Source organism: Podarcis raffonei, chromosome W, assembly GCF_027172205.1.
Source record: "Podarcis raffonei isolate rPodRaf1 chromosome W, rPodRaf1.pri, whole genome shotgun sequence".
Taxonomy (NCBI): Eukaryota; Metazoa; Chordata; class Lepidosauria; order Squamata; family Lacertidae; genus Podarcis; species Podarcis raffonei.
The window spans coordinates 3,800,999-3,873,087 of record NC_070620.1 but is presented as its reverse complement, the minus strand read 5'-3'; positions in this window follow the sequence as shown (position 1 = coordinate 3,873,087).

Below are 72,089 nucleotides of genomic sequence, written 5' to 3'. Positions count from 1 at the left end.
TAAAGAAATTCTGCAACACAGACCCGGTAAATTCTGACCCTCTGTCTGAAAAGCAAGTACTTTAGTACCGAATTCAAGTTCTACTGCATGAACCCAATTTTTAACTGTTTCTGCAGTATCTGCTTTTGTTTTGAGAGGAAAAAACCATGTGACTTTTGCTTTGTCATCCGAGAGACACAGTGCATACCTCGAACCTCCCATGCTAGCAACAGGCATTGGGCCACATAGGTCCATATGCACAAGTTGGAATACTTTGTCAGATTTCCTATCTGAACTGGGATAGCTGCATCTATGAACCTTCGCCCTTTTGCATGCAGTACAATCCAAATACTTAGTACATTTGTTCATTTTGCACCCTTCTGATAATTCAGGTTGCCTTTTAACATACTGAAAATTAATATGTCCCAAACGGCGGTGCCATAAATGAACACAAGAATTATGGGTAGGCGAGTTCACACAACCAGCATGAACCTGTTCAACTTCATCTGGACTTGTCTCAAAATAATATAACCCATTTCTGCATTCCACCTGCAAAAGAGATACGTTATTCTTTGAAATAGTGCAAACCCCATTTTCAAACACAGTTTTAAACCCATCTCTATCAAGTTCTGACACAGACAAAATACACCCCTTCATTCCCTTTAGCACATAGGCATCAATTTCTGTATGCAAACAATTCAAGAACACTGTGCCTACGGTCTTTAAGGAACGTTTAGTTGAATATGCCATTGTCACAACTTTAAGGGTTTGCAAATGACTGCAATTCTGCAAACGGACACTAGATGGCGCCACCAGGTGGTGAGATGCACCACTGTCGATCAACCAGCATAGATTGCTGCCTTGGCCACGCCCTTGCATCAACGCCATTGCTGAAGCCATGTGCTGTGTGCTGTGGGAGTAGCCACGACCTCCTCCTCTTCTTCGACGTCCCCTGGAACTCCTTGTCTGGTAACTAGGGGTAACGGCCTTGGTGCTGTCTTGACCAGGTTCACGTGTGCAGTTCCTGATTAAATGGGAAGAGGAACCACAGCGAACGGACTGCCTATGATAGGGAAAGCCTAATTGGGAAGAATTGCCAGCACGTTAAAGGTAAAGATTTTTGATACAACTCTGTGAAAGATACAGTGTTTCTGGAACTGCTTTTGACTAAAAAGTAACTTTTAAGGACACTGAATTTGTGGCTTTTAAGGGTACTGGGGACCTATAAGGACCATATTTGTTTTAAAAGTTGCAAAGTGAAGTTGGAAGTGTGTCCCCCTAGAGGAGACTATGTTGTAACAACAACTAAGCCACTAAGTAACCAAGCTTGGAAAATTCCTCTTCAAAACAAATCTACCAGGCGTGAGACTGACCTTGGGTTTTGCATGAGAGTGTTATGGCAAATGAGAAAGGGAAGATAGAGCTGGCACAGGAAAAAACTACCAGGTCCGGTAGACAATACAAGACTGATATTACACATCAGAGAAGGGCTTCAACATCCGGAGCAGCAGGCACAGTAGGAACTGCTGCTTCGCAAGCAAAACCAAAAGCTATGTCATCTGAAGATTTATTGGCTCAGGCACTCGGCAAAATTAATGCATCTTTGGAAAACTTAGCCAAACAGGTTGCAGAGACAAATAAACAAGTAGCTGAGGCCTCAGCAAAAATTGACTTGAACACTACAAGTATTAATGAACTGGGAAAGAAGGTGAATTCTAACACACAGTCTATTGAAAAACTATTGGAGGAATCGGCCTCGACTCGAAAGATAGCAGAGGAAGCTAAGGAAATTGCAACCGCTGCTCAAGAGAAGATACCACCGGTATATAAGAAACTAGAGGATCACGACCTAACACTGTCTATGATTGAATTACAAGGAAAGGAGAGAAATTTAAGAATCAGAGCAGTACCTGAAAGCGAGAAAGACAACCTGGCAGACTTCCTTACAAAGGAATTTACAGATTTTTGGCAACAGGACCTGGGGAAGGAAGAATTCAAGATAGTGAGTGCATTTAGGCTTGGTAAAAGACAAAGAAAGAACAAAGCAAAAGACTGTTTGATTACCTTAAGAACAAAAGAAGAAAGAGACAAAATCTTGAATTTGCACTATCAAAGAACTCTGGAAATTGAAGATTCATTCGTGGAGATCTTTAAGGATATACCCAAATATATTTTGGATGTAAGGGCCTACTACAGAGATCTTGTTGTTCTATTGAGATCTTGTTGTTCTATTGAGAAGAAACAGAATACTCTTCAGGTGGGAATTCCCCCAAGGTCTATCCTTCAAATACAAAGGAAGAAAAATAAGAATAAGGACAGTGAATGATAAAGACAAGTTCTTGAAAGACCACGAGGAGGATCTACAGAAGGAAGTGGAATCTGGTGAGGAGAAGTGGAATCTGGTGAGGAGCCAACCGCATCAGGAAAAGGAATTTTAGACATAGCAAACTTATCATTTGGACTCCTTGGCCCAGGGAAAGACACACCACCGACAGAAGAAGAACAACAACTTGGTGCAGTTGGAGGGAAAACTAAGTAACTCACCATGGCTCTGCAACTTCTAAGTTGGAATTATAATGGACTTAACTCCCCTCGAAAGAGAAAAGGTGTTTTTCATATATTAAGAAAAGAACAATTGGACTTGATTTGTTTACAGGAAACACATGTAATGAGGCTACACAGGAAAATACTTATTAATAAGAGATTGGGACAAGAATTTATTTCGTCTGATAAGGTCAAAAAGAGAGGAGTGGTGATATATGCAAAGGAGAAATTTTCACCGAAATTAATTTTTAAAGATGAACAAGGAAGATATTTGGCAATCGAAATTCAATTTCAAGGAGAGAAATTTCTGATTGTAGGGGTGTATGCACCGAACGAGGGGAAATCTGAATTTTTTAAGAAGTTGCATGAGACTCTTTGGGACTATATGGACTATAATATAATATTGATGGGGGATATGAATGGAGTTGTATCTACAAACATGGACAAGGCACAAAAACAGGTAGTCACCAAAGATGGTAGACTACCAAAAACTTTCTTTGAATTGACTGACAATATGGACTTGATTGACATTTGGAGAAGTAAGAACCCCCTGGGGAGAGAGGGAACTTTCTTCTCTGAAGCTAAGATGACATGGACTAGAATTGACCAAATTTGGATTACTAGAGGAATGGCACCAAAGACAAAGAAAGTGGAAATCTGCCCTAAAACTTGCTCAGACCATAACGGAGATGAAGCAAACAACACCCGGCTCCTTTAGATGGAGGATGAATGACACCCTATTTAGAGATGAAGAAGTATACAAAAAGGCCCAAAAAACTTTGAGAGACTATTTTGAAATAAATATGACTACTAATGTTGAAAAAAGAGTAATCTGGGATGCAAGTAAAGCTGTGATGAGAGGGTTCTTGATACAACAGAACGCAATAAAAAAGAGAAGTCGAAATGAGAAAAAAGATAAAATTTTGGAGAAAATAAAAGAAGGGGAGAAAAAACTGAGAGTAAAGCCAAAGTCGCAGGAGATTTTGAGAGAAATAAAATTATATCAAGTACAATATATGGAATTGATGAATCAGGAAATAGAATGGAAAATTAAACAAATGAGACAGAAGACATTGGAATCAGCGAATAAATGTGGGAAACTACTGGCTTGGCAATTGAAAAAAGACAAAAACTAAATACCATCACAAATTTGGAAGTAGAAGGAAAAGATATACACAATCCAACTGAGATTAGAAATTGCTTCCAGAAATACTTCAAACAATTATATGCACAAGGGCCACAGAATGAAAAGGACATTGAACGCTTTTTGAAAACAAATGGATTACAAAAAATTTCACAAGAAAGGAAACTAATGTTGAATTGCAAAATATCTGACCAGGAGATAGAAGGTGCCATTCAAAATATGTAATTAGGCAAGTCTCCAGGACCGGATGGGCTGACTTCCAGATATTACAGATCTTTCAAAGAGTGGTTATTAACCTTTGAAGGAAGTCTGTAATGAAATTTTGGAAGGGAAAAGAACACCAGAATCGTGGAAAGAGGCGTATATTACTGTCAGGGAACTGCCATCGGAGCCTAGGGTGGAGGTAAGGCTCCCTAACGATGCAGGAGAAGGAACCAGCAGGGAGAGAGAGAGAGCTTCCTTGGGGGAAGGAAATAGGAGGGACACCAGGAAGAAAGAGGAGGATGCGGAGGGAGGGCTCCGAGACTCTTCCACAGAGAGCAGCAGGGAGAGCCCAGGACCTCTGTTGGGCACGCCCACTCTGCGCAGGAGACTTCCGCACAGAGAGGCTAGGCGGAGACTTGGAGTGAAGGAATTTTTATGTTGGAAGAAGTTTAGAAAACGCCCACTGACGGATTCTGCCAGTGACTGAGACAGTCATGGAGAAAGGGCTGTCCAGCCAGGGAAAGGTTTATCCAGGCAACGCTGCCTAGAGCTGCAGCACCCTTTACGCACAAGCAACCCCAATTCCCTTTACAGCAATCTGTCAGCCTCTGACGTTGCTTGTGCACAAAGACAAGACAGGCAGCATCATGAGTCAAACCGGAGGAGCGGGTGGCGGAGAGGCGGGAGCGCCAGCGCCAAATCTGGAGGAGAGAAACCAGGATTTGGAACGGCAGGTGGCTCTGTTAGCGGCACGGCTAGATGAAAGGAGGACTCAGGATGCCCAGGGGAAGCACACCCCCATCGGAAGGAAGGTACCGGGGCTGGTGCACAAGTTTGGGGGAGACCCCAGGGATTATAATGCATTCAGGACTGAGGTACAGTACGCGCTGGAACTGCAGTTTGACTCCTTTGCGGATGATGGGGAGAGGGTCGCTTATGTCATCGGGCATCTTCAAGACGCTGCCAGGGAATGGATCCGGCCATTAATGGCAACCCAGAATGCTGCCCTAAAGGACGTTAGGAAGTTTTTTGGCGCCATGGACGCCATGTTCTCAAGTGGGGTGGAGGAGAGTGTGGTTCGCAGGCAACTGATGAGTTGCAAGCAAGGGAGCCGGTCAGTTAGAGAGTACTGGTCGCGTTTTGCTATGCTTATCCATAGACTGGGGTGGGAACTGGGCTCGGAACCAGTGCAAATGTTATTCGAGGAAGGCTTATCCCCCTCAGTGAAGGACGAACTCTCCCGGGCGCCCCGCCCTCAATCGATGGATCAGCTGACCAAGGCTGTACTTGCGATTGGAGCGCGCCAAGAAGCCCGCGCTTTAGAGAAGCGGGAGGGGAGAGGAGAACGTTGGCATGACAACCGCATTCCTGAAATACCGGACCAACCTTCCCAGCCAGTGGAACCAATGGAGATTGGGGGAGCACGCGCGCGCGGGGCTTCTAACTCCAGTGAAGTTCGAAAGAAGGAGGGAAAGGATGGGAAAACAGCCAAGAAGTGTTTCCTCTGCCTACAGCCAGGACATTTTGCCAGGGTCTGCCCTCAAAGGAAAGCATGGCAAGGAATGGTGGGGGCTGCGGGCTGTGAGGAGGGGGGCGAGGAGGAGCAGGGAAAAGCCAACGCTTGGCTGCCGATCCCCGGGCACAGCAGCCAGGCCAGCAACCAGTAAAAGTGCCCAAGCCAGACACCCCCAAGCAGCCTTAGCCTTAGAGGTGGTGCTAGAACTCCCAAATGGGCACCCAATCAAGGTTAAGGCACTGCTGGATTCAGGTAGCTCCTGTAATTTCTTCAGCAAGGATTTCGCCCTGGAGCACCAGCTGTACCTCCTGCCTCTAGACTGTCCCTTGCAAGTAACGACCATTGATGGCAGAGAACTCTTGGGAGGGGAGGTGACGCACCAGACTCCCCCCATGAGAATGAGGGTTTCCCGACACACAGAGACTCTTGCCTTTCACGTAGCCACACTGGCAGGACCACAAATCATGGTGGGAATGAGCTGGTTGGCACTACATGATCCAGTAGTGGCATGGCACCAGCGGACAGTTTCTTTTGGGTCAGCTCACTGCTTGGAACACTGTCACGGGGGGGAAACCCCGAGGATGGCTGTAGCCAGGGTGGCAGGGACGGCGGTAGGGGAGAAGGGGAAGGTACCGCCACAATACGCTGACCTGAAGGATGTCTTCAGCGAGAAGGAAGCGGACAAACTACCCCCCCATAAACCCTTCGACTGTCAAATCAACCTACTCCCAGGGGCTCAGCTGCCAGTGGGTAAACTGTATGCCATGTCGGACAGGGAGATGCAGGAGTTGCGGGAGTTTATTGACAAAAACCTGAAAAGAGGTTTCATAAGAGAATCAAGGGCGGTGGGAGGCAGTCCGGTGTTCTTTGTGGACAAAAAAGACACTAAACAGCCCAGATTGGTTGTAGACTTTAGGTCCTTGAACCTGGTGTCGGAACCAGTGACCTTCCCAATGCCCAGGATTGACGATATTTTAACCAGGGTGAGGAAGGGGAAAATTTTTACTAAGCTGGACCTTCGGGGTGCGTACAATTTGATTAGGATGAGGGAGGGGGACGAATGGAAAACCACTATGTTCACCCCCCTGGGGGCCTTTGAGTACTTAGTTATGCCATTTGGATTACAGTCGGGCTCCGCATGCTTCCAATCTTTCATGCACCACGTGTTGGGATCCCTGCTGTACAATAATTGTGTGGCCTTTTTAGATGACGTGTTAATCTATTCGGACAACGAGGAGCAGCATGTCAGAGACGTCCGGGAAGTGCTAAAGAGGCTACAGGAACATCAGTTGTGGGTCAAACTGGAGAAGTGCCAGTTCCACGCCCGAGAGGTCGAGTTCCTGGGATACAGGCTGTCGGACAAGGGCCTAGCTATGGACCCAGGAAAGGTGCAGGCGGTGCTGGAATGGAAGACCCCCAAGACCCGGAAGGACGTACAGAGGTTCCTGGGGTTTGGGAACTTCTACCGGAAGTTCATCAAGAATTTCGCCCACTTGACAGTGCCCATCACAGATTGTCTCAGTAGCAAAAGGAAATTCGTCTGGACGGAAGATGCACAGCAGGCCTTTGAAAGGCTGAAGAAGGCCTTCGCTTCGGAAGAGCAGTTCTTGCACGTGGATCTGCAGAAGCCAATGAGGCTGGAGACAGACGCGTCAGACCGAGCGGTAGGGGCGGTGCTACTCCAGCCGGGAGATCAGTCCAGCTGGAGACCGTGTGCGTTCTTCTCGGGGAAGCTGAGCAAGTCGGAGCAAAACTACACGGTCTATGACCGGGAACTGCTTGCAATTTATGAAGCCTTTCGACGATGGAGACATTTGTTAATAGGGGCGCAGCACAAGATCCAGGTGTGCACGGACCATAAGAACCTGGAATACTGGAGGACTGCACGAGTACTCAACCAGCGGCAGGTGCGATGGGCCCAGGAATTCTCCAAGTTTTTCTTCGAGATTTGGTACGTACCGGGAGAGGAAAACGTCAGAGCAGATGCCCTCTCCCGGAAGCCGGAGTATATGGAAGGGGAAGGACCACCAGAAGCCCGACATGTGATCCCCGAGAATCGATGGGTGTGTGGGGGGGTATTAGTAGAGAGACGAGAACTAGCCGGGCTGACGAAGGACGACGAGTTCGCACAAACCAAGATCAGGGAACTCAGGAGCAAGGGGGAAAACCATGGGGGTTTTGAGGAGAAAGAAGGGGTACTGTATTACAGGGGAGCACTGTACGTACCAGGGGATGACTTGAGGAGAAGGGTGCTCAAACAGCTCCATGATAACCCGACGGCGGGGCATTTTGGTCAACACAAAACCATGTTGCTGGTCACCAGGCAGTTCTGGTGGCCAAGGGTGAGGGAAGATGTACGGGAGTGCGTACGAGGGTGTGACTGCTGCCAGCGAGCAAAGGGGGAGAGGGCGGCGCCAGCGGGGTTACTAGAACCCTTACCCACACCGGGAAGACCATGGGAGGTGGTTTCCATAGATTTTATGACCGATTTGCCCAAGTCAAGGGGGAAAACAGCCGTCATGGTAGTTGTCGACCTGTTAACAAAAATGTGCCACTTTATTGCTTGCTCACATGCGGTGACAGCAGAGGAAACGGCTAGGCTGTTTGTGGAGCACATCTTCAGGCTGCACGGCGCCCCCTTAAGGGTTTTGTCAGACCGAGGGAAGCAATTTACTTCCAGGTTCTGGAGGAAGCTCATGAGCTTGCTGGAAGTCGAGGTAAGCTTCTCCACGGCCAGACACCCGGAGACCAACGGGCAAGCGGAAAGAGCGAACAGTATACTCCAACAATACCTACGCTGCTATGTGAGCGAGAGACAGAACGATTGGGTAGAGAAACTAGCGTTGGCCGAATTTGCGTACAATAATGCGGAACATGTGTCCACAGGAATGAGCCCGTTCATGGCCAATCATGGGTGTCACCCCAGGGCCTTCCCAGGGGGAGGGGAGGAGAGGTGGAGTGTGCCGGCAGCGGAGCAGTTTGTGCAAGAAATGGAGGCCTTACACCAACAACTTAAGATGAACTTGGAACGGGCCAAGGAAGTGTATAAGAGGCAGGCCGACAAACACCGTAGGGAAGGAGAAACCATACGGGTAGGGGACCGGGTGTGGTTGTCGACTCAGGGGTTACCGTTCAAGGGAGGTTGCAAGAAGTTGCGGCCAAGGCGGCTGGGACCTTTCGCGGTGACACAGCAGGTTAATTCTGTGGCCTTTAGACTCAAGTTGCCGACCAGCATGAAACTATACCCGGTGTTCCATAGATCCCTACTCTCTCCGTACAGGGAGGGACTGGAATTGCCGGGGCAAGAGAGAGGGGTTCCCATTCACCCACACGTGGAGGAGAGGGAATTCAGTAGTCAAGTCATGGAAATACTCGATTCAAGATGGCGAGGGGGGCAAGTGGAGTATTTGGTGGCTTGGGAGGGGGAACCAGAATCAGAAAACACGTGGGTTCCTGCGGAAAACATCAGGGATGAGTATCTTCGGGGAGAGTTTCACGGCAGGTTCCCTAGGAAGCCCAAACCCACATCGAGGTTCTGGGAGGAGCAATTTGGCACCACAGATGAGGAAGAAGATTTTATGGGGTTTCCGGCCTCCGAAGAGGAGGGAGGAGAGGTATCCGGGGGAGAGGAATCGGATGGGGAAGAGTACCCGCTGCGAAGAGATAGTAGCAGGTGGAGAGAAATGTTTGAATCTTCGGAAGAGGGAGAGAGCTCCTTTCGGGGATTTCCCGCATCACCGTCAGGGGAAAGGGAGGAATTTAGGCCAAAGGAATGGAACGGAGGTGAGGGGGGTCCTGGAGGGGAGGTGGATGTCAGGGAACTGCCATCGGAGCCTAGGGTGGAGGTAAGGCTCCCTGACGATGCAGGAGAAGGAACCAGCAGGGAGAGAGAGAGAGCTTCCTTGGGGGAAGGAAATAGGAGGGACACGAGGAAGAAAGAGGAGGATGCGGAGGGAGGGCTCCAAGACGCTTCCACAGAGAGCAGCAGGGAGAGCCCAGGACCTCCGTTGGGCACGCCCACTCTGCGCAGGAGACTTCCGCGCAGAGAGGCTAGGCGGAGACTTGGAGTGAAGGAATTTTTATGTTGGAAGAAGTTTAGAAAACGCCCACTGACGGATTCTGCCAGTGACTGAGACAGTCATGGAGAAAGGGCTGTCCAGCCAGGGAAAGGTTTATCCAGGCAACACTGCCTAGAGCTGCAGCACCCTTTACGCACAAGCAACCCCAATTCCCTTTACAATTACACTTATACCGAAAACGGAAACTGAAAAGACACAACTTAAGAACTACCGTCCCATATCCTTATTAAATGTGGATTACAAAATTTTTGCTGATATTTTAGCTAAGAGACTGAAAAAAGTATTGATTGAGGAGATTCATAAGGACCAAGCGGGCTTTCTACCGGGAAGATATCTATCTGATAATTTGAGGAACATAATTGACATTTTGGAAAAGCTAGAAGTGAATATAAACACTAAAGCAGTTCTGATATTTGTGGATATCACAAGAAAGCTTTTGACAATATCTCTTGGAGTTTTACGAAAAAGAACCTACAGGGTATGGGGGTAGGCCAAGGCTTTGAGAATGGTATAGGTGCAATATACTCTGAACAAAATGCTAAATTAATTGTAAATAACGTGGTTACGGAACAATTTAAGATAGAAAAAGGGACACGACAAGGGTGCCCAATTTCCCCATTGCTTTTTATATCGGTCCTGGAGGTCCTGCTGAACATGATTAGAAGGGAACGGTCGGTTAAAGGTATACAGGTCGGAGCTAAACAGTATAAACTGAGAGCATTTGCAGATGACCTAGTTTTGACGTTACAAGAGCCAGAATCTAGTACTAAAAGAGTTTTAGAACTAATTCAAGAATTTGGTCAGCTGGCAGGATTCAAATTGAACAAGTCAAAAACTAAGGTTTTAGAGAAAAACTTAACATTGACTGAAAGAGAGAAGTTTCAGAGTGAAACAGGTTTAACTGTGGTTAAGAAAGTGAAATACCTGGGGATTAACATGACAGCTAAAAATGGGAATTTGTTTAAAGACAACTATGAAAAATGTTGGGTGGAAGTGAAAAAAGATTTAGAAATTTGGTCAAATTTGAAGCTTTCCTTGTTGGGTCGAATTGCAGCTATAAAGATGAATGTATTGCCTAGAATGTTGTTTTTGTTTCAAACATTGCAAATTGTGGACAAGATGGACTGTTTCAAGAAGTGGCAGAAAGACATTTCTAAATTTGTCTGGCAGGGCAAGAAGCCCAGAATAAAATTTAAGATATTAACTGATGCAAAGGAAAGGGGTGGATTTGCCCTGCCAGACTTTAAACTTTACTATGAATCAGCAGCGTTCTGCTGGTTGAAAGACTGGCTGCTTCTTGAGAACACAGACATTTTGGATCTAGAAGGTTTCAACAATGTTTTTGGGTGGCATGCATATTTGTGGTATGACAAGGTTAAAGCACATAAAGCATTTAAAAACCATATTGTTAGGAAAGCATTGTTTAATGTTTGGATTAGATATAAAGATTTATTGGAAAATAAAACCCCAAGGTGGTTGTCACCAATGGAAGCGAAAGCTCAGAAAAAGCTCAATATGGAGGCCAGATGGCCGAAGTATTGGGAAATTTTGGAACAAGAAGGAGATAGACTGAAACTGCAGAGTTTTGAGAAACTAAAAAACAAAGTGCAAGACTGGCTTCATTATTATCAGATAATGGAGGCTTACAATTTGGATAAGAAAGTTGGCTTCCAGGTGGAAAAATCTAAATTGGAAACAGAACTGTTAGAATCCAAAACTAAGACTTTGTCAAAAATGTATAACTTGCTGCTGAAATGGAACACTCAGGATGAGACTGTCAAATCAGCTATGATTAAATGGGCACAAGATGTTGGACATAACATTATGTTTGCTGACTGGGAACAGTTGTGGACCACTGGGATGAAATTTACAGCATGTAATGCCTTAAGAGAAAATATTATGAAAATGATATACAGGTGGTACATGACCCCAGTCAAGCTTGCAAAAATTTACCATTTGCCCGATAATAAATGTTGGAAATGTAAAGAAAATGAAGGTACATTGTTTCACCGTTGGTGGACGTGCCCTAAGATTAAGGCTTTCTGGGAAATGATCTATAACGAATTGAAAAAGGTATTTAAATATACCTTCTTGAAGAAACCAGAGGCCTTTCTCTTGGGTATGGTCGGCCAGTTGGTGTCAAAAAAGGATAGAACTTACTTTATGTATGCTACAACAGCAGCAAGAATACTTATTGCAAAGTACTGGAAGATGCAAGATTTACCCACTCTGGAAGAATGGCAGATGAAGATGATTGACTGCATGGGATTGGCAGAAATGACTGGCAGAATCCGGGACCAGGGAGAAGAGTCAGCGGAAGAAGATTGGAAGAAATTCAAGGACTATTTACAGAAATATTGTAAAATTAATGAATGTTGAATGATGTCGGATAGAAATTAATGGTTTTTTTAGCTGTAATGCTTTGAGATAAGGATTTGCTGAATAAATAATTTGAATTGGACTACAAGAAGGGGAGGTATGAGGAGGTCAGGGAAATATGTCATTGAAAACTAAGTATTGTGAACTATATGTGTTTTTAAACTTTTTTGCTTTTTGTTTGTATAAAAATTGGAAATTTTAATAAATATCTTTAAAAAAAAAACAACCCTAAAGAAATGGAGAAACGATTTCTCGAATTCTTTAGAGAAATCTATAAGGAAGGAAATGAAACAACAGAAGAAGTTAAAGAACATTTAGAACAGAACTGTCTTCCGAAACTTACTAAAGAACAAAAAGAACTGTTGAATGCCCCTATTACATCGTACGAAATTCAAAGAGCAATTAAGGAAGCAAAGATAGGAAAGCCACCAGGGCCAGACGGCCTACCGGCAATATATTATAAAAAAATTGAGGACTTACTGTCTGACCCATTAAGAAGTATCATGAACAACATCTTCAAAGACGGAACCATGCCGGATTCTTGGAAAGACAGCCTTATTGCATTAATTCCAAAACAGGGAACGGACAATCTACTAATTAACAACTATAGGCCTATCGCGCTTCTAAATAACGATTATAAATTATATGCAAATATTTTAGCCGAAAGATCAAAAAAAGTCTTCCAGATGATGATACACAATGACCAAGCTGGCTTTTTGCCCGGGAGGCACATTTATAGCAACACTAGAAACATTATAAACTTATTAGCGTATTTAGACTTAAGAATAGAAAAGAAGGCAGTCTTAATGGCTATAGATGCAGAAAAAGCTTTCGACAGGGTATCCTGGAAATTTATGAAAGGTCTATTACACCATATGGATTTTGGTATACAGTATATAAAAGGGATTGAAGCAATATAATCAAAACAAAAAGCTAAAATCATAATCAATGGAAATTTATCACAGGAGTGTGAAATCAGTAAAGGGGTCAGACAAGGTTGCCCACTATCCACCTTAATTTTCATATTAACATTGGAAGTTTTATGTAAACAAATTAGGGAAGAAAAAGAAATAAAAGGGATTATGCTGGGAAATAGAAGTTACAAAACGAGGGCATTTGCTGACGATTTAATTATAACTACGGAGCAACCAAAACAGAGTTTAAGAAAGGCGTTGGAAATAATATATGGCTACGGTAAAGTTGCGGGGTTCAAAATGAATTTCAACAAGACAAAACTATTAGTTAAAAATATGTCGCCAGCTGAAAAAGCAGAATTAGAACAAATAATACACATTGAAATCTACCCCAAAATCAAGTATTTAGGATTATGGATAACACCAAAGAATCTTAACTTATATGAAGATAATTATGCCAATTGTTGGAAAGATATCAAAAGACAGTTGGAGACATGGACAAGGTTAAATTTATCATTCCTGGGCCGTATTTCGGTAATTAAAATGATAGTTTTACCGAAGCTACTCTTTCTATTCCAAACGATTCCAATTAGAGGAAAGACCAGCAGTATCAACAGGTGGCAAAAAGAAATTTCTAAATTTTTGTGGAAGGGTAAAAGACCAAGAGTAAAGCATAAGATATTAACAGATACTGTAGAAAGAGGTGGCTACGGGTTACCGGATTTGAAGCTATATTAGGAAGCCTCATGTCTTCTCTGGTTGAAAGATTGGTATTTATTAAAAAATTGGGATATTTTAGAGCTAGAAGGTCATGACACCCGTTTTGGGTGGCATTGCTATCTTTATTATGGGAAAATAAAGACGCATAGGAGTTTTTCAAATCATATAATAAGAAATGCTATATATAAGGTATGGGGAAAATACAAAAGATATTTGGAACAGAAAACCCCAAGATGGAACTCTCCACTAGAAGCAATCGCTGTTAAAAAAAGCAACAACATCAAAGAGAACTGGATAACGTATAACACAATATTAAGGGGGGAGGAGGAGGGTCAACTAATATTGATAAGTTATGAGAAAATAAAAGATCACTTTTCTAGTTGGCTAGATTACTTCCAGGTGAATGAAGTGTTCAGACAGGATAAGCAGATGGGTTTTGAAAAGGAGCCTTCAAGATTTGAAAAAAACTGCTGAATAGTAAAACCAAAATAATCGCAAAAATGTATAGACTTCTTTTAGACTACGAAGTAATGGATGAGGAGGTTAAGGCTTCAATGATAAAGTGGGCCCAAGATGTGGGCCGTCCAATTATGCTAAAAGATGGGGGAAACTGATGGAATGTAAATTTGAAATTTACAGCCAGCTATAATATAAGAGAGAACATGATGAAAATGGCTCATAGGTGGTACCTCACTCCTTCCAGATGATCAAGAATGTATCAAAATTTGGCGAATGCTTGTTGGAGATGTGGAGGAAATAACGGTGACATGAGCCACATGTGGTGGACGTGTGAAAAGATTAAGATTTTTTTTTGGGGGGGGGGAATATACGATGAATTAAAAAAGATGATGGGGATAACTTTTACGAAAAAAACGGAGGCATTTCTATGAAGTATTTTAGATAAAGAGATCCCAAAAAATCTAAGAGAGGTATTCTTGTATGCAACCGCAGCAGCTCGTATACTTGTGGCCAAGGGATGGAAAGATCACGAGGCTCCAAAAATAACAGATTGGCAAATCAAATTACAGGAATTGGTGGAGACGGCTCAATTGACTAGCAAACTCAGAAGAATCTCAAAGCAAAAATTTGCAGAAAAATGGAACGGTTATACAAGATATGTTCAAAAATACAATAATAGTTTTGACTCCGTGCTAGCATTCGAGTGATAAAGGAACTAAAAGGAGGTGGACAACAATTAAGGATTTATTATGTTTTCAGAATGTATTGGAAAATTTATATAGAAAGGATTATTGTTTTGTGTACATTCCATTGTAAGAATGGAAACAGAGCCAGAGCCAGAGCCACAGCCTAAGTCTGAAACAGTCCTTGATAGAGTGCCAGAGCCAGAGCCAGAGCCAGAGCGAGACCCTGAATCAGTGCCAGAACCAAGCCCTCATTCAGAACCAGAGCCTGAGAAAGAGCCAGAGCCAGAACCAGAGCAACAGCCACAGCCACAGCCTAGAGCCACAGCCTGAGTCTGCAACAGTACTTGATACAGTGCCGGAGCCTGAAACAGAGACATAGCCTCAAACAGAGCCTGAGCCTGAAACAGAGGCAGAACCACAGCCACAGCCTGAGTCTGAAACAGTCCTTGATAGAGTGCCAGAGCCAGAGCCAGAGCGAGACCCTGAATCAGAGTCAGAGTGAGACCATGAATCAGAGCCAGAGCCTCATTCAGAGCCACAGCTGAAAGAAAGCCAGAGCCAGAGCCAGAGCCAGAGCCAGAAATAGGGCTTGATACAGGGCCGGAGCGCAAAACATAGCTGCAGCCACAGCCTAGAGCCACAGCCTGAGCCTGCAACAGTACTTGATACAGTGCCGGAGCTGGAGCCAGAGCCAGAGACACAGCCAGAGCCAGAACAAAACCCTAATTCAGAACCAGAGCCTGAAAGAGAGCCAGACCCTGAAACATAGCTGGGTCAGAGGCAGAGGAAGAGCCATCATGAGACCCTGAATCAGAGTCAGAACCAGATCTTCATTCAGAACCAGACCCTGAAAGAGAGCCAGAGCCACAGACAGAGCCACAGACGGAGCCTAGAGCCACAGCCGAGATCCACAGCCACAGCCGAGATCCACAGCCTGAGTCTGAAATAGTGCTTGATAGAGTGCTGGATCCTGAAACAGAGACACTGTCTGAAACTGAGCCTGACGCTTAAACGTAGCCAGGGCCAGAGGGAGAGGCAGAGCCTGATACAGTGCTTGATACGGCATAGGAGCCTGAAGCAGAGACACAGCCAGATCCAGAGACACAGCCAGAGCCAGAACAAAACCCTACTTCAGAACCAGAGCCTGAAAGAGAGCCAGAGCCAGAAACAGTGCTTGATAGAGTGCCAGAGCCTGAAACAGAGGCAGAGGCAGATACAGGGCTTGAAACAGCGTCGGAGCCTGAAACAGAGAAACAGCGTGAAACAGAGACAAAGGCTGAGACACAGGCCGAGCCTGAAATAGAGCTAGAATAAGTGCTAGAGCCAAAGACTGAGACAAAGCCTAATAAAGAGCAGAAGTCGGAGCCTGAACCTCAGCCTGAAACAGTGCTTGATACAGTGCCAGAGCCTGAAACAGAACCAGAGCCACAGCTACAGCCATAGTGCCACGGCCTGAGCCTGCAACAGTGTTTGATACAGTGCCGGATCCTGAAACACAGCCTGAAACAGAACCTGAGCCTGGTTATTAGCATGGCAATTAAAGAAGAGAGAGGCAGAAAGGCTTATAAATAGAGGTAAGTGCGAAGGCAAAATAATAAACAACCGTAAAGAAATAGAGAAACGATTTCTCGAATTCTTTAGAGAAATCTATAAGGAAGGAAATGAAACAACAGAAGAAGTTAAAGAACATTTAGAACAGAACTGTCTTCCGAAACTTACTAAAGAACAAAAAGAACTGTTGAATGCCCCTATTACATCGTACGAAATTCAAAGAGCAATTAAGGAAGCAAAGATAGGAAAGCCACCACCTTACGAAAAAGGAGCAATGCAGAAGCGAGCTCCAGGTGGCTGGAAAGCCAAACAGGATGTTGACGTTATGGGACTGTACCGTGGGAACAAGGGACAGTCTATTCAGTGCACTGAGCACCGGATGTTAGCTCAGAGTGGCACATGATCTGTACTGGAAGTACATGGGAGGAGTTTTCTCTCTCTGCTGTTGGTGATGAGAGAGTGCAGTCACGATTTCTCTGTACTGCTGGAAGGACAGAAATAAAGGCATGTAAATACATTCCTGTCTGTCTCTTTCCCCTCCCTGGGAATGGAGGGGGGGAGGAGTGGTGTGTTCTTTTCACATTGAAAAGGATCGCCGATTTAGACCTCGCCTGATCTTGCCGGGAGTCGCTGACAGGGAGGTCAACAAGGATTCAAGCCGGGCACCTGGAGGGTGGCCAATTCCTCTGGCTTTTGGCTTGAATCAACATCTGGTAGCAGTAGCCGATGGTTATCTGATCCATGGGAATCAGCATGAGAGGTGAGAGGTAGATGGATCGTTGCCATCCTCTGCACCAAAGGAAAGAAGGAAACGTCTGCGTGCAGCCAGAAGCTGAACAGACAGCTGGACACCGAGAGGGGTGTTTTCCAGGCAACGGAGCCCCAAAAGGTACGCTGAATTTCGGGCCAAAAAGTGTGAACGCAGAATGATTTATTCTCTGGTTCACGAGAGCTGCGTTGGAAAAACAGCTCCGAAAAGCAAAGGCTTGCATACCAGGAATTCTTGTGGTTGATAAGATTTCCTGTCAGAAGAGAAATGCACAGTTGCTAGGCAACGACCGTCAGTAAGTGGAAAGATACTGAATGGCTCAGAGCGTGAGAAGTCAAAGTTTGTTTTGGCTATCTACGCAGCTGTGAAACAGCGTGAAGTTTGCCTGCCAGTGAAGGCTGTAAACAGCCCAGGAGAGACTTTTGGATTTTTACTGGCTCGACAGTGAGAGCAGAGACTTGGTTTCAGAATGGATGCCAAGAAGGGGGGAGGTTTACCCTATCCACCTCCCCTGACTAATGACAATTACTCATCTTGGTTTATAAAGATGAAGGCCCTGCTGCAGAATCAGAGGTTCTTTGAGGTGATTGAGAACCCCATCCCTGCAGCACCAACACGAGGTTGGGAATCACAGAATCTGAAAGCCAGGACGGCTATAATTCTGTGTGTGTCAGATGACCAATTGGTGCATATTCAGAATTTGGAGTATGCACGAGAGATTTGGGAGACGCTGCGTAGAACACATCAGAGGGATGCTGATGTATTGGAAAATTTATATAGAAAGGATTATTGTTTTGTGTACATTCCATTGTAAGAATGGAAACAGAGCCAGAGCCACAGCCACAGCCTAAGTCTGAAACAGTCCTTGATAGAGTGCCAGAGCCAGAGCCAGAGCCAGAGCGAGACCCTGAATCAGTGCCAGAACCAAGCCCTCATTCAGAACCAGAGCCTGAGAAAGAGCCAGAGCCAGAACCAGAGCAACAGCCACAGCCACAGCCTAGAGCCACAGCCTGAGTCTGCAACAGTACTTGATACAGTGCCGGAGCTGGAGCCAGAGCCAGAGCCAGAGACACAGCCAGAGCCAGAACAAAACCCTAATTCAGAACCAGAGCCTGAAAGAGAGCCAGACCCTGAAACATAGCTGGGTCAGAGGCAGAGGAAGAGCCATCATGAGACCCTGAATCAGAGTCAGAACCAGATCTTCATTCAGAACCAGACCCTGAAAGAGAGCCAGAGCCACAGACAGAGCCACAGACGGAGCCTAGAGCCACAGCCGAGATCCACAGCCACAGCCGAGATCCACAGCCTGAGTCTGAAATAGTGCTTGATAGAGTGCTGGATCCTGAAACAGAGACACTGTCTGAAACTGAGCCTGACGCTTAAACGTAGCCAGGGCCAGAGGGAGAGGCAGAGCCTGATACAGTGCTTGATACGGCATAGGAGCCTGAAGCAGAGACACAGCCAGAGCCAGAACAAAACCCTACTTCAGAACCAGAGCCTGAAAGAGAGGCAGAGCCAGAAACAGTGCTTGATAGAGTGCCAGAGCCTGAAACAGAGGCAGAGGCAGATACAGGGCTTGAAACAGCGTCGGAGCCTGAAACAGAGAAACAGCGTGAAACAGAGACAAAGGCTGAGACACAGGCCGAGCCTGAAATAGAGCTAGAATAAGTGCTAGAGCTAAAGACTGAGACAAAGCCTAATAAAGAGCAGAAGCCGGAGCCGGAGCCGGAGCCTGAGCCTGAGCCTGAAACAGTGCTTGATACAGTGTCAGAGCCTGAAACAGAACCAGAGCCACAGCTACAGCCATAGTGCCACAGCCTGAGTCTGCAACAGTGTTTGATACAGCGCCGGAGCCTGAAACCGAGACACAGCCTGAAACAGAACCTGAGCCTGGTTATTAGCATGGCAATTAAAGAAGAGAGAGGCAGAAAGGTTTATAAATAGAGTTAAGTGCGAAGGCAAAATAATAAACAACCCTAAAGAAATAGAGAAATGATTTCTTGAATTCTTTAGAGAAATCTATAAGGAAGGAAATGAAACAACAGAAGAAGTTAAAGAACATTTAGAACAGAACTGTCTTCCGAAACTTACTAAAGAACAAAAAGAACTGTTGAATGCCCCTATTACATCGTACGAAATTCAAAGAGCAATTAAGGAAGCAAAGATAGGAAAGCCACCAGGGCCAGACGGCCTACCGGCAATATATTATAAAAAAATTGAGGACTTACTGTCTGACCCATTAAGAAGTATCATGTTTGCGGAAATAAAACCTGCGTCCAGTCAGGCTTCCCTGCATTGCTCTGCTTGGGAGCTGACCTGGCAGGAGAGCAGAGTAGCAGCGGTCCTGCGTCCGTGTGAGATGAGGGATAAATCAAGTCCAGAGACAGTTCGGTTCTTATCTCTAGAAGCGTTTATTTACAAAGCAATAAATCCGTCAGAAACCTCCGACATTTCTCCGTGCTCCAAAAGCACACACGCAGCCTCTCTGAGCTGAACTGCGTCTCAGTCAGAATCGAAAGCAAGACTGAATGCAGACACACACTGTGATGCACTTCTATGCGTCAAGCTCCTCCAAGATACAGGACACCACGGAGTTTTAACCCTGTCAGTTCCAAACTCCACACCCCCTCTTGTCCTGCATCTGGGGACAATAGCCAACAATGCTTTCCCCATACACAGACCCTCACAGAACTCCTCGTGCTTCTGGAAGGTTAATGGTTTTGTGAAACCATCAGCGAGGTTCTTGGTTGAGGGACAGTATTTCAGAGCAACTAGCCCCTCATGAACGCTCTGACATACATTCCGGAAACGTATGTCCAAATGTTTGGTCCTCGCCTTGAATTGCCCCGTCTCGGCCAATTTGAGGCATGGTTGATTGTCTTCATGCACCACAACGGGCAGACAATTCTCTCCACAGATTTCCTCGACGAAACACACGTAGAACTCCAGCTCTCTGCAAACCTCTGATAGCGCACTGAACTCAGCTTCAGTAGATGAAAGCGCTATGAGACTTTGCTTCCGGGACCTCCACCCAATCACTGAGTCCCCAAACTTCACCACTAGGCCTGACACTGATTTGCGGTCCTCAAGGTTAGCCCAAGCCGAATCCACCCAGGCGGTCAGCTTGACATCGCCCTCAGCTGACATCTTGAGGCAAAAGTCTTTGGTATCTTGCAGGTAACGTAGCACCCGTTTAATACCATTCCAGGCCTGCACACTAGGACTTGAAGCCTCTCTACTGAGCAGATTGACAGCAAACGCTATGTCTGGTCTGCTCCACTGTGACAGATACAACAGACTACCCAGAGCTGACTGAAAGAGTTCAGTGTTTTCGAACACCACGCGTTCTACTTGCTGACACTCCTTCACGTATCCAGCCTCCATGGGTGATCTGGCACCTGCACAATCAGACATCCTGAACTTCTCAAACAACTGTTCAATCTTACCTTTCTGGTGAAGCAAAAAGCTTCCATCACTTGCTCTTGAGATCTCCACGCCCAAATAGGATTTGACATCTCCAAGTTGCTTCAGCTTGAACCGCTTTCCAAGCTCCTTAGCAAACTTCTCCACCTGTTCACCTGTCCGTGCCATGATCAAGATATCATCAACAAACACCTGAACCACTTGCTGTTGCAAGCCTGAATCTCTAATGTAAAGACAACTGTCTGCAAGAGATCTCTTAAAACCTAGCTCTTCTAAGGCTTCATGTAGGCACATATTCCAATTCCTGGCAGATTGGCGTAATCCATAGATGGATTTGTGCAATCGCCACACGACGCCTGGCTCACTGACTTCAAACCCTGGAGGAGGAAGCATGTACAACTCCTCCTGGAGATCTGAGTTCAGGTAGGCGACATCTACATCAAAATGGTTCACCTTCCAACCTCTCTGTGCTGCTATCGCCAAAAGCGTTCTCAAAGTCTCCGCTCTCGAGGTCGGCGCATAGACCTCTGTGAAGTGGACACCCTTCCTCTGTGTGAATCCTCGGGCCACTAACCTCGCTTTATACTGTGGTTCTCCTGCTTCTGTGGGTTTAAGTCGGTAAACCCATCTGCAGCTAACAGCTTGCTTATTGGCCGGCAGCTGTATGAGTGAGAACACACCAAGAGACTCCATTGAGTTCATCTCCTTCTGCATCGCCTCATGCCATTTGCTGGCTTCTTCCCGAGGCAACTTCTGAACATCCTCAAAGGATTCAGGTTCACATCTAGCCACACCAACCCAGACACTCGTGGCTTCATACCTTTCAGGTGGCTTCCCTTTGGTTGATCTTGCTGACCTCCTCAGCGTGAATTCTGGAACTGCGCCTGAATCACCTGGATCAACCCTACTATCCTCTGTGTCAGAAACACCCCCCTCTGACCTGCTGCGCCGTTTAGGGCGAACAGTTGGTTCTGCTGGCGAGGATGGTTCACTCCTTAGCTCAGACTTGACAGAGACCTGTGGAGGGGTCCTGGGACTCCCTTTTGGAGAGATACGGAGCCTCTCCCTTGGAGATCCCTGCTCTGGACTCTGTGGCTGTGGACTGTGCACCTCAGCAACAGGTTCAGCCTCGTCCTCCTCCTCTTCCTCATCTGAGTCTAAGAGAACATCCGGATTCCCGTGAAGACGCTTCCACCCACTCTGCTCGCAAAACTCAGCCCTGCCGCTAATAAGCAGCTTGGACTGGTTGCCAGTAGGGTATGCGAAACGCCACGCCTTTGAACCCGGCTCATAGCCTACAAAGATCATCTTCCTAGACCTTGGCTCACCCTTTCTGTGCATGGCCTTTGGAATGAGAACCCAAGCCTGAGACCCAAAAGTGCGCAGAAAACCCACTTTCGGTTGCTTCCCGTGAAGCAGAAAGTACGGTGTGTCTCCTACACTTGAATTGAACACCCTGTTCTGCAGAAAACATGCTGTCTTATAACTCTCAGCCCAAAAGCGCTGTGGCAAACCCGAGTCTGCCAACATAGCATTCGCTGATTCCTGTAGTGTGCGAAATTTTCTCTCTGCAACCCCATTCTGTTGCAGAGAGTGGGGGGCCGTCAGTCGATGACTGATACCCTTCTGCCTGAAAAACGATTGCAGCGCAGAACCTGTGAACTCCCCCCCGCGATCAGATTGAAAGGAAATCACCCTGGTAGAGAACCGTAGCTCTACCGCTGTGATCCAATCCCTGATCAGTGCAGCTGCCTCTGATTTCTGTCTAAGCGAAAAGATCCAAGCATGCTCAGAAAAATCGTCAACCAGAACCAGAACCCATTTAGACCCAGCTAAAGAAGGTGTTGGCATGGTCCCTGACAAATCTGCATGCACAAGTTCAAAGGGTTTGCTGGTTCTCCTCTCTGACCTGGGGTATGTGCATGTTGTGACCTTCGATTGCTTACAGGCTTGACAATCTAGGTATTTGTCACATGCCTTGAACCTACATCCAATTGTGTTGCCTGTGGCTTTCCTCACATATGACCACCCTACGTGCCCAAATCTCCTGTGCCATAAGTGTATACAATCATGGTGTGGTGGGACATTAGCACACTGCACTTGGGCGTCTTCAATGGACTCTCCACTAGCCCCATTTTCCCACCAGTCCCATTTTCAATGGGCATCTCCACCAGAAAGAGCCTGTCTTTTCTCTCGACACTGTAGATCTTCTTCCCATCCCTGTAGAAGGAACACAAATTGTTAGAGAACAGAACATCGAACCCAGCAGCCATAAGAGCTGGCACACTTAAAAGAGAGTGGGCAAGCTCTGGAACCACATAAGCTTGCACCCAATGATCTATAAAAGAACAATAAAGAAACCCAGATTCAGTCAGTGGTCTTTGAGACCCATCTGCTAAGGTGACATAACGTCCAGTTTTAACTGTCTTGCAGTTCCTCAGGAGCCCTCTAGAGGTCACTAGGCAATGCGACGCTCCGGAATCGATAATAAGAGATAAAGAGTGTCTCTGGCTGTTTTCCAAAGATGCCATGGCATTGCTCACACTCCTATCGGTTGCCATGGCCACAGCCTCCGCCCGACTGAGGCTTTTGCCTTTTCTCAGAGACACCATCGCAGCTGTGAGGTGATAAGACGCCTTGTCTTTGTTTTTCTCCTGGCCTGCTGCTTTCCCACGTCTTTCCTGGGAACTGGCCTCGGGAACCTGCTTTGTTGACATTCCACGCCAGCCGGTGTCCTTGGCAGCCTGGGCCTCTAGCGGATGCTTCCCAGCGCTGTTGGACGTCGTCTCAAAGCACAAACAACTTTCGAAGCCTTTGGCTTTCTCAGAGCTCTTGGAATGGCCTGCCTGGCCTGCACCCCCACTCCTTCTTGGGGTGCAGCCTGTGCCCTCTTTCACAGCTCTCAGCCGCTCTCCAGCACACAGTCCATCACACAGACGTGTCGAAGCATTGCAAAAGCTTCCCAACACAGTCCCAGCCCCCACTGGGCATTCTGGGCGTCCCTCAGCCCCTTCTGGGCTTCCAGCCCCCTCTGGTCTGGCTCTCACTTCGGCCTGAGGCTTGCTCCCTTGGCCCTCGGCTTCCTCCCGGCCCTTGGCTCCTGCTGAGCTTTCGCACAGACTCCTCAGCACCTGCCAGGCGGCCTGAGCCGATTCAACGCCCTCCAGGTGGGGCAGCAGCAAAGCGTCCACACTTGCTTGCAACAGGCAGAGCTCTCTCTGCTCTCTCTCACTCAGCTGAGCAGTAGCATGCATGGGTGGGGCCGGCTCCTTCTGGACTGGACTCCAGAGCCCTGTGGCCACAAACCACCCCCTTGCTCTTCTTGACCAGGCCTCCCAGTTGGCCCCATTCAGTCTCTCACCGGGGTAGCTGTCTTGGCTCTGCTGTGCCTGTGCAGCAGCCATTCTTCCTCCCCCCGGGGCTTTAGCGTACTTACAAGTTTGCCAGCAAGCTGGACTTCTGAAGCAGCCGCCCTTCTTGGCTCTTGGCTCCTCTCTCCAGCATCTCCCACTGCCCTTCCTGGCAGGAGATCACAGCAACTCAACGCTGGCAGCCTTCCTCCCTTCTCACACTTGTCAGGAAACACGTAACTTCCATAACCTTTGCGGAAATAAAACCTGCGTCCAGTCAGGCTTCCCTGCGTTGCTCTGCTTGGGAGCTGACCTGGCAGGAGAGCAGAGTAGCAGCGGTCCTGCGTCCGTGTGAGATGAGGGATAAATCAAGTCCAGAGACAGTTCGGTTCTTATCTCTAGAAGCGTTTATTTACAAAGCAATAAATCCATCAGAAACCTCCGACATTTCTCCGTGCTCCAAAAGGACACACGCAGCCTCTCTGAGCTGAACTGCGTCTCAGTCAGAATCGAAAGCAAGACTGAATGCAGACACACACTGTGACGCACTTCTCTGCGTCAAGCTCCTCCCAGATACAGGACACCACGGAGTTTTAACCCTGTCAGTTCCAAACTCCACATCATGAACAACATCTTAAAAGACGGAACCATGCCGGATTCTTGGAAAGACAGCCTTATTGCATTAATTCCAAAACAGGGAACGGACAATCTATTTATTAACAACTATATATATTTTTTAAAAGAATATTTATTAGATTTTCCAATTTTTTAAACAAACAAACAAAAACAGAACAAACAAAAACATTAAAAAGACATAAAATTCATAAATCATACTTTTAAATAACAAATTTCTCAGACCTCCTCATACTTCTCCTCCTTGTATCCCAATTAAGATTATTTGTTCAGCAAATCCTTCATTTAAAGCATTACAGCTTATAATATTACCTTGTCTTTCAAACTCTTTTCCCCCCCATCTATGTTCCTTTATATCATTACAGCTAGAAACCACTCAATTTCAATCCAACACCATTTAACTTTCCTTAATTTTACAATATTTCTGTAAATAGTCCTTAAATTTTTTCCAATCTTCTTCAGCCGACTCTTCTCCCTGGTCACGGATTCTGCTCGTCAATTCTGCCAGTCCCATACAGTCAATCAGTTTCATCTGCCATTCTTCCAGAGTGGGTAAATCTTGCGTCTTCCAATACTTTGCGATGAGTATTCTTGCTGCTGTTGTGGCATACATAAAAAACGTTCTATCCTTCTTTGACGCCAATTGGCTGACCATGCCGAGAAGAAAGGCCTCTGGTTTCTTCAAGAAGGTATATTTAAATACCTTTTTCAACTCATTATATATCATTTCCCAGAAAGCCTTAATCCTTGGGCACGTCCACCAAAGGTGAAAGAGTGTACCTTCATTTTCCTTACATTTCCAACATTTGTTGTCGGGCAAATGATAGATTTTTGCAAACTTGACTGGGGTCATGTACCACCTATATATCATTTTCATAATATTCTCTCTTAAGGCATTACATGCCGTGAATTTAATCCCGGTGGTCCACAACTGTTCCCAGTCAGCAAACATGATATTACGTCCAACGTCTTGTGCCCATTTAATCATTACAGATTTAACCGTCTCATCCTGAGTATTCCATTTCAGCAGCAAGTTATACATTTTTGACAAAGTCTTAGTTTTGGATTCTAGCAGTTCTGTTTCCAATTTAGATTTTTCCACCTGGAAACCAACCTTCTTGTCCAAATTGTAAACCTCCCTTATCTGATAGTAATGAAGCCAATCTCGCACTTTATCTTTCAGTTTCTCAAAACTCTGCAATTTCAGTCTGTCCCCTTCTTGTTCCAAAATTTCCCAGTATTTTGGCCATTTGGCCTCCATGTTAAGTTTTCTCTGAGCCTTAGCCTCCATTGGTGACAACCACCTTGGAGTTTTATTTTCCAATAGATCTTTATATCTAGTCCAAACATTAAACAGTGCTCTCCTGACAATATGATTTTTAAAAGCTTTGTGTGCGTTCACCTTGTCATACCACAAATATGCATGCCACCCAAAAACATTGTTAAAACCTTCAAGATCCAAAATGTCTGTGTTCTCAAGAAGCAGCCAATCTTTCAACCAGCAAAATGCTGCTGATTCATAGTAGAGTTTGAAGTCTGGCAGGGCAAATCCACCTCTTTCCTTTACATCAGTTAATATCTTAAATTTTATTCTAGGCTTCGTGCCCTGCCAGACAAATTTAGAAATGTCCTTTTGCCACTTCTTGAAACAATCCATTTTGTCCAAAATTTGCAAAGTTTGAAACAAAAACAACATTTTAGGCAATACATTCATCTTTATAGCTGCAATTTGACCCAACAAGGAAAGCTTCAAATTCGACCAAATTTCTAAATCTTTTTTCACTTCAGCCCAACATTTTTCATAATTGTCTTTAAACAAATTCCCATTTTTAGCTGTCATATTAATCCCCAAATATTTCACTTTCTTAACCACAGTCAGGCCTGTTTCATTCTGGAACTTTTCTCTCTCTATCGGTGTTAAGTTTTTCTCAAGAACTTTGGTTTTTAACTTATTCAATTTGAATCCTGCAATCTGACCAAATTCTTGAATTAATTCTAAAACTCTTTTGGTACTAGATTCTGGCTCCTGTAGTGTCAAAACTAGATCATCTGCAAACGCTCTTAATTTAAACTGTTTGGCTCCGACCTGTATACCTTTAACCATCCGGTCCCTTCTAATCATGTTCAGCAAAACCTCCAGGACCGAAATAAAAAGCAGAGGGGAAATTGGGCATCCCTGTCGTGTCCCTTTTTCTATCTTGAACTGTTCTGTAACCACATTATTTACAATTAGTTTAGCCGTTTGTTCTGAATATATTGCACCAATACCATTCTCAAAACCATGGCCTACCCCCATACCCTGTAGGTTCTTTTTCATAAAGCTCCAAGAAATATTGTCAAAGGCTTTCTCCGCGTCCACAAATATCAAGACTGCCTTAGTGTTTATGTTCACTTCTAGCTTCTCCAAAATGTCAATTATATTCCTTAGATTGTCCGAAAGGTGCCTACCCGGAAGAAAGCCCGCCTGGTCCTTATGAATCTCCTCAATCAGTACTTTTTTCAATCTCTTAGCTAAAATGTCAGCAAAGATTTTGTAATCCACATTTAATAGGGATATGGGACGGTAGTTCCTTAGTTGAGTCTTTTCAGTCTCTGTTTTTGGTATTAGTGTAATGTAGGCCTCTTTCCACGATTCTGGTGCCCTTTTTCCCTCCAAAATTTCATTACAAACTTCCTTCAATGGTTGCAATAGCCACTCTTTCAAAAGTCTGTAGTAACAGGAAGACAACCCATCCGGTCCTGGAGACTTGCCTACTTGCATATTCTGAATGGCACCTTCTATCTCCTGGTCAGATATTTTACAGTTCAACATAAGTTTACTTTCTTGAGAGATTTTTTGTAATCCATTTATCTTCAAGAATCGATCTATGTCCATTTCATTCTGTGGCCCTTGTGCATATAGTTGTTTAAAATACTTCTGGAAGCAGTTTCTAATCTCAATTGGATTATGTATATCTTTTCCTTCCACTTCCAGATTTGTAATTGTATTAAATTTTTGTCTTTTTTCCAGCTGCCATGCTAGTAATTTCCCACATTTGTTTGCTGATTCAAATGTCTTCTGTCTCATTTGTTTAATTTTCCATTCTATTTCCTGGTTCATCAATTCCATGTATTGTACCTGAAGTAACTTTATTTCTTTCAAGATCTCCTGTGACTTTGGCTTTACTCTCAGTTTTTTCTCTCCTTCTTTTATTTTCTCCAGAATTTTATCCTTTTTCTCATTTCGACTTCTCTTCTTTATTGCATTCTGTTGAATCAGAAACCCTCTCATCACGGCTTTACTGGCATCCCAGATTACTCTTTTTTCAACATTAGTAGTCAAATTTATTTCAAAATAGTCTCTCAAAGTTTTTTGGGCCTTTTTGTATACTTCTTCATCTCTAAATAGGGTGTCATTCATCCTCCATCTAAAGGAACCGGGTGTTATTTGCTTCATCTCCATCTTTACAGCGTTATGGTCGGAGCAAGTTTTAGGGCAGATTTCTACCTTCTTTATCTTTGGTGCCATTCCTCTAGTAATCCAAATTTGATCGATTCTATTCTAGGTCATTTTAGCTTCAGAGAAAAAAGTCCCCTCTCTCCCTAGGGGGTTCTTAGTTCTCCAAATGTCAATCAGGTCCATATTGTCAGTCAGTTCAAAAAAAGTATTTGGTAATCTCCCATCTTTGGTGATTGCCTGTCTTTGTGCCTTGTCCATATTTGTAGAAACAACTCCATTCATATCTCCCATTAAGATTATGTTATAGTCCATATAGTCCAAAAGAACCTCATGCAACTTCTTAAAAAATTCAGATTTCCCCTCATTCGGTGCATACACCCCTACAATCAAAAATTTTTCTCCTTGCAGTTGAATTTCAATAGCCAAATATCTTCCTTGTTCATCTTTAAAAAATTGTTTCGGTGAAAGTTTCTCCTTTGCATATATCACAACTCCTCTTTTTTTAACCTTTTCAGATGAAATAAATTCTTGTCCCAATCTCTTATTAATAAGCAACTTCCTGTGTGACCTCATTACATGTGTTTCCTGTAAACAAATCAGGTCCAATTGTTCTTTTCTTAATATATGAAAAACACTTTTCCTCTTTCGAGGGGAATTGATCCCATTACAATTCCAACTTAGAAGTTGCAGAGCCATGGTAAATTACTTGTTCTTCCCTCCTACTGCCCCGAGTTGTTCTTCTCCTTTTGTCGGTGGTGTGTCTTTCCCTGGTTCGGCAAGTCCATATGATAAATTAGCTATGTCCACAATTCCTTCTGAGACGATTGGCTCCTCTCCAGTCACTCCTTTCTGTAGATTCTCCTCTTGTTCGTTCAGAAATTTGTCTTTGTCCTCCACAGTCCTTATTCTTATTTTCCTTCCTTTGAATTTAAAGGATAAACCTTGAGGGAATTCCCATCTGAAAGGAACTTTATTTTTTTTCAATAGGTCCACCAGATCTCTGTAGTGGGCCCTGACATCCAAGATAAGTTTAGGGATATCCCTGAAAATTTCCACGAAAGAGTCTTCAATTTCCAAAGTTCTTTGGTACTGTAAATTCAAAATTTTATCTCTTTCTTCTTTTGATCTTAAAGAGATCAGGCAGTCCCTTGCTTTGTTCTTTCTTTGTTTCCTACCAATCCTGAAAGCACTCACTATTTTAATTTCTTCCTTCCCCAAGTCCTTTTGCCAAAATTCTGTAAATTCCTTCGTAAGATAGTCCACCAAATTGTCCTGTTCTCTTTCTGGTACTGCCCGAAGTCTTAAGTTCCTCTCTTTCCCTTGGAGTTCCAACATAGACAAGGTCAGGTCATGGTCCTCTCCTGAGCAGCAGTTGCAATTTCCTTTCCTTCCTCAGCTAATTTCCTGGTAGAAGCCGATTCCTCTAATAACTTCTCAATAGATTGTGTGTTGGAATTCACCTTCTTCCCCAATTCATTTATACTTGTAGTATTCAAATTTATGCTTGTGGTGTTCAAATCAATTTTTGCTGAGGCCTCCGCTACTTGCTTATTTGTCTCTGCAACTTTTTTAGCTAAATATTCCAATGATGTATTGATTTTACTTAGTGCCTGAGCGAGTGGGTCTTGAGATGACATAACTTTTGGTCTTTGCTGTGAAACTGTAACTCCTGACGAGCCAGCTACTCCAGATGTTGAGGCCCTTCTCTGCTGAGCAATGTCAATTTTATATTGTTTCCCAGACCTAAGCTTCTTTTCTTCCGTCTGTTCTATCTTGCCCTTCTCATCTGCCATATCACTCCCATACACAGTCCAAGGTCAGTCTCACGCTGGTCACTTTGTTTTGAAAAGGAATTTTCCAGGCTCAGTTGTTTTGTAGCTCAAAACTTGCTACAACAAGTCTCCTCTAGGGGGACACAGTACCAATTTCAGTAGCAACAAATATAGTCCTAGTAGCTCCCCTTTGTTCTTTAACTGTACACACTTTCAATCAAAAGTTACTTTTCTATCCAAAATCCCTTTATAAGCAATTGTTTCTTTCACAGAGTATCAATGTTCTTAACACTTAGCACTTTGACAGCTGTCAAAAGCAGTCCGTTCCAGGTTTTAGAGGCAGCCGGTAAAAATGCCTCTCGCTGTCTTTGCAGGGAAAATAATGCTCAAATTTCACCCCTCCACCCCTGCTAAGCGGACGGGGATCCTTCTTTTTTGGTGGTGGATTCCGGATTTTTAAGTAACGTCTTTCAAAGCTTTTGCTTTATATTCTCTTTGCTTTGTTCTGTCTACAAGTCGGGAGAAGCAGACTTCCTGTTTATACTTCTCCCGTTTCGGTGCCAAATTGCTTTAATTTTTTTCTCTTCTTACCCCTACTCACGGGTAGTTATTTTCGGTCCAAATTTCCAGAAAGGAATCAACGCTCTCCGACAACGGCTTGCGGCTTCACCCCGCAAAGATGGTAAAAGATGGTAAACGACTCTCAGCTCCGCGCCGCTCACCCCCGCTCCGTTCAGAAGCCTTTAAAAAGGCTCCCTTGCAGTCGGGGGGGCGCAAATGGAGCCCACCGAGTCTCCGCGTTCACAGGCTTCACCACCTGCGATTTCTTCGGGTCTCCGCTTCGCCGCAGAGGCCAGACCCACACTTCACGGGGCCGGTTCCCTCCGGAGCTCAGAGGGAACCCGCCATTAATCGCTGGTGCCGACCGGAAGTCCTACTTATTAACAACTATAGGCCTATCGCGCTTCTAAATAACGATTATAAATTATATGCAAATATTTTAGCCGAAAGATCAAAAAAAGTCTTCCAGATGATGATACACAATGACCAAGCTGGCTTTTTGCCCGGGAGGCACATTTATAGCAACACTAGAAACATTAGCGTATTTAGACTTGAGAATAGAAAAGAAGGCAGTCTTAATGGCTATAGATGCAGAAAAAGCTTTCGACAGGGTATCCTGGAAATTTATGAAAGGTCTATTACACCATATGGATTTTGGTATACAGTATATAAAAGGGATTGAAGCAATATAATCAAAACAAAAAGCTAAAATCATAATCAATGGAAATTTATCACAGGGGTGTGAAATCAGTAAAGGGGTCAGACAAGGTTGCCCACTATCCCCCTTAATTTTCATATTAACATTGGAAGTTTTATGTAAACAAATTAGGGAAGAAAAAGAAATAAAAGGGATTATGCTGGGAAATAGAAGTTACAAAACGAGGGCATTTGCTGACGATTTAATTATAACTACGGAGCAACCAAAACAGAGTTTAAGAAAGGCGTTGGAAATAATATATGGCTACGGTAAAGCTGCGGGGTTCAAAATGAATTTCAACAAGACAAAACTATTAGTTAAAAATATGTCGCCAGCTGAAAAAGCAGAATTAGAACAAATAATACACATTGAAATCTACCCCAAAATCAAGTATTTAGGATTATGGATAACACCAAAGAATCTTAACTTATATGAAGATAATTATACCAATTGTTGGAAAGATATCAAAAGGCAGTTGGAGACATGGACAAAGTTAAATTTATCATTCCTGGGCCGTATTTCGGTAATTAAAATGATAGTTTTACCGAAGCTACTCTTTCTATTCCAAACGATTCCAATTAGAGGAAAGACCAGCAGTATCAACAGGTGGCAAAAAGAAATTTCTAAATTTTTGTGGAAGGGTAAAAGACCAAGAGTAAAGCATAAGATATTAACAGATACTGTAGAAAGAGGTGGCTACGGGTTACCGGATTTGAAGCTATATTAGGAAGCCTCATGTCTTCTCTGGTTGAAAGATTGGTATTTATTAATAAATTGGGATATTTTAGAGCTAGAAGGTCATGACACCCGTTTTGGGTGGCATGGCTATCTTTATTATGGGAAAATAAAGACGCATAGGAGTTTTTCAAATCATATAATAAGAAATGCAACATATAAGGTATGGGGAAAATACAAAAGATATTTGGAACAGAAAACCCCAAGATGGAACTCTCCACTAGAAGCAATCGCTGTTACAAAAAGCAACAACATCAAAGAGAACTGGATAACGTATAACACAATATTAAGGGGGGAGGAGGAGGGTCAACTAATATTGATAAGTTATGAGAAAATAAAAGATCACTTTTCTAGTTGGCTAGATTACTTCCAGGTGAATGAAGTGTTCAGACAGGATAAGCAGATGGGTTTTGAAAAGGAGCCTTCAAGATTTGAAAAAAACTGCTGAATAGTAAAACCAAAATAATCGCAAAAATGTATAGACTTCTTTTAGACTACGAAGTAATGGATGAGGAGGTTAAGGCTTCAATGATAAAGTGGGCCCAAGATGTGGGCCGTCCAATTATGCTAAAAGATGGGGAAAACTGATGGAATGTAAATTTGAAATTTACAGCCAGCTATAATATAAGAGAGAACATGATGAAAATGGCTCATAGGTGGTACCTCACTCCTTCCAGATGATCAAGAATGTATCAAAATTTGGCGAATGCTTGTTGGAGATGTGGAGGAAATAACGGTGACATGAGCCACATGTGGTGGACGTGTGAAAAGATTAAGATTTTTTTGGGGGGGGGGGGAATATACGATGAATTAAAAAAGATGATGGGGATAACTTTTACGAAAAAAACGGAGGCATTTCTATGAAGTATTTTAGATAAAGAGATCCCAAAAAATCTAAGAGAGGTATTCTTGTATGCAACCGCAGCAGCTCGTATACTTGTGGCCAAGGGATGGAAAGATCACGAGGCTCCAAAAATAACAGATTGGCAAATCAAATTACAGGAATTGGTGGAGACGGCTCAATTGACTAGCAAACTCAGAGGAATCTCAAAGCAAAAATTTGCAGAAAAATGGGATGGTTATACAAGATATGTTCAAAAATACAATAATAGTTTTGACTCCGTGCTAGCATTCGAGTGATAAAGGAACTAAAAGGAGGTGGACAACAATTAAGGATTTATTATGTTTTCAGAATGTATTGGAAAATTTATATAGAAAGGATTATTGTTTTGTGTACATTCCATTGTAAGAATGGAAACAGAGCCAGAGCCAGAGCCACAGCCTAAGTCTGAAACAGTCCTTGATAGAGTGCCAGAGCCAGAGCCAGAGCCAGAGCGAGACCCTGAATCAGTGCCAGAACCAAGCCCTCATTCAGAACCAGAGCCTGAGAAAGAGCCAGAGCCAGAACCAGAGCAACAGCCACAGCCACAGCCTAGAGCCACAGCCTGAGTCTTCAACAGTGCTTGATACAGTGCCGGAGCCTGAAACAGAGACATAGCCTCAAACAGAGCCTGAGCCTGAAACAGAGGCAGAACCACAGCCACAGCCTGAGTCTGAAACAGTCCTTGATAGAGTGCCAGAGCCAGAGCCAGAGCGAGACCCTGAATCAGAGTCAGAGTGAGACCATGAATCAGAGCCAGAGCCAGAGCCTCATTCAGAGCCACAGCTGAAAGAAAGCCAGAGCCAGAGCCAGAGCCAGAGCCAGAGCCAGAGCCAGAGCCAGAGCCAGAAATCGGGCTTGATACAGGGCCGGAGCGCAAAACATAGCTGCAGCCACAGCCTAGAGCCACAGCCTGAGTCTGCAACAGTACTTGATACAGGGCCGGAGCCTGAAACAGAGACATAGCCTCAAACAGAGCCTGAGCCTGAAACAGAGGCAGAACCACAGCCACAGCCTGAGTCTGAAACAGTCCTTCATAGAGTGCCAGAGCCAGAGCCAGAGCGAGACCCTGAATCAGAGTCAGAGTGAGACCATGAATCAGAGCCAGAGCCTCATTCAGAGCCACAGCTGAAAGAAAGCCAGAGCCAGAGCCAGAGCCAGAGCCAGAGCCAGAGCCAGAGCCAGAGCCAGAGCCAGAGCCAGAGCCAGAGCCAGAGCCAGAGCCAGAGCCAGAGCCATAAATAGGGCTTGATACAGGGCCGGAGCGTAAAACATAGCTGCAGCTGTTACGAAAAAGGAGCAATGCAGCTGAGTGCTCCAGATGGCTGGAAAGCCAAACAGGATGTTGATGTTTTGGGACTGTACAGTGGGAACAAAGGACAGTCTATTCAGTGTACTGAGCACCGGATGTTAGCTCAGAGTGTCACATGATCTGTACTGGAAGTACATGGGAGGAGTTTTCTCTCTCTGCTGTTGGTGACGAGAGAGTGCAGTCACGTTTTCTCTGTACTGCTGGAAGGACAGAAATAAAGGCATGTAAATACATTTCTGTCTGTCTCTCTCCCCGCCCTGGGGGTGGTAGGGGAGGAGTGGTGTGTTCTTCTCACGTTGAGAAGGATCGCCGATTGAGATCTCGCCTGATCTTGCCAGGAGTCGCAGACAGGGAGGTCAACAAGGATTCAAGCCGGGCACCTGGAGGGTGGCCAATTCCTCTGACTTTTGGCTTGAAACCGACAACCACAGTCTAGAGCCACAGCCTGAGTCTGCAACAGTACTTGATACAGTGCCGGAGCTGGAGCCAGAGCCAGAGCCAGAGACACAGCCAGAGCCAGAACAAAACCCTAATTCAGAACCAGAGCCTGAAAGAGAGCCAGACCCTGAAACATAGCTGGGTCAGAGGCAGAGGAAGAGCCATCATGAGACCCTGAATCAGAGTCAGAACCAGATCTTCATTCAGAACCAGACCCTGAAAGAGAGCCAGAGCCACAGACGGAGCCACAGACGGAGCCTAGAGCCACAGCCGAGATCCACAGCCACAGCCGAGATCCACAGCCTGAGTCTGAAATAGTGCTTGATAGAGTGCTGGATCCTGAAACAGAGACACTGTCTGAAACTGAGCCTGACGCTTAAACGTAGCCAGGGGCAGAGGGAGAGGCAGAGCCTGATACAGTGCTTGATACGGCATAGGAGCCTGAAGCAGAGACACAGCCAGATCCAGAGACACAGCCAAAGCCAGAGCCAGAACAAAACCCTACTTCAGAACCAGAGCCTGAAAGAGAGCCAGAGCCAGAAACAGTGCTTGATAGAGTGCCAGAGCCTGAAACAGAGGCAGAGGCAGATACAGGGCTTGAAACAGCGTCGGAGCCTGAAACAGAGAAACAGCGTGAAACAGAGACAAAGGCTGAGACACAGGCCGAGCCTGAAATAGAGCTAGAATAAGTGCTAGAGCCAAAGACTGAGACAAAGCCTAATAAAGAGCAGAAGCCGGAGCCGGAGCCGGAGCCTGAGCCTGAAACAGTGCTTGATACAGTGTCAGAGCCTGAAACAGAACCAGAGCCACAGCTACAGCCATAGTGCCACAGCCTGAGTCTGCAACAGTGTTTGATACAGCGCCGGAGCCTGAAACCGAGACACAGCCTGAAACAGAACCTGAGCCTGGTTATTAGCATGGCAATTAAAGAAGAGAGAGGCAGAAAGGCTTATAAATAGAGTTAAGTGCGAAGGCAAAATAATAAACAACCCTAAAGAAATAGAGAAATGATTTCTCGAATTCTTTAGAGAAATCTATAAGGAAGGAAATGAAACAACAGAAGAAGTTAAAGAACATTTAGAACAGAACTGTCTTCCGAAACTTACTAAAGAACAAAAAGAACTGTTGAATGCCCCTATTACATCGTACGAAATTCAAAGAGCAATTAAGGAAGCAAAGATAGGAAAGCCACCAGGGCCAGACGGCCTACCGGCAATATATTATAAAAAAATTGAGGACTTACTGTCTGACCCATTAAGAAGTATCATGAACAACATCTTCAAAGACGGAACCATGCCGGATTCTTGGAAAGACAGCCTTATTGCATTAATTCCAAAACATGGAACAGACAATCTACTTATTAACAACTATAGGCCTATCGAGCTTCTAAATAACGATTATAAATTATATGCAAATATTTTAGCCGAAAGATCAAAAAAAGTTTTCCAGATGATGATACACAATGACCAAGCTGGCTTTTTGCCCGGGAGGCACATTTATAGCAACACTAGAAACATTATAAACTTATTAGCGTATTTAGACTTAAGAATAGAAAAGAAGGCAGTCTTTAATCGCTATAGATGCAGAAAAAGCTTTCGACAGGGTATCCTGGAAATTTATGAAAGGTCTATTACACCATATGGATTTTGGTATACAGTATATAGAATCATAGAATCATAGAATCATAGAGTTGGAAGAGACCATAAGGGCCATCGAGTCCAACCCCCTGCCAAGCAGGAAACACCATCAGAGCACTCCTGACATATGGTTGTCAAGCCTTTGCTTAAAGACCTCCAAAGAAGGAGACTCCACCACACTCCTTGGCAGCAAATTCCACTGTCGAAGAGCTCTTACTGTCAGGAAGTTCTTCCTAATGTTTAGGTGGAAACTTCTTTCTTGTAGGTTGGATCCATTGCTCCGTGTCCGCTTCTCTGGAGCAGCAGAAAACAACCTTTCTCCCTCCTCTATGTGACATCCTTTTATATATTTGAACATGGCTATCATATCACCCCTTAACCTCCTCTTCTCCAGGCTAAACATGCCCAGCTCCCTTAGCCGTTCCTCATAAGGCATCGTTTCCAGGCCTTTGACCATTTTGGCTGCCCTCCTCTGGACACGTTCCAGTTTGTCAGTGTCCTTCTTGAACTGTGGTGCCCAGAACTGGACACAGTACTCCAGGTGAGGTCTGACCAGAGCAGAATACAGTGGCACTATTACTTCCCTTGATCTAGATGCTATACTCCTATTGATGCAGCCCAGAATTGCATTGGCTTTTTTAGCTGCCGCGTCACACTGTTGGCTCATGCCCAGTTTGTGGTCAACCAAGACTCCTAGATCCTTTTCACATGTAGTGCTCTCAAGCCAGGTGTCACCCATCTTGTATTTGTGCCTCTCATTTTTTTTGCCCAAGTGCAATACTTTACATTTCTCCCTGTTAAAATTCATCTTGTTTGTTTTGGCCCAGTTCTCTAATCTGTCAAGGTCGTTTTGAAGTGTGATCCTGTCCTCTGGGGTGTTAGCCACCCTCCCAGTTTGGTGTCATCTGCAAATTTGATCAGGATGCCCTTGAGTCCATCATCCAAGTCGTTGATAAAGATGTTGAATAAGACCGGGCCCAAGACAGAACCCTGTGGCACCCCACTAGTCACTCTTCTCCAGGATGAAGAGGAACCATTGATGAGCACCCTTTGGGTTCGGTCAGTCAGCCAGTTACAAATCCACTGAGTGGTAGCATAGTCAAGACCGCATTTTACCAGCTTCTTTACAAGAATATCATGGGGCACCTTGTCAAATGCCTTGCTGAAATCAAGGTAGGCTACATCCACTGCGTTCCCTTCATCTACCAGGCTTGTAATTCTGTCAAAAAACGAGATCAGGTTAGTCTGACATGACTTATTTTTCAGAAATCCATGCTGACTTATTGGTGATCACAGCATTCCTTTCTAGGTGCTCACAGACTGTTTGCTTAATGATCTGCTCCAGAATCTTCTCTGGTATTGATGTCAGACTGACTGGGCGGTAATTATTTGGGTCCTCTCTTTCCCCCTTTTTGAAAATAGGGACAACATTTGCCCTCCTCCAGTCTGCCGGGACTTCGCCTGTTCTCCAGGAATTCTCAAAGATGACTGCCAGTGGTTCTGAAATCACATCTGCCAGTTCTCTTAATACTCTTGGATGCAGTTCATCTGGCCCTGGAGACTTGAATACATCTAGACTAGCCAAGTATTCTTGTACTATCTCCTTAGTTATTCTGGGCTGTGTTTCCTCTGCTGAATCCTTTGCTCCAAATTCTTCAGGTCGGGCATTGTTTCCTTTATCGGAGAAGACTGAGGCAAAGAAGGCATTGAGGAGTTCAGCCTTTTCTGTGTCCCCTGTTTGCATTTCACCATCTTCTCCTCTGAGTTACCCCACTGTTTCTTTGTTCTTCCTTTTGCTACGAACATACCCATAAAAGCCTTTTTTGTTGCTTTTAACCTCTCTAGCAAGCCTGAGTTCATTCTGTGCTTCATTCTGTTCATTCAGTATATAAAAGGGATTGAAGCAATATAATCAAAACAAAAAGCTAAAATCATAATCAATGGAAATTTATCACAGGAGTGTGAAATCAGTAAAGGGGTCAGACAAGGTTGCCCACTATCCCCCTTAATTTTCATATTAACATTGGAAGTTTTATGTAAACAATTAGGGAAGAAAAAGAAATAAAAGGGATTATGCTGGGAAATAGAAGTTACAAAACGAGGGCATTTGCTGACGATTTAATTATAACTACGGAGCAACCAAAACAGAGTTTAAGAAAGGCGTTGGAAATAATATATGGCTACGGTAAAGTTGCGGGGTTCAAAATGAATTTCAACAAGACAAAACTATTAGTTAAAAATATGTCGCCAGCTGAAAAAGCAGAATTAGAACAAATAATACACATTGAAATCTACCCCAAAATCAAGTATTTAGGATTATGGATAACACCAAAGAATCTTAACTTATAGGAAGATAATTATACCAATTGTTGGAAAGATATCAAAAGGCAGTTGGAGACATGGACAAGGTTAAATTTATCATTCCTGGGCCGTATTTCGGTAATTAAAATGATAGTTTTACCGAAGCTACTCTTTCTATTCCAAACGATTCCAATTACAGGAAAGACCAGCAGTATCAACAGGTGGCAAAAAGAAATTTCTAAATTTTGGTGGAAGGGTAAAAGACCAAGAGTAAAGCATAAGATATTAATAGATACTGTAGAAAGAGGTGGCTACGGGTTACCGGATTTGAAGCTATATTACGAAGCCTCATGTCTTCTCTGGTTGAAAGATTGGTATTTATTAAAAAATTGGGATATTTTAGAGCTAGAAGGTCATGACACCCGTTTTGGGTGGCATGGCTATCTTTATTATGGGAAAATAAAGACGCATAGGAGTTTTTCAAATCATATAATAAGAAATGCTACATATAAGGTATGGGGAAAATACAAAAGATATTTGGAACAGAAAACCCCAAGATGGAACTCTCCACTAGAAGCAATCGCTGTTAAAAAAAGCAACAACATCAAAGAGAACTGGATAACGTATAACACAATATTAAGGGGGGAGGAGGAGGGTCAACTAATATTGATAAGTTATGAGAAAATAAAAGATCACTTTTCTAGTTGGCTAGATTACTTCCAGGTGAATGAAGTGTTCAGACAGGATAAGCAGATGGGTTTTGAAAAGGAGCCTTCAAGATTTGAAAAAAAACTGCTGAATAGTAAAACCAAAATAATCGCAAAAATGTATAGACTTCTTTTAGACTACGAAGTAATGGATGAGGAGGTTAAGGCTTCAATGATAAAGTGGGCCCAAGATGTGGGCCGTCCAATTATGCTAAAAGATGAGGAAAACTGATGGAATGTAAATTTGAAATTTACAGCCAGCTATAATATAAGAGAGAACATGATGAAAATGGCTCATAGGTGGTACCTCACTCCTTCCAGATGATCAAGAATGTATCAAAATTTGGCGAATGCTTGTTGGAGATGTGGAGGAAATAACGGTGACATGAGCCACATGTGGTGGACGTGTGAAAAGATTAAGATTTTTTTTTTGGGGGGGGGGAATATACGATGAATTAAAAAAGATGATGGGGATAACTTTTACGAAAAAAACGGAGGCATTTCTATGAAGTATTTTAGATAAAGAGATCCCAAAAAATCTAAGAGAGGTATTCTTGTATGCAACCCCAGCAGCTCGTATACTTGTGGCCAAGGGATGGAAAGATCACGAGGCTCCAAAAATAACAGATTGGCAAATCAAATTACAGGAATTGGTGGAGACGGCTCAATTGACTAGCAAACTCAGAGGAATCTCAAAGCAAAAATTTGCAGGAAAATGGAATGATTATACAAGATATGTTCAAAAATACAATAATAGTTTTGACTCCGTGCTAGCATTCGAGTGATAAAGGAACTAAAAGGAGGTGGACAACAATTAAGGATTTATTATGTTTTCAGAATGTATTGGAAAATTTATATAGAAAGGATTATTGTTTTGTGTACATTCCATTGTAAGAATGGAAACCGAGCCAGAGCCAGAGCCACAGCCTAAGTCTGAAACAGTCCTTGATAGAGTGCCAGAGCCAGAGCCAGAGCCAGAGCGAGACCCTGAATCAGTGCCAGAACCAAGCCCTCATTCAGAACCAGAGCCTGAGAAAGAGCCAGAGCCAGAACCAGAGCAACAGCCACAGCCACAGCCTAGAGCCACAGCCTGAGTCTGCAACAGTACTTGATACAGTGCCGGAGCCTGAAACAGAGACATAGCCTCAAACAGAGCCTGAGCCTGAAACAGAGGCAGAACCACAGCCACAGCCTGAGTCTGAAACAGTCCTTGATAGAGTGCCAGAGCCAGAGCCAGAGCGAGACCCTGAATCAGAGTCAGAGTGAGACCATGAATCAGAGCCAGAGCCAGAGCCTCATTCAGAGCCACAGCTAAAAGAAAGCCAGAGCCAGAGCCAGAGCCAGAAATAGGGCTTGATACAGGGCTGGAGCGCAAAACATAGCTGCAGCCGCAGCCTAGAGCCACAGCCTGAGTCTGCAACACTACTTGATACAGTGCCGGAGATGGAGCCAGAGCCAGAGCCAGAGACACAGCCAGAGCCAGAACAAAACCCTAATTCAGAACCAGAGCCTGAAAGAGAGCCAGACCCTGAAACATAGCTGGGTCAGAGGCAGAGGAAGAGCCATCATGAGACCCTGAATCAGAGTCAGAACCAGATCTTCATTCAGAACCAGACCCTGAAAGAGAGCCAAAGCCACAGACAGAGCCACAGACGGAGCCTAGAGCCACAGCCAAGATCCACAGCCACAGCCGAGATCCACAGCCTGAGTCTGAAATAGTGCTTGATAGAGTGCTGGATCCTGAAACAGAGACACTGTCTGAAACTGAGCCTGACGCTTAAACGTAGCCAGGGGCAGAGGGAGAGGCAGAGCCTGATACAGTGCTTGATACGGCATAGGAGCCTGAAGCAGAGACACAGCCAGATCCAGAGACACAGCCAGAGCCAGAACAAAACCCTACTTCAGAACCAGAGCCTGAAAGAGAGCCAGAGCCAGAAACAGTGCTTGATAGAGTGCCAGAGCCTGAAACAGAGGCAGAGGCAGATACAGGGCTTGAAACAGCGTCGGAGCCTGAAACAGAGAAACAGCGTGAAACAGAGACAAAGGCTGAGACACAGGCCGACCCTGAAATAGAGCTAGAATAAGTGCTAGAGCCAAAGACTGAGACAAAGCCTAATAAAGAGCAGAAGCCGGAGCCGGAGCCTGAGCCTGAGCCTGAAACAGTGCTTGATACAGTGTCAGAGCCTGAAACAGAACCAGAGCCACAGCTACAGCCATAGTGCCACAGCCTGAGTCTGCAACAGTGTTTGATACAGCGCCGGAGCCTGAAACCGAGACACAGCCTGAAACAGAACCTGAGCCTGGTTATTAGCATGGCAATTAAAGAAGAGAGAGGCAGAAAGGCTTATAAATAGAGTTAAGTGCGAAGGCAAAATAATAAACAACCCTAAAGAAATAGAGAAATGATTTCTCGAATTCTTTAGAGAAATCTATAAGGAAGGAAATGAAACAACAGAAGAAGTTAAAGAACATTTAGAACAGAACTGTCTTCCGAAACTTACTAAAGAACAAAAAGAACTGTTGAATGCCCCTATTACATCGTACGAAATTCAAAGAGCAATTAAGGAAGCAAAGATAGGAAAGCCACCAGGGCCAGACGGCCTACCGGCAATATATTATAAAAAAATTGAGGACTTACTGTCTGACCCATTAAGAAGTATCATGAACAACATCTTCAAAGACGGAACCATGCCGGATTCTTGGAAAGACAGCCTTATTGCATTAATTCCAAAACATGGAACAGACAATCTACTTATTAACAACTATAGGCCTATCGAGCTTCTAAATAACGATTATAAATTATATGCAAATATTTTAGCCGAAAGATCAAAAAAAGTTTTCCAGATGATGATACACAATGACCAAGCTGGCTTTTTGCCCGGGAGGCACATTTATAGCAACACTAGAAACATTATAAACTTATTAGCGTATTTAGACTTAAGAATAGAAAAGAAGGCAGTCTTTAATCGCTATAGATGCAGAAAAAGCTTTCGACAGGGTATCCTGGAAATTTATGAAAGGTCTATTACACCATATGGATTTTGGTATACAGTATATAGAATCATAGAATCATAGAATCATAGAGTTGGAAGAGACCATAAGGGCCATCGAGTCCAACCCCCTGCCAAGCAGGAAACACCATCAGAGCACTCCTGACATATGGTTGTCAAGCCTTTGCTTAAAGACCTCCAAAGAAGGAGACTCCACCACACTCCTTGGCAGCAAATTCCACTGTCGAAGAGCTCTTACTGTCAGGAAGTTCTTCCTAATGTTTAGGTGGAAACTTCTTTCTTGTAGGTTGGATCCATTGCTCCGTGTCCGCTTCTCTGGAGCAGCAGAAAACAACCTTTCTCCCTCCTCTATGTGACATCCTTTTATATATTTGAACATGGCTATCATATCACCCCTTAACCTCCTCTTCTCCAGGCTAAACATGCCCAGCTCCCTTAGCCGTTCCTCATAAGGCATCGTTTCCAGGCCTTTGACCATTTTGGCTGCCCTCCTCTGGACACGTTCCAGTTTGTCAGTGTCCTTCTTGAACTGTGGTGCCCAGAACTGGACACAGTACTCCAGGTGAGGTCTGACCAGAGCAGAATACAGTGGCACTATTACTTCCCTTGATCTAGATGCTATACTCCTATTGATGCAGCCCAGAATTGCATTGGCTTTTTTAGCTGCCGCGTCACACTGTTGGCTCATGCCCAGTTTGTGGTCAACCAAGACTCCTAGATCCTTTTCACATGTAGTGCTCTCAAGCCAGGTGTCACCCATCTTGTATTTGTGCCTCTCATTTTTTTTGCCCAAGTGCAATACTTTACATTTCTCCCTGTTAAAATTCATCTTGTTTGTTTTGGCCCAGTTCTCTAATCTGTCAAGGTCGTTTTGAAGTGTGATCCTGTCCTCTGGGGTGTTAGCCACCCTCCCAGTTTGGTGTCATCTGCAAATTTGATCAGGATGCCCTTGAGTCCATCATCCAAGTCGTTGATAAAGATGTTGAATAAGACCGGGCCCAAGACAGAACCCTGTGGCACCCCACTAGTCACTCTTCTCCAGGATGAAGAGGAACCATTGATGAGCACCCTTTGGGTTCGGTCAGTCAGCCAGTTACAAATCCACTGAGTGGTAGCATAGTCAAGACCGCATTTTACCAGCTTCTTTACAAGAATATCATGGGGCACCTTGTCAAATGCCTTGCTGAAATCAAGGTAGGCTACATCCACTGCGTTCCCTTCATCTACCAGGCTTGTAATTCTGTCAAAAAACGAGATCAGGTTAGTCTGACATGACTTATTTTTCAGAAATCCATGCTGACTTATTGGTGATCACAGCATTCCTTTCTAGGTGCTCACAGACTGTTTGCTTAATGATCTGCTCCAGAATCTTCTCTGGTATTGATGTCAGACTGACTGGGCGGTAATTATTTGGGTCCTCTCTTTCCCCCTTTTTGAAAATAGGGACAACATTTGCCCTCCTCCAGTCTGCCGGGACTTCGCCTGTTCTCCAGGAATTCTCAAAGATGACTGCCAGTGGTTCTGAAATCACATCTGCCAGTTCTCTTAATACTCTTGGATGCAGTTCATCTGGCCCTGGAGACTTGAATACATCTAGACTAGCCAAGTATTCTTGTACTATCTCCTTAGTTATTCTGGGCTGTGTTTCCTCTGCTGAATCCTTTGCTCCAAATTCTTCAGGTCGGGCATTGTTTCCTTTATCGGAGAAGACTGAGGCAAAGAAGGCATTGAGGAGTTCAGCCTTTTCTGTGTCCCCTGTTTGCATTTCACCATCTTCTCCTCTGAGTTACCCCACTGTTTCTTTGTTCTTCCTTTTGCTACGAACATACCCATAAAAGCCTTTTTTGTTGCTTTTAACCTCTCTAGCAAGCCTGAGTTCATTCTGTGCTTCATTCTGTTCATTCAGTATATAAAAGGGATTGAAGCAATATAATCAAAACAAAAAGCTAAAATCATAATCAATGGAAATTTATCACAGGAGTGTGAAATCAGTAAAGGGGTCAGACAAGGTTGCCCACTATCCCCCTTAATTTTCATATTAACATTGGAAGTTTTATGTAAACAATTAGGGAAGAAAAAGAAATAAAAGGGATTATGCTGGGAAATAGAAGTTACAAAACGAGGGCATTTGCTGACGATTTAATTATAACTACGGAGCAACCAAAACAGAGTTTAAGAAAGGCGTTGGAAATAATATATGGCTACGGTAAAGTTGCGGGGTTCAAAATGAATTTCAACAAGACAAAACTATTAGTTAAAAATATGTCGCCAGCTGAAAAAGCAGAATTAGAACAAATAATACACATTGAAATCTACCCCAAAATCAAGTATTTAGGATTATGGATAACACCAAAGAATCTTAACTTATAGGAAGATAATTATACCAATTGTTGGAAAGATATCAAAAGGCAGTTGGAGACATGGACAAGGTTAAATTTATCATTCCTGGGCCGTATTTCGGTAATTAAAATGATAGTTTTACCGAAGCTACTCTTTCTATTCCAAACGATTCCAATTACAGGAAAGACCAGCAGTATCAACAGGTGGCAAAAAGAAATTTCTAAATTTTGGTGGAAGGGTAAAAGACCAAGAGTAAAGCATAAGATATTAATAGATACTGTAGAAAGAGGTGGCTACGGGTTACCGGATTTGAAGCTATATTAGGAAGCCTCATGTCTTCTCTGGTTGAAAGATTGGTATTTATTAAAAAATTGGGATATTTTAGAGCTAGAAGGTCATGACACCCGTTTTGGGTGGCATGGCTATCTTTATTATGGGAAAATAAAGACGCATAGGAGTTTTTCAAATCATATAATAAGAAATGCTACATATAAGGTATGGGGAAAATACAAAAGATATTTGGAACAGAAAACCCCAAGATGGAACTCTCCACTAGAAGCAATCGCTGTTAAAAAAAGCAACAACATCAAAGAGAACTGGATAACGTATAACACAATATTAAGGGGGGAGGAGGAGGGTCAACTAATATTGATAAGTTATGAGAAAATAAAAGATCACTTTTCTAGTTGGCTAGATTACTTCCAGGTGAATGAAGTGTTCAGACAGGATAAGCAGATGGGTTTTGAAAAGGAGCCTTCAAGATTTGAAAAAAAACTGCTGAATAGTAAAACCAAAATAATCGCAAAAATGTATAGACTTCTTTTAGACTACGAAGTAATGGATGAGGAGGTTAAGGCTTCAATGATAAAGTGGGCCCAAGATGTGGGCCGTCCAATTATGCTAAAAGATGAGGAAAACTGATGGAATGTAAATTTGAAATTTACAGCCAGCTATAATATAAGAGAGAACATGATGAGAATGGCTCATAGGTGGTACCTCACTCCTTCCAGATGATCAAGAATGTATCAAAATTTGGCGAATGCTTGTTGAAGATGTGGAGGAAATAACGGTGACATGAGCCACATGTGGTGGACATGTGAAAAGATTAAGATTTTTTAGGCGCCGGAGTCGTGGAAAGAAGCCTTCATCACACTTATACCTAAAACTGAGTCTGAGAAGACACAACTTAAGAACTATCACCCCATATCTCTGCTCAATGTGGATTATAAAATTTTTGCTGATATTTTGGCTAAAAGACTTAAAAAAGTTTTAGCAGAAATGATAGATAAAGATCATGCTGGCTTTCTCCCTGGTAGGCATTTATCTGATAATATGAGAAATGTAATTAACATTTTGGAAAAGTTACAAGTGAATATCAATACAAAAGCGGTTTTGATATTCGTGGATGCGGAGAAAGCCTTTGACAACATTTCTTGGATTTTTATGAAGAGAAACCTGCAGGGGATGGGGGTTGGTCAAAATTTTGAAAATGGTATAGGTGCGATTTATTCTGAACAAAAGGCAAAACTTATAGTTAATAACATAGTGACAGAAGAATTTAAAATTGAGAAAGGGACACGACAAGGCTGCCCAATTTCCCCATTGCTTTTTATTTCGGTCCTGGAGGTTTTGCTAAATATGATCAGAAGGGACCAGTTGATTCATGGTATTCAGGTCGGAGCTAAACAATATAAACTTAAAGCCTTTGCAGATGATCTTGTATTGACATTACAAGAGCCAGTACCTAGTACCAAGAGGGCTCTAGAATTAATCCAGGAGTTTGGTCATGTGGCAGGCTTCAAGTTAAATAAGTTTAAAACTAAGGTTTTGGAGAAAAACCTGACGCCAATGGAGAGAGAGAGGTTTCAGAAAGAGACAGATTTAACATTGGTAAAGAAGGTAAAATACTTGGGGGTGAACTTGACTGCTAAGAATGTAAATTTATTTAAAGATAATTATGAGAAATGTTGGTCAGAAGTGAAGAAAGATTTAGAAATTTGGTCGAATTTGAAGCTTTCCTTGCTTGGTCGAATTGCTGTTACTAAGATGAATGTATTGCCGAGAATGCTGTTTTTGTTTCAATCACTGCAAATTATTGACAAGATGGACTGTTTCAAGAGGTGGCAAAGAGATATCTCTAGATTTGTCTGGCAGGGCAAAAAGCCCAGAATAAAAATTAAGATACTTACGGATGCTAAAGACAGAGGGGGGTTTGCCGTGCCGGACCTTAGACTTTACTATGAATCAGCAGCTTTTTGCTGGTTGAAGGAATGGCTACTTCTTGAGAACACTGACATTCTAGATATTGAAGGCTATGATAATGTATTCGGGTGGCATGCATATTTGTGGTATGACAAGGTTAAAGCGCATAAAGCATTCAAAAACCATATTGTCAGGAAAGCACTATTTAATGTTTGGATAAGATATAAAGATTTTTTGGAGAATAAAACTCCAAGGTGGTTATCACCTATGGAAGCGAAAGCTATGAAAAAACTTAATATGGAGGCTAAATGGCCAAAGTATTGTGAAATTTTGGAACAGGAAGGTGACAAGCTGAAATTGCAGAGTTATGAGAAGCTTAAAGGGAAGGTGCGAGACTGGTTACATTATTTTCAAATAAGAGAGGTTTATAATCAAGACAGAAAAATTGGTTTCCAGGTGGAAAAATCAAAGTTGGAAACAGAATTGCTAGAACCCAGTGCTAAGATATTATCAAGAATGTATAATTTGCTGTTGAAATGGAGTACTGAGGAAGAAACGGTAAAATCTGCCATGATTAAATGGGCACAAGATATAGGACACAATATTATGTTTGCTGACTGGGAGCAGTTGTGGACCACTGGGATTAAATTTACGGCATGTAATGCCTTAAGAGAGAATATTATGAAAATGACGTACAGGTGGTACATGACCCCAGTCAAGCTTGCAAAAATTTACCATTTGCCCGATAATAAATGTTGGAAATGTAAAGAAATTGAAGGCACATTCTTTCACCTTTGGTGGACGTGCCCGAGGATCAAGGCTTTCTGGGAGATGATTTATAATGAATTGAAAAAGATATTCAAATACACTTTTGTGAAGAAACCAGAGGCCTTTCTCCTGGGCATAGTTGGCCAATTGGTGCCAAAGAAGGATAGAACTTTTTTTATGTACGCTACAGCAGCAGCAAGAATACTCATTGCAAAGCATTGGAAGACACAAGAACTACCCACCTTGGAAGAATGGCAGATGCAAGTAATCGACTATATGGAAATGGCTGAGATGACTGGCAGAATCCGAGACCAGGGAGAAGAGTTGGTGGAAGAAGATTGGAGGAAATTTAAAATTTATTTACAGAAGCAGTGTAAAATGTATGAATGCTGATGACATTGAAATGAAATGAAGGGGTTTTAGTGACGAGAGTAAAAGTTTGAAATTATAAATTTGGGAGGTAGGATACTTAAGGACAAAGTGGTAGGATATGAATTTGCTGAACCAACTGTCAAAAAGGGATACAAAAAAGGGAGACGTGAGGAAGTCAGGAAAATAAGTTAATCAATGTTGAATAACTAGAAAAAAGTGATTTGTGTTTTTTCTTATTTTACTTTGGTGTCTTGACTGGTGTTCTTTTTTTCTCTCTCTTTTTCTTTTTTTCTTTTTTAGGTTAATTGTTTGCATTTTATGTATTTTATGTATTGTGAAATCTTGTTTTTGTGTTTTTATTGCTCTTTGTTTGGTGATGTCCTTCTCTATTGTTAAACTTAATAAAATATTATTATAAAAAAGAAAATAAAAGATTAAGATTTTTTTTGGGGGGGGGAATATTCAATGAATTAAAAAAGATGATGGGGATAACTTTTACGAAAAAAACGGAGGCATTTCTATGAAGTATTTTAGATAAAGAGATCCCAAAAAATCTAAGAGAGGTATTCTTGTATGCAACCGCAGCAGCTCGTATACTTGTGGCCAAGGGATGGAAAGATCACGAGGCTCCAAAAATAACAGATTGGCAAATCAAATTACAGGAATTGGTGGAGACGGCTCAATTGACTAGCAAACTCAGAGGAATCTCAAAGCAAAAATTTGCAGAAAAATGGAATGGTTATACAAGATATGTTCAAAAATACAATAATAGTTTTGACTCCGTGCTAGCATTCGAGTGATAAAGGAACTAAAAGGAGGTGGACAACAATTAAGGATTTATTATGTTTTCAGACTGTATTGGGAAATTTATATAGAAAGGATTATTGTTTTGTGTACATTCCATTGTAAGAATGGAAACAGAGCCAGAGCCAGAGCCATAGCCTAAGTCTGAAACAGTCCTTGATAGAGTGCCAGAGCCAGAGCGAGACCCTGAATCAGTGCCAGAACCAAGCCCTCATTCAGAACCAGAGCCTGAGAAAGAGCCAGAGCCAGAACCAGAGCCAGAACCAGAGCAACAGCCACAGCCACAGCCTAGAGCCACAGCCTGAGTCTGCAACAGTACTTGATACAGTGCCGGAGCCTGAAACAGAGACATAGCCTCAAACAGAGCCTGAGACTGAAACAGAGGCAGAACCACAGCCACAGCCTGAGTCTGAAACAGTCCTTGATAGAGCGCCAGAGCCAGAGCCAGAGCGAGACCCTGAATCAGAGTCAGAGTGAGACCATGAATCAGAGCCAGAGCCAGAGCCTCATTCAGAGCCACAGCTGAAAGAAAGCCAGAGCCAGAGCCAGAGCCTCATTCAGAGCCACAGCTGAAAGAAAGCCAGAGCCAGTGCCAGAGCCAGAAATAGGGCTTGATAAAGGGCCGGAGCGCAAAACATAGCTGCAGCCACAGCCTAGAGCCACAGCCTGAGTCTGCAACAGTACTTGATACAGTGCCGGAGCTAGAGCCAGAGCCAGAGCCAGAGACACAGCCAGAGCCAGAACAAAACCCTAATTCAGAACCAGAGCCTGAAAGAGAGCCAGACCCTGAAACATAGCTGGGTCAGAGGCAGAGGAAGAGCCATCATGAGACCCTGAATCAGAGTCAGAACCAGATCTTCATTCAGAACCAGACCCTGAAAGAGAGCCAGAGCCACAGACAGAGCCACAGACGGAGCCTAGAGCCACAGCCGAGATCCACAGCCACAGCCGAGATCCACAGCCTGAGTCTGAAATAGTGCTTGATAGAGTGCTGGATCCTGAAAAAGAGACACTGGCTGAAACTGAGCCTGACGCTTAAACGTGCTAGCATTCGAGTGATAAAGGAACTAAAAGGAGGTGGACAACAATTAAGGATTTATTATGTTTTCAGACTGTATTGGGAAATTTATATAAAAAGGATTATTGTTTTGTGTACATTCCATTGTAAGAATGGAAACAGAGCAAGAGCCACAGCCACAGCCTAAGTCTGAAACAGTCCTTGATAGAGTGCCAGAGCCAGAGCCAGAGCGAGACCCTGAATCAGTGCCAGAACCAAGCCCTCATTCAGAACCAGAGCCTGAGAAAGAGCCAGAGCCAGAACCAGAGCAACAGCCACAGCCTAGAGCCACAGCCTGAGTCTGCAACAGTACTTGATACAGTGCCGGAGCCTGAAACAGAGACATAGCCTCAAACAGAGCCTGAGCCTGAAACAGAGGCAGAACCACAGCCACAGCCTGAGTCTGAAACAGTCCTTGATAGAGTGCCAGAGCCAGAGCCAGAGCGAGACCCTGAATCAGAGTCAGAGTGAGACCATGAATCAGAGCCAGAGCCAGAGCCTCATTCAGAGCCACAGCTGAAAGAAAGCCAGAGCCAGAGCCAGAGCCAGAGCCAGAGCCAGAGCCAGAGCCAGAGCCAGAGCCAGAAATAGGGCTTGATACAGGGCCGGAGCGCAAAACATAGCTGCAGCCACAGCCTAGAGCCACAGCCTGAGTATGCAACAGTACTTGATACAGTGCCGAAGCTGGAGCCAGAGCCAGAGCCAGAGCCAGAGATACAGCCAGAGCCAGAACAAAACCCTAATTCAGAACCAGAGCCTGAAAGAGAGCCAGACCCTGAAACATAGCTGGGTCAGAGGCAGAGGAAGAGCCATCATGAGACCATTGTAGGAATCAAGCCTAGTCAGAGGAATTGGCCACTCTCCAGGCACCCGGCTTGAGTTCCTTGTTGACCTCCCCGTCTGCGACTCCTGGCAAGAGCAGGCGAGATCTCAATCGGCGATCCTCCTCTAATGTGAGAAGAACACACCACTCCTCCCCTCTTCCCTGCCATCCCCAGGGAGGGGAAAGAGACAGACAGAAATGTATTTACATGCCTTTATTTCTGTCTTTCCAGCAGTACAGAGAAACGTGTCTGCACTCTCTTAACACCAACAGCAGAGAGAGAAAAAAACCTCCCCTGTACTTCCAGTACAGGTCAGATGACACTCTGAGCTAACATCCGGTGCTCAGTACAGTGAATAGACTGTTCCTTTGTTCCCACGGTACAGTCCCAAGCATCAACATCCTGTTTGGCTTTCCAGCCATCTGGAGCTCGCTGCTGCATTGCTCCTTTTTCGTAACAACCCTGAATCAGAGTCAGAACCAGATCTTCATTCAGAACCAGACCCTGAAAGAGAGCCAGAGCCACAGACAGAGCCACAGACGGAGCCTAGAGCCACAGCCGAGATCCACAGCCACAGCCGAGATCCACAGCCTGAGTCTGAAATAGTGCTTGATAGAGTGCTGGATCCTGAAACAGAGACACTGTCTGAAACTGAGCCTGACGCTTAAACGTAGCCAGGGGCAGAGGGAGAGGCAGAGCCTGATACAGTGCTTGATACAGCATAGGAGCCTGAAGCAGAGGCACAGCCAGATCCAGAGACACAGCCAGAGCCAGAACAAAACCCTACTTCAGAACCAGAGCCTGAAAGAGAGCCAGAGCCAGAAACAGTGCTTGATAGAGTGCCAGAGCCTGAAACAGAGGCAGAGGCAGATACAGGGCTTGAAACAGCGTCGGAGCCTGGAACAGAGAAACAGCGTGAAACAGAGACAAAGGCTGAGACACAGGCCGACCCTGAAATAGAGCTAGAATAAGTGCTAGAGCCAAAGACTGAGACAAAGCCTAATAAAGAGCAGAAGCCGGAGCCGGAGCCTGAAACAGTGCTTGATACAGTGCCAGAGCCTGAAACAGAACCAGAGCCACACCTACAGCCATAGTGCCACAGCCTGAGTCTGCAATAGTGTTTGATACAGCGCCGGAGCCTGAAACAGAGACACAGCCTGAAACAGAACCTGAGCTTGGTTATTAGCATGGCAATTAAAGAAGAGAGAGGCAGAAAGTCTTATAAATAGAGTTAAGTGCGAAGGCAAAATAATAAACAACCCTAAAGAAATAGAGAAACGATTTCTCGAATTCTTTAGAGAAATCTATAAGGAAGGAAATGAAACAACAGAAGAAGTTAAAGAACATTTAGAACAGAACTGTCTTCTGAAACTTACTAAAGAACAAAAAGAACTGTTGAATGCCCCTATTACATCGTACGAAATTCAAAGAGCAATTAAGGAAGCAAAGATAGGAAAGGCACCAGGGCCAGACGGCCTACCGGCAACATATTATAAAAAAATTGAGGACTTACTGTCTGACCCATTAAGAAGTATCATGAACAACATCTTCAAAGACGGAACCATGCCGGATTCTTGGAAAGACAGCCTTATTGCATTAATTCCAAAACAGGGAACGGACAATCTACTAATTAACAACTATAGGCCTATCGCGCTTCTAAATAACGATTATAAATTATATGCAAATATTTTAGCCGAAAGATCAAAAAAAGTCTTCCAGATGATGATACACAATGACCAAGCTGGCTTTTTGCCCGGGAGGCACATTTATAGCAACACTAGAAACATTATAAACTTATTAGCGTATTTAGACTTAAGAATAGAAAAGAAGGCAGTCTTAATGGCTATTGATGCAGAAAAAGCTTTCGACAGGGTATCCTGGAAATTTATGAAAGGTCTATTACACCATATGGATTTTGGTATACTGTATATAAAAGGGATTGAAGCAATATAATCAAAACAAAAAGCTAAATTCATAATCAATGGAAATTTATCACAGGAGTGTGAAATCAGTAAAGGGGTTAGACAAGGTTGCCCACTATCCCCCTTAATTTTCATATTAACATTGGAAGTTTTATGTAAACAAATTAGGGAAGAAAAAGAAATAAAAGGGATTATGCTGGGAAACAGAAGGTACAAAACGAGGGCATTTGCTGACGATTTAATTATAACTACGGAGCAACCAAAACAGAGTTTAAGAAAGGCGTTGGAAATAATATATGGCTACGGTAACGTTGTGGGGTTCAAAATGAATTTCAACAAGTCAAAGATGTATAACTTGCTTTTAAAATGGAATACACAGGATGAAACGGTCAAATCAGCGATGATTAAATGGGCGCAGGACATAGGTCATAACATTATGTTTGCTGACTGGGAGCAGTTGTGGACCACCGGTATGAAGTTTACGGCATGTAATGCCTTAAAGGAGAATATTATGAAAATGATTTACAGGTGGTACATGACCCCAGTTAAGCTTTCAAAAATTTATCACCTGCCTGATAACAAGTGCTGGAAATGTAAAGAAGCTGAGGGAACATTCTTTCACCTTTGGTGGACGTGCCCAAGGGTTAAGGCTTACTGGGAAATGATATATAATGAACTGAAGAAGGTATTTAAATTTACCTTTCCTAAGAAACCAGAGGCCTTCCTTTTGGGCATAGTCGGCCAATTGGTGTCAAAGAAAGATAGAACATTTTTTATGTACGCAACAACAGCAGCAAGAATACTTCTCGCCAAGTATTGGAAGACACAAGATTTACCCACCGTGGAAGAGTGGCAGATGCAAGTGATTGACTACATGGAGATGGCAGAAATGACTGGCAGAATCCGTGACCAGGGGGGAGAACTTATGGAAGAGGATTGAAAAAAGTTTAAGAACTATCTACAAAAATATTGTAAAATGTTTGAGTGTTAAAATGATGTGGGAGGTGAAGGCAACACGGCATTTGGGATATGGTTAAAAGAGTTCTGAAAAGAGGAATTTTAACAAGGAGGGGGTATGACTAGAAAAATATTATGTCTAAGTATATAAGGTGGTGTAAAGGTTCAAGATATGGGAAATTAGAGACATAATAATCGGAAATATATAATTTTAAACAAGTTTGGAAAAAGGGTTAGAATTTGCTGAATTGGACGGAATAAAGAGGAATACAGAGGGGGGGGATGTGGGGAGGTCAGGAAAGAGAGATATGGATTTTTGAAATTTAAAAAGTGGAATTTTTCTTCTTTCTTTTTTCTTTTCTTTTTTTGTTGTTAAGTGTGTATTTCTGTTCGTTGTTGATGTTTTCGTTTTGTTATATGTGATATATGTTTTGTAAAACCTCAATAAATATTTTATAGAAAAAAAACAAAATGAATTTCAACAAGACAAAACTATTAGTTAAAAATATGTCGCCAGCTGAAAAAGCAGAATTAGAACAAATAATACACATTGAAATCTACCCCAAAATCAAGTATTTAGGATTATGGATAACACCAAAGAATCTTACCTTATAGGAAGATAATTATACCAATTGTTGGAAAGATATCAAAAGACAGTTGGAGACATGGACAAGGTTAAATTTATCATTCCTGGGCCGTATTTCGGTAATTAAAATGATAGTTTTACCGAAGCTAGTCTTTCTATTCCAAACGATTCCAATTACAGGAAAGACCAGCAGTATCAACAGGTGGCAAAAAGAAATTTCTAAATTTTTGTGGAAGGGTAAAAGACCAAGAGTAAAGAGACTTCCGGGTTAGCGCCATCGGCGAATGGCGGAGTTCCTCCAATCGGAGGAACGGGCTCCGTGGAAATTGGGTCTTCCCGCCACGGCGAAGGCGGGGGCCCGCTAGAAATCCCAGGCGGAGGAAGCCTGGGAACGTGGGGTTCGGCAGAGCACCAAGAGCGCCTCCCCTACTCACGAGGAAACCCATTTTTGGGGCTCTGGAGTGAAGTGGGGTGAGCAGCGCGGTGCATCGAACCGATCGCTATTTCCATGGAGGGAAGCCGCGCAGCCATCGCCGGAGAGCGCTGACTTTTTCCTGATGACATTTGGACTCTAAATCAAGTACCCGTGAGTAAAAACGGAGAATCAGATTAAGAACCTGCAAATTTATGAATTAGGCATGAAGCGGGAAGGTGTAAACAGGAAGTCCGCCTCCCATTATTGTATACAGATTGAAGCAAAGACCTTGCAACCTAATAGCCTAAAAAGTCTTTTTAAAGTTGGAAATTTCCTGCATCCATAATCAACAAAACCCCCCTTGGAAGCAGGAGAAAAGGGGGGGGGGTTTGACTGTTTAATCCTGCAGGAAGTGAGAAAAGGAATATAAGTTTCCACTGTCCCAAACCTGGGGACGGGGTATCGGGACAGAAACTGTTTGAGACGTCCATTGATTGAAAGTGGAGTACTTTGACAGATAGAAAAAATAAAAGAAGAGAGAAACAAACTAACTTCAACACTACCTTCTTCATTTTTGCTCTTTAAAGAAACAAAGTATTTGAAATCGAAAGGACTTTGAAATCAAAAGTAACTTTCTTTGTTTGATACTTTCCTAAAAAATGGATACAAATAGAAATTGTGTCCCCTAGAGGGAGCCTGTCAGTTTGCGGTTGCAGCTTACATATGTGAGGTTTGGACCGTGGGAACAGCCGTTTGACATTGTTTTTGAACAGAAATGTGTTGGCAGGAAGGTTTGGTGTCTGCCCTTGACAGGACTAATGCTTTGCTGGAGCAGCTGTCCGTGAAAATGAGCCTGATGAATGAAAAATTGGACTTCATGAGTGCTGTGGCCAGTGAATATGATTTAACAGGGAACAAGGATAAAGAAGCTACACAGCGATCAACTCAGGAATCCGGTTTGACAAGGCAAGTCCAAGGGCAGATGGAGAAGGAAGAGGTAGTAGCTATTCCCTATACAACACAAATGGTAAGATCCAAAGTTCTACAGGAACAAAAGCTACTGCGTTGGAATATTGAACTTGGAGAGTGCTGGGAAGCATTTGAAGTCAAGGAAGCTTTTTACTCTAGTGGGACTGTGAAACAGGTGAACAACTATTGGGAAAAATACTTTTTGGACTACAAAGATGAAGATTGGGAGTGGAACTGGGGGGAAGGGGACAATCGGATGAAGGAAAATGGAAATTATTACTGGATGGAACCCTCCGGAGACCCACTTCCCCAGAAACTAACAATAGGCAAAGAACTGCGTAAGTACAAACAAGAACAAAAAAATTTGCAGAAGGGGCCTAGAAGAGACTTAAGGGCCTCGGACATTAGAACACCAGATTGATGGACTAAGTAATGGACAGAAAGGACTGATATGACCCGAAACCAGGAAGAAGGGACGTTGGATGAAAATCAGAAACATGAAGGGAATTTCTTATGTTAATTTTGGAATTAGTGTAATATTCTTGAAATTTGAGGGATTATGCTGGAAAGGAACTAAATTGGCTTTAATAGAAATGCTTTTAAGGAGAAATGCATGAATGTGATGTAATTTTGAAATTTTAAGATTTTTAACATAAGATAAGGTTAAAGAGAGTAAGGTAAATTGATTAACAGATTATATTAAAAGAGGGAAAGGTTATGTTGATCAATAAATAAGATAGAGTGTGAAGATTAACTATTTAAACTAAAATTGAGAAATATGGGAAGAATTTGCTGAAATAACGAATTAAACTAGAATACAAAAAGGGAGGTGTGAGGAGGTTCAAGAATTAAGCAAATGAAAAACTGTAATTTGAGATTTGTATTTTTTTCTTTTTCTTTTTCTATTTTTTCTGTTTTCCTTTTTGGGTTAGGGTTGGGGTTTTTTATATGTATTGACGAAACTCTGAATAAATATCATTTGGGGGGGGAAAAAGACCAAGATTAAAGCATGAGATATTAATAGATACTGTAGAAAGAGGTGGCTACGGGTTACCGGATTTGAAGCTATATTACGAAGCCTCATGTCTTCTCTGGTTAAAAGATTGGTATTTATTAAAAAATTGGGATATTTTAGATCTAGAAGGTCATGACACCCGTTTTGGGTGGCATGGCTATCTTAATTATGGGAAAATAAAGACGCATAGGAGTTTTTCAAATCATATAATAAGAAATGCTATATATAAGGTATGGGGAAAATACAAAAGATATTTGGAACAGAAAACCCCAAGATGGAACTCTCCACTAGAAGCAATCGCTGTTAAAAAAAAGCAACAACATCAAAGAGAACTAGATAACGTATAACACAATATTAAGGGGGGGAGGGTCAACTAATATTGATAAGTTATGAGAAAATAAAAGATAACTTTTCTAGTTGGCTAGATTACTTCCAGGTGAATGAAGTGTTCAGACAGGATAAGCAGATAGGTTTTGAAAAGGAGCCTTCAAGATTTGAAAGAGAACTACTGAATAGTAAAACCAAAATAATCGCAAAAATGTATAGACTTCCTTTAGACTACAAAGTAATGGATGAGGAGGTTAAGGCTTCAATGATAAAGTGGGCCCAAGATGTGGGCCGTCCAATTATGCTAAAAGATGGGGAAAACTGATGGAATGTAAATTTGAAATTTACAGCCAGCTATAATATAAGAGAGAACATGATGAAAATGGCTCATAGGTGGTACCTCACTGCTTCCAGATGATCAAGAATGTATCAAAATTTGGCAAATGCTTGTCGGGGATGTGGAGGAAATAACGGTGACATGAGCCACATGTGGTGGATGTGTGAAAAGATTAAGATTTTTTTGGGGGGGGAATATACGATGAATTAAAAAAGATGATGGGGATAACTTTTACGAAAAAAACGGAGGCATTTCTATGAAGTATTTTAGATAAAGAGATCCCAAAAAATCTAAGAGAGGTATTCTTGTATGCAACCCCAGCAGCTCGTATACTTGTGGCCAAGGGATGGAAAGATCACGAGGCTCCAAAAATAACAGATTGGCAAATCAAATTACAGGAATTGGTGGAGACGGCTCAATTGACTAGCAAACCCAGAGGAATCTCAAAGCAAAAATTTGCAGAAAAATGGGATGGTTATACAAGATATGTTAAAAAATACAATAATAGTTTTGACTCCGTGCTAGCATTCGAGTGATAAAGGAACTAAAAGGAGGTGGACAACAATTAAGGATTTATTATGTTTTCAGAATGTATTGGAAAATTTATATAGAAAGGATTATTGTTTTGTGTACATTCCATTGTAAGAATGGAAACAGAGCCACAGCCACAGCCACAGCCTAAGTCTGAAACAGTCCTTGATAGAGTGCCAGAGCCAGAGCCAGAGCGAGACCCTGAATCAGTACCAGAACCAAGCCCTCATTCAGAACCAGAGCCTGAGAAAGATCCAGAGCCAGAACCAGAGCAACAGCCACAGCCACAGCCTGAGTCTGAAACAGCCCTTGATAGAGAGCCAGAATCAGAGAATCAGAATCAGAGTCAGAACCAGATCTTCGGTAAAGACGTGGTCTGGTCTTAGCGCAACTGCTCCTCCCACCCGCGATAACAGAGATTGGGTGTTCCAATACATCCCCCCGTAGGGAACCTGCCCCAGCCATTCTGTTGGCTGAGGCCCCCTCCCAGGCAGCCCTGACCCTTTCCCCTTAGAAAGCAAAATACAAACTATATAATAACCTAAAAAAATAGTAAAAGAAAAACAAAGCAAGAAACAATTATGCTAAACTTAAAATAATCCCCGCCCCAACTAAACATTTGTCCCACCCCAGAAAGAAAATAACAACAACAACGACAACAACAAACCACCGTTTGAGGTGCAACAGAGACACAGCCAGAGACAGAGCGAGACCCTGAATCAGTGCCAGAACCAAGCCCTCATTCAGAACCAGAGCCTGAGAAAGAGCCAGAGCCAGAACCAGAGCAACAGCCACAGCCACAGCCTAGAGCCACAGCCTGAGTCTGCAACAGTACTTGATACAGTGCCGGAGCCTGAAACAAAGACATAGCCTCAAACAGAGCCTGAGCCTGAAACAGAGGCAGAGCCACAGCCACAGCCTGAGTCTGAAACAGTCCTTGATAGAGTGCCAGAGCCAGAGCCAGAGCGAGACCCTGAATCAGAGTCAGAGTGAGACCATGAATCAGAGCCAGAGCCAGAGCCTCATTCAGAGCCAGAACTGAAAGAAAGCCAGAGCCAGAGCCAGAGCCAGAAACAGAGACAAAGGCTGAGACACAGAGACATAGAGCTAGAATAAGTGCTAGAGCCAAAGACTGAGACAAAGCCTAATAAAGAGCAGAAGCCAGAGCCAGAGCCAGAAATAGGGCTTGATACTGTTGGGATACTGCCAGGGAGGCAAAGTCCATCTGAGCCCCCAAGCCAGCTGCCGGACGATCCATCGATGTCCCGTAGACACACAGTATCAGCAATTAGCGACACGAAATAGTATTCCACATTCTTAGGCTGGTGCACACTCTGTCAGCAGAATTCACACAGCGAGAGATGCACAGCAGGAGAGCATATTTACAGTTTATTTAGCGTTGGTCAGAACAAAGAAAAACATGACCGCCTGCATCGGTATGCTCAGGCAACAAGAAGGAAACGAAAGCAACTGACACAACAGAAACATCCTGTGCAACAGGAAATACGCAGACTCTGTGACTCACAGCCTGCTCCCTTTTAAGGTGGAACGGAAATATCCTAACAGATACAGGGCTGGAGCACAAAACATAGCTGCAGCCACAGCCTAGAGCCACAGCCTGAGTCTGCAACAGTACTTGATACAGTGCCGGAGCTGGAGCTGGAGCTGGAGCCAGAGCCAGAGCCAGTGACAAAGGCAGAGCCAGAGCCAGAGCCAGACCCTGAATCAGTGCCAGTACAAAGTCCTCATTCAGAACCAGAGCCTGCGAAAGAGCCAGAGCTAGCTCTGTCTTCAGTGAGCTCTCACCTGCTTCTCCCTGAGCAGGGGTTCAACCTGGGCTTCTCCTTGTGGTCCCTTCTCACACACGGCAAACCGAACTTGGCTCCCATAACCTTTTGGAACTTCTGCCTCTCCAGTGCGTTTCCCTGCGCAGAAAACTCTGCTTTTCCTTCTGCACAATCTTCTGGGAAATCAGCACCTAAGGCAAGGTAGCAGAGTAGCAGTGGTTGCCTTCGTGTGGAAGGAGAAAGGAAAAGAGAGTCCAAACACTGTACTTCTATTCTACAGCGTTTATTTACAAGCAAAGCAGCAAACTCTGTCAGAGCTAGAGCACATTGTGTCTTTCTCCTCTAACTCACGGAGAAAAGTGAAATTAAAACACACAGAGAAAGGAATTGCGTGACTTCACGTAGAAGTCCCTCCCAGGCACAGGGCACACCAGAGGTTAACCCATTAACCACCAAACTCTACAGACAGAGCCTGATACAGTGCTTGATACAGCGTAGGAGCCTGAAACAGAGACACAGCCAGAGCCAGAGGCAGAGCCACAGCCACAGCCATGAGCCACAGCCTGAGTCGGAAACAGTGCTTAATAGAGTGCCGTAGGTGAAAAAGAACCAGAGCCAGAGCCACAGCCTGAACTAGAGCCAGAGCCAGAGCCAGAGCCAGAGCCAGAGCCAGAGCCAGAGCCAGAGCCAGAGCCAGAGCCACAGCCAGAGCCACAGCCACAGCCACAGCCACAGCCACAGCCTCGGTCTGAAACAGTGCTTGATAGAGTGCCAGAGCCTGAAACAGGGACACAGCCTGAAACAGAGCCAGAAGCAGAAGCAGAGGTAGAGGCAGAGGCAGAGCCTGAAACAGTGCTTGATACAGCGCCGGAGCCTGAAACAGAGACACAGTCTGAAACAGAGCCTGAGCCTGAAACAGAGGCAGAGCCACAGCCACATCCACAGTTGTTGTTGTTGTTTTTTCACAGTCTGAGTCTGAAACAGTGCTTGATAGAGTGCCAGAGCCTGAAACATAGCCAGAGGCAGAAACATAGCCAGAGCCAGAGCCAGAAACAGTGCTGGATACAGGGCCGGAGCCAGAAGCAGAGAAACAGCTGAAAACAGAGCCAAAGCCTGAGACACAGGCAGAGCCTGAAGTAGAGCCAAAGGCTGAAACAGAGCCTGAAACAGAGCCTTAAAAAGAGCCAAAAATCATAGCCTGAAAGAAGGCCAAACCCAGAGCCAGAGCCAGAGCCTGAAACAGTGCTTGAGAAAGCTTCAGACCGTAAAACAGAGAAACAGCTGGAAACATTGCCAAAACCTAAAACACTGTCTGACTTCCTGTTGGTCGCCTGATTAATGGCGAATGGGAGCTCTTTCGGCTAAAAAAGCCCCGGCGCTGTGAAGATTGGGGTGACCTCGAGAGCGTCGCGGAACCCCAAATAAAACATCAGATCGAGCATTCTGAGGACCTGGTGTTCCGGTGGGTGCTCTGGGCCCCGGTAAGCTCTAATAAGAGCCCCGAGAGCGAGTGGGGTTGGAGACATGGGCACTGTGGAATCGACTCGCTTTCTTCACAGCGCGAAGCTCCGAGTCCAGCGATTGTGAGCAACCAATTTCTCCGACCAAATTAAGACCTGAAAATTGTGAGTAAAAAGGGATTTAACTTTGGACCTTAAAATAGGATGGAAAGGGATTTAAATATGGAGGTTGATCCCTTTCTGCTGAAGCAAAAGTGAAAGCTGTTACAGCTGACTGAAGCCGTAACTTTAAAAGACTTGCTAAAAACTTCCAAGAAGCAATTTTAAGCCCCTCTTTTTGCAGAGGGAAGGGGGGGGATTTGATTGAATCGGGACCCTGCAGCAGATAGATTTAACAAGGAAAAAGACTCTTGCTTTCTGAGAGTGGACCTCCCAGAGCGGGAAGGCTAGACTCCATCGTGACGTCACAAAGGGAGAGGATACTTTCAACTTTCGTTTTCCTCTTTGGGGATTATAAAGTAACTGCAGCTGCCTGAACTTATAAAAATATTATACACTGTATCTTCTACCCTCCTGGAATTGGCTACAAGAGTTCAAGCAAATTCTGGAGGTTTTAAAACAAGACAAGAAGAGTTAAAAAAAAAAAGGCTTTGAAGGGGAGGAGCTGCTGAACTGCCTGCATATTAAAAAACCTTGTGGATTTAGTTTCAGTGAGCTGACCTTGAAACTGCAGAATAGTTATGGCTAATGGAGATAAGACTGAGAAAAGCAAGCCTAGAGACAGAAGATGCTCCAGAGCACTGACCTTTGAAGAGACTGTTATGCAATTATTGTCTGAAATAAAATCAGAAGTAAGAGGCACTCAACAAAGTGTTGAAGAGCTGAAACAAGAATTTGTTGATTTGAAAAACGATATAAAAGAGGTGAAAGAAGAAGTCTCAGTTCATGAAACAAGATTGACGGAATTGGAAACAGTGAGAGTTCCTGATGTGGAAAGGACCCAGCAGGAAGCACTCAATGTGATCGCTTTTTTGCAGATGAAAGAACGTGAACATCAATTAAGAGTGAGAGGCGCACCTCAATTGGAACAAGATAACCTTAAGGATTGGTTAATTCATGAATTTGCTACGTGCTGGGATCTCCAAAAACATAAGCTAAATTCCTGGATTGAAAAGGCCTACAGATTTGGACCTAAGAAAGGCTCCCAAATCACACATGATTGCATTGTAGTTTTTATGTTTATTTTTTTTTAAATATTTTTTTATTGATTTTCCATACAGTTATACATTTTTATCCAAAATACAACAAATTGTCTCTTTTTTGAACTTCCTTCAGCGTCTCTGACAATCATCCGTATTTATAACTTTAGTTACACATTCCCTTCTTTCGTATTGCCATTATACTTCCCTCCCCCCCCCATTTCATGTTAACAATACTTCTCTATTTTTACAGTGCCTCTTGAAATCCCACTAGCGTTGTGTTCACGCCACATATGTTTTTCAGATAATCTACGAACTTTCCCCAGTCTTCGATGAACTTTTGGTCTTTGGTGTATCTGATTTTCCCAGTTAATTTATCCAATTCCGCATAGTCTGTCAATTTCAGTCTCCATTCTTCTATCGTCGGTATTTCCTCTTGCTTCCATTTCTGGGCCAACAATATTCTGGCTGCCGTTACTGCATATTGGAAGAGTTTACAGTCTTTTCTTCTTATATCCTTTCCTAAGATCCCTAAAAGAAAAGCCTCCGGTTTTTTTGCAAAAGTATATCTTAACATTTTTTTCATTTCATTGTATATCATTTCCCAAAAACTTTTCACTTTCTTACATTCCCACCACACATGAAAGAACATCCCTTCTTTTTCTTTACATTTCCAACATTTGTTGCACATCTTATACATCTTTGCTAACTTTACAGGTGTGATGTACCATCTGTAAAACATTTTCATAACATTTTCTTTCAGTGTCGTACATGCAGTAAATTTTATATTCTCTTTCCACAATTTTTCCCATTCATCAAATTGAATATTATACCCAAAATCTTTGGCCCACTGTATCATTACCGATTTAACCTCTTCATCTTTTGTATGCCATTCCAACAATATCTTATACATTTTTGACAGAGTTTTATATTCATTGTTTATTATGTCTATTTGAAAATTAGATTCTACATAACCCTTTTCTTTCAAATCTTTTTTGAACATTTCATTTACTTGAAAATAATGCAACCAATCATATACATGATCTTTAACTTGTTCAAATGGTTTCAATTTCCATTTTCCTCCTTCTTTAATTACCAATTCACCATATGTACTCCATTTACCTCTCATATTAATTTTCTTAACACTCATTACCTCCAGCGGAGACAACCAAGGTGGGACTTTTGGCTCCAATATATTTTTGTATCTATCCCATACTTCTATTAAAGAACTCTTGAAGATGTGGTTTCCAAAGCCTTTATGAACTTTCTTCTTATCACACCATAAATATGCGTGCCAACCAAATCTGTTATCAAAACCTTCGAGATCTAATAATTCCTTATTTTCTAATTTGATCCATTCTTTTAACCAACATAGGCATGCTGCCTCATAATATAGTTTCATATCTGGCAGGGCGAAGCCACCTCTTTCTTTTACATCCGTCAATAACTTAAATTTTATTCTTGGCTTCTTCCCCTGCCAGATATACCTTGAAATCACTCTTTGCCATTCTTTAAAGATTCCTATACCCTTTATAATGGGTATAGTCTGAAATAAAAATAACATCTTTGGCAGTACGCTCATCTTTACCGTGGATATTCTTCCCCAAAAGGATAATTTCATTCTGCCCCACACCTCCAGATCATTCTTTATTCCCTTCCAAACCGGAATATAATTATTTTGATACAAATCAATGTTCTTGGACGATAACCAAATTCCCAAGTATTTTACCTTTTTCACCACCTCTATCTCCATTTGTTGCTGAATTATTTCAATCTTAGTTTGTTCCATATTTTTTACAATCATTTTGGTCTTTCTTATTCAGTCTAAATCCAGCTACCTTTCCAAATTGTTCCATCTCATCCAATACCTCTTTTACACTTTCTATTGGTTCTTCCATGGTCATTACCAAATCATCGGCAAAGGCTTTAACTTTATACTCATTTTGACCTACTGTCACCCCTTTTATTTGCTTGTTTTGTCTAATTGCATTTAAAAAGACCTCCAGAACCGTTATAAATAACAATGGTGAAAGTGGGCAACCTTGTCTTGTTCCTTTAGATATTTTTATATCTTCAGTAATAACATTGTTAACTATCAATTTTGCTCTCTGTTCTGTATAGATTGCCTTTATGCCATTGAAAAACTCTTTAAAAAAAAAAGATATTTATTAAAATTTTCCATTGTAATACATTAAAAAATCAAAAAAGAAAAAACAAAAAAGTTTAAAAACACATAGAATTCACAATCCTTATTTTCAATAACATATTTCCCTGACTTCCCCACACCTCCCCCTCTTGTATTCCAATTCAAATTGTTGGTTCAACAAGTTCTTATCCCTAATTTTTAACCTTTTTATATTTAGTTCATTTTAAAAAACCAATTTTGCCTTATAAACATCAATAGTGATACATCAGTGCTTATTCTTAAAACCTTTTTCTAAAGTCGGCCTAAATTCCCTTCCACGATTTCCTCAATTCTCAGACAGATAACAAAAGTAAAAACAAAACAGATTATAATTATACACCCTTTGGATTCCTAAACTCCACCCCCCCTTTCCCGGTTTCAATCCCCAACAAACGTCCATCAATCGATCTACTATCAGCCTGGAGATCTCACGTCCGAGGCTCTTAATTCTCTCTCAGTTCCTCTCTGCCGGTTTTTTTGATAGTCCTTGGTATTAAGCACCAAATCTCGGATAACCACTAGTACAATAGGGTCCATGTTTCTTCCAGCCAGACCTCCATACTTAAAAGTGGAGCCTGAATCTTGTTTCTTACTCCTTTCAAGTCCAAATGTCCCCAAAGCTCCAACTTCCACCTTAATCAAATTTGTAATCCTTGGGTCTTCCGATCTCCACATAAGGAGATCTCTCCATTCTTCAGTCTCCAATTCAGACCAAATTTTCACCATCAAGTTCTTATTTTCCTTTGTAACCATCATGTCAGGCCTCTGGCCCTCCTTTATTTTCTGTAACATTACATCTCCTCCTTCCTTTTCCTCAGGAACAACATATATCTCTTTCTTCACACTCTCAGAACTCTCAAGTTTCTCTTCTTGTCCAGCTGCATGGACTTCCTGAGTCAATTCCTTATCAAATTCAATGGATTTGTTTACTGTTAAGTCCAGAGTTGCAACATTTATAGCCAAAACATCAATTTGGCCTTGTAACTTTCCCAAGAGAAGAAACACTCTGTCCAATTCAGCCTGAATTTTCCCTCCTTCAGCCATTCTTGTAATGTCCCAAAATCCCCTCTAGAGGGATTTTGGTTACTTAGTATTCCTCCCAGTTCAAATCCGAAAGTCAAATTAGTTTGTATCAGTTCTTCCTTATTTTCAACAAAGTGTAGTCAAATTATAACAAATATAGCCAGCAGAAGTAGCAGAAACAAAGTTCTCTTTTTCCGTCTTGACAGCTAATTTGACAGCTGTCAAACTCTTCAATGTCTTTTCAACAGGCTCTCTTGCGGATCACTCCCGGGTCCGGAGGGTGGCGGCACTTCAGCTCCCAAAATTAGCTCTTATCCTCCAGTAAAATTTCTTCTAGTGCCAAATCGTGAAATTAATGTCTTTTACCCAATAATAAAAGAAAGAATTCTCTCGACCTTAGTTAGCAGGTCCTTGCTTTAGATTGTTTACAAGACGGGGAGACGGACTTCCTGTTTACGCCTTCCCCGATCGTGCCTAATTCACAAAAGAAAAATTTCCTTAGAAATCCAATTTCCGTAGTACTCACGGGTTGTTATTTTAAAGTCCAAATCACAAGAAGAAGTCAGCGCTCTCCGGCCATGGCAGCGCGGCTTCACTCCGCAGGAGAAGCAGTCGACTCTCAGCACCGCGCCGCTCACCCCGTCCCCCGTTCCGAAGCCTTTAAAAAGGCTCCTTCGCAGGTCGGGTGGGGCGCAAATGGTGCCCGCCGTGTCACCAGGTTCACAGGCTTCACTGCCTGTGATTTTTAAGGGTCCCCGCGTCGCCGCAGCGGTAAAACCCTAATCCTGTGGAGCCGATTCCCTCCGGAGCTCGGAGGGAATCCGCCATTAGCTGATGGCGCTAACCCGGAAGTCGATATGCCATTGAAAAACTCTTTCCCCACCTCCATATATTCTAAATTTTTCAACATAAACTCCCATATAATATTATCAAAGGCCTTTTCAGCGTCCACAAACATTAAAATTGCTTGTTTATGATTCCTAGCAGTCAGATATTCTAAGACATTAATTATATTTCTTATATTATCTTTCATTTGTCTGCCTGGTAGGAAACCTGCTTGATCCTTATCATAGAATCATAGAATCATAGAATCATAGAGTTGGAAGAGACCACAAGGGCCATCGAGTCCAACCCCCTGCCAAGCAGGAAACACCATCAGAGCACTCCTGCCATATGGTTGTCAAGCCTCTGCTTAAAGACCTCCAAAGAAGGAGACTCCACCACACTCCTTGGCAGCAAATTCCACTGTCGAACAGCTCTTACTGTCAGGAAGTTCTTCCTAATGTTTAGGTGGAATCTTCTTTCTTGTAGTTTGGATCCATTGCTCCGTGTCCGCTTCTCTGGAGCAGCAGAAAACAACCTTTCTCCCTCCTCTATGTGACATCCTTTTATATATTTGAACATGGCTATCATATCACCCCTTAACCTCCTCTTCTCCAGGCTAAACATGCCCAGCTCCCTTAGCCGTTCCTCATAAGGCATCGTTTCCAGGCCTTTGACCATTTTGGTTGCCCTCCTCTGGACACGTTCCAGTTTGTCAATGTCCTTCTTGAACTGTGGTGCCCAGAACTGGACACAGTACTCCAGGTGAGGTCTGACCAGAGCAGAATACAGTGGCACTATTACTTCCCTTGATCTAGATGCTATACTCCTATTGATGCAGCCCAGAATTGCATTGGCTTTTTTAGCTGCCGCATCACACTGTTGGCTCATGTCAAGTTTGTGGTCAACCAAGACTCCTAGATCCTTTTCACATGTACTGCTCTCAAGCCAGGTGTCACCCATCTTGTATTTGTGCCTCTCATTTTTTTTGCCCAAGTGCAATACTTTACATTTCTCCCTGTTAAAATTCATCTTGTTTGTTTTGGCCCAGTTCTCTAATCTGTCAAGGTCGTTTTGAAGTGTGATCCTGTCCTCTGGGGTGTTAGCCACCCCTCCCAGTTTGGTGTCATCTGCAAATTTGATCAGGATGCCCTTGAGTCCATCATCCAAGTCGTTGATAAAGATGTTGAATAAGACCGGGCCCAAGACAGAACCCTGTGGCACCCCACTAGTCACTCTTCTCCAGGATGAAGAGGAACCATTGATGAGCACCCTTTGGGTTCGGTCAGTCAGCCAGTTACAAATCCACTGAGTGGTAGCATAGTCAAGACCGCATTTTACCAGCTTCTTTACAAGAATATCATGGGGCACCTTGTCAAATGCCTTGCTGAAATCAAGGTAGGCTACATCCACTGCGTTCCCTTCATCTACCAGGCTTGTAATTCTGTCAAAAAACGAGATCAGGTTAGTCTGACATGACTTATTTTTCAGAAATCCATGCTGACTATTGGTGATCACAGCATTCCTTTCTAGGTGCTCACAGACTGTTTGCTTAATGATCTGCTCCAGAATCTTCCCTGGTATCGATGTCAGACTGACTGGGCGGTAATTATTTGGGTCCTCTCTTTTCCCCTTTTTGAAAATAGGGACAACATTTGCCCTCCTCCAGTCTGCCGGGACTTCGCCTGTTCTCCAGGAATTCTCAAAGATGACTGCCAGTGGTTCTGAAATCACATCTGCCAGTTCTTTTAATACTCTTGGATGCAGTTCATCTGGCCCTGGAGACTTGAATACATCTAGACTAGCCAAGTATTCTTGTACTATCTCCTTAGTTATTCTGGGCTGTGTTTCCTCTGCTGAATCATTTGCTCCAAATTCTTCAGGTCGGGCATTGTTTTCTTTATCGGAGAAGACTGAGGCAAAGAAGGCATTGAGGAGTTCAGCCCTTTCTGTGTCCCCTGTTTGCATTTCACCATCTTCTCCTCTGAGTGACCCCACTGTTTCTTTGTTCTTCCTTTTGCTACGAACATACCCATAAAAGCCTTTTTTGTTGCTTTTAACCTCTCTAGCAAGCCTGAGTTCATTCTGTGCTTTAGCTTTTCTGACTTTGTGTCTACACGTGCTGGCTATTTGTTTGAATTCCTCTTTGGTGGTTTCCCCCCTTTTCCATTTTTTGTACACATCCTTTTTTAATCTTAACTCAGTTAAAAGTTCTTTAGATAGCCACCCTGGCTTCTTTAGGCACCTTCCATGTTTCCGTCTCATTGGTATTGCCTGATGTTGTGCTTTTACTATCTCCCTCTTAACAAACTCCCAGCCATCATGAACTCCCTTTCCTTTTAGTATTACTGTCCATGGGATCTCACCAAGCACTTCCCTAAGTTTTATGAAGTCGGCTTTCTTAAAGTCGAGAAATTGAGTCCTAGTATGCTTGGCTGCTCCTTTCCGCTGTATAGTAAACTTCAGAAGAGCATGATCACTCGCGCCTAATGATCCTTCCACTTCTACCCCACTAACCAGGTCATCAACATTGGTTAGGACCAGATCTAAAATGGCTGTTCCTCTTGTTGCTTCTCCCACTTTCTGGACAATGAAGTTGTCTGCAAGGCCAGTGAGGAATCTGTTTGACCTTATGCTCTTGGCTGAGTTTGACATCCAACAAATATCCGGGTAATTGAAGTCCCCCATTACTACTATCTCCCTTCCTTTTGCATGCTTGGCCATCTGTTCCAGGAAGGCATCATCTATGTCCTCCGTTTGGCTTGGGGATCTATAGTAAACTCCCACAGTGAGGTCACTGTTATTCTTCTCTCCCTTAATTTTGACCCAAATGCTCTCACTTTGGCTTTGAGGTTCTAAATCTTGGATCTCTTCACAGGTATACACATCCCTGACATATAACGCCACTCCTCCTCCTTTCTTGTCTGGTCTGTTTCTCTGAAATAGATTGTATCCCTCCATTATTACATTCCAATCGTGGGACTTATCCCACCAGGTTTCAGTGATTCCTATTATGTCATATTTAGTTTGCTGTACCAAGAGCTCAAGCTCATCTTGTTTATTTCCCATGCTTTGCGCATTAGTGTACAGACATTGAAGTCCATTAATCATTCCCCCGTGTCTCTTATTTAAGGATTTTTTCCTCCCACCACTAGGTCTGCGTGCTGTTTGCTCCATTCGGTCTATGACATTTGGATGATCATCTTCATCAATTGATAGACTCCTACCTTCAGGAGCACTGTCTCCCTCCCCCACATTAGTCAGTTTAAAGCCCTCCTGATGAGGTTTCTGAGATTTTTTGCAAAAACATTCCTCCCAACCGTTGTGAGGTGCAGCCCATCGCTTGCCAGAAGTCCATCTTCAAGAAACTGCATTCCGTGATCTAAGAATCCAAACCGTTCCTGTTTACACCATTTGCGAAGCCAGTTGTTCACTTCCACTATTTTTCCCTCTCTCCCTGGGCCACGTCGTTCAACTGGGAGGACAGATGAGATGACAATTTGTGCATTTAATTGCTTCAATTTCCTGCCCAGAGCCTCGTAATCTCTTTTGATCTTCTGGAGGCTATTGCTTGCAGTGTCATTGGTTCCCACATGAACCAAGAGGAAGACTTATGTATAAGTCTTGTTAATATCCTTTTCAATCTCTTCGCTAAGATTCCCGCAAATATCTTGTAGTCCGTATTCAATAGTGAAATAGGCCTATAATTTTTGACTTGAGTTAAATTCGAATCCTGTTTGGGGATCAGTGTAATATATGCTTCTTTCCACGTTTCTGGAATGTCTCTTTCTTTTAAAATGTTATTCATAACTTCCATCAAAGGGAACATCAACACGTCTTTCATTTCTTTATAATAACTAGATGTAAATCCATCAGGACCCGGAGCTTTCCCTCTCTTCAGCTCTTTTATCACCTCTTTTACTTCCTCTTTTTCTGCTGGGGCATTCAGCTGGTCTTTTTGATCTGTCGGGGTCTTCTGCACCATTTTATCTCTTAGATATCTTTCTATTTTCTTCATATTGTTCCTTTTTTTATTTCTATATAGTTGCCTATAAAAGTCCAAGAATCCTTTCCTAATTTCTTTCGGGTTAGCTGTCTCTTCGCTGTTTATCCTAATTTTATTGATTGTGCTCTGCTCCTTTCTCTTTTTAAGTTGCCACGCAAGCCATTTTTCTGATTTGTTAGCGAACTCAAAGTTTTTCTGCCTTAACCTTTTAATGTTCCATTCGACTTCCTTCTTTATTATCATTGCAAATTGAGTTTGGAGAGTCTTGATTTCCTGCTTGATTTTCAAATTGTTTGGCTTTTTGATCAGTTTTTGCTCATTGTCCATAATCTGCCTTAGAATTTCTTTTTTCCTTTTTTCCTTGTTTTTATTCTTCAATGAGTTCTGCTGGATAAAAAATCCTCTCATAACTGCTTTGCTTGCGTCCCAAACTATATTCATCTTAGTACCTTTGTTGATATTGTCCATAAAATATTCGGATAATTTCTTTTGTGCTTTTTCTACAACCTTCTGATCATCCAATAAGTAGTCATTTATTCTCCATCTAAAAGTTCTTTCTTCAAAACCTTTTAACTCCATTTTTATTGGGTTGTGATCTGAAATTACTTTGGCTTGTATTTCGATTTGTTGGATTCTTGGAGTCAGTTCGTTCGATACCCATATTTGATCTATTCTTGACATTGACTGATTCAGTTCTAAATAATACGTAAATTGTTTCTCCAATGGGTGTCTAAGTCTCCAAATATCGATCAGGTTACAATTCTTCGTCATCGTAAAAAATGTCTTAGGCAGTTTCCCTTCTTTGTTCTTTACATCCCTTAGTCTGTCCATTTCCAATGATACCACTCCATTCATGTCTCCCATTATTATAATTTTCTGATCCATATATTCAAATAGTTTTTCCTCCAATACTTTATAGAAATCAGTCTTATTTCCATTTGGTGCATAGATCCCGACAATTATTAATTTTTCGCCTTGCCATTTGATTTGAACTGCTATAACTCTTCCTTTTTCATCTTTGAATATTTGGTGAGGTTCAATTTTGTTTTTGATATATAAGACAACTCCCCTTTTTTTCTCTTTATCCGAATATATAAATTCATTCCCAAGTCTTTTGTTGATCAGAATTTTCCTGTGTCTTTTTGCCTCATGAGTTTCTTGCAAACATATAATGTCCAAATTTTTCTTTTTTAGAAATTGTTCAATTTTGTTTCGTTTCCTCTTATCATTCATCCCATTAATATTCCAATTCCATAATTTTAACGCCACAATGCCTTCCAATTAAATAAATTTAGTTTGTTTCCTTATAATCTATCTACCTCTTCTTCTTCCTCTTCCTCTTCTTCTTCTTCCGGTTTCTTTCCATTCTGTTCATCTTCCTCTCCTGATTCGGACTCCTCCTTGGATCCTGCTCCTCCTTCTGCTCCCTTGGCCTCTTCTTCTCCCACCTGTAGTTCCTTGTACCTTCTCGTAAATTTCCCTATTTCCTCTGGGCTTGTCAATCTTCGTTTCTTGCCTTTATAGAAGAACGAGACTCCCTCCGGAAATTCCCATCTGAAATCAATCTTATTTTTCTTGAGGATCTGCACCAGTGGTTTGTATGGGTCTCTTCGTTTCAACAGCCTTATTGGTATATCTTTAAAGATGATTATGTAATTCCCGTCTATATATAACCTTTTTTCTCTGTTTCTCTGTAATATCAGATTTCTCATCTCTCTGTCCTTGAATGTAATCAAACAGTCTCCAGGAAATTTCTTTGCTCTACTTGTCCTTACTTTCATTCTGAATGCATTTTGTACTGTTTTGGCAACTTCTTCCTCTGGCATCTCCAACCACTGCGCAATTTCCGTTGTCAGTCTCTCTCTTATATTTTCATTCTGTGTTTCCGGCACTGATCTCAGCCTCAAATTCACTTCCCTCTGTCTCAGTTCGTTCATAGCAATCGAATCTTTTATTTCTTCCTGTGTTTTGTTTATTTCCACCATCTCACTCTTCATCCATTCCAATTTTGTCCTCTTTAACCCCTCGTCCACTCTTTTAGATACCTCTTTTATCTGCCCTTTCAGTTCATTAACTGTCTCATCAATTTTTTTGTCCATTTTTCCAATTTTATTATCCACCTGTTCTAGTTTTGTCTCCAGATTTTTCTCACTTTGTTTTATCTCTGCAAACATTTTCAATATTTCTGTTCTAAACTCCGTTTCTTGCTTTGAAGTTCTCCTATCTGTTGGCGTCCCCCCCCTGCCCCTTTTTTCGGCGGGTGTGACATTTCCTTCCCGAAATATCCCAATATATCCAATAACAAAACAAATTTCTCCTATTAATTATTTGGTTCAAAGTT